Consider the following 72,089-nt stretch of genomic DNA (forward strand, 5'->3'; position numbering starts at 1 on the left):
TTAAATGAAGCTGAAGTACAGCAGAAGGATCAGAATTCCCCGCAAAGTAATTTGAGATGCAGATCAAAAAGCTGCAAAGAAGACTGTTCTTTGCCCGCAGCTGCGAGGAGGGCTATCAAATGAAGGTGCCATATTCGGTTTGAGGTCGAGCACAGACTGGCATTCAACAAAAACAGTATGGAGCTCCTATTGGGATGAAGTCTGATGCCGATTTACGACCTACGGGAAGTCGGCGCAGCCGTGGGCGAGCAGCGCACCACGGGCGTACTGGCGGCCCATGACCGGTAAGCGAGCCATGATAATTCGCCACATTGTGTTTCCTCGTGACTGCGGCGACGGGGATTTCAACAGAACGAGTCGAATGTACGGCCTGCATGCGGGGCCCGCTCGGCATAGGGGGTGGCCTTCCTCACTTTGGCAGCGGCACCAGGAGCAGAGCCCAACAACCCAAGTCCTGACCCCTGCCCTGATTCCTGTATTACATGGGCCTGCTGAAGGACCAGCCGAGCAACTCCCAAGGGGAAAACGGCACCCAGGTGGAGGTCATGATTAAGGGAGGAGGGTGTGGGAATTTAAGATTACCCACGCTTGCACGACACGGCTCTGTCTGCCTCACGGGGATACCTCATCTCTCTCCTTCCCCTGAAGCAGTGGCGGAGAGGGCAGGGGCGAGAGACCTGGCGTAGTGTTCCGGGCGGCCCCTCCTTCCCCCTACCCTCTCATATCGATGCACAGCGTCTCATCGGGGGGAGACGCCGCCGCGACGCCAGAGCCCGCGGATGCTGCTATGACCAAGGATAAAAATTGGGCACTCCCAATAAACAGCCCAGCCCGGTGGCTCTGCCTCAGTGTTTCGTTCTTCCCTGCCACGGATGTGGTCAGAGCTAGCGGCGGGGCGTTCCGTCCTGAGCACAGAGCCAGAGTCCTGCGAGAACCCCCACAAGGTGTTGTTACATGTCTCCTTGACATCAGCTCCAGCATCCATTGCAGTGAAGAGCAAGCACAGAGCAACGCCAGGGTTCAAAGCGAATGGAAATGTTTTTTTTTTTCATCTAAAGCACAAATTAGATTAAGCTCTAAAAAATAAATGCCATTGCATGGTACTGTCATGCAAAAAAAAATATATATATATATATATATATATATATATATATATATATATATATATATATATATATATATATTACCCCGCACCTCCACCAAGTGTTAAGTGGGGATCCAGGCACTGGTAGCGAGAAGAACCAGAGCGGTGGTGGCTTAACTTTTGAGTCAGCTGGTCCGCAAAAGCACTTCCGCTTCCTCCTCCTCGGCTATCTGTCCGCTTAATCGGAACTTCTTCTTTACAATACACATATATAACTGCAAAAAATTTGCACATTTAAACCTGACAGTGCCCAGGCCTAAAGCACCATTGCACTCAAGCAGTGGACTGCTAGTTCGCAGCCAGCAGAAAGTGGGCTGCTGCGATGAGCAGGCACAGAGCAACACCGTGGTTGCCTGCAAAGGCTCAACATGAGAAATTATTTTCTCACTTAAAAGCACCCTGATTAAACTTTCAGTATTAAATGGCAATGAATGGCTCTGTGCAAATTAGTATTTTTCATATCTTTAATAGGGCCACTTCATTACATAACTGACTGAGGAATAAACCTCAAACCTCAATAAGGTAATTTTCTCTGATTTAGAATATTTTTGCAGGTGCACCTTACATTGTTTGATCTCTTTTATAGGCTTTTTGTCTTCTAAAAAAGTTGGAGAAATAGATTGAGTACTATAATAGTAATAATTGGCTTACAGGAAAGGAAAAGTTCTCCCGTGGACACCTGAATCACGCTACAAGGGAAGGAAGATGGGAGCGAAAGCGGAAGGAGAGAGGCCCCATAGTGGAGGGCTACGGAGTAATTTTGACCACCTGGGGATCTTTAACATGCATTGACATCGCACAGCACACAGATGCCTCTCCGCTTTGCATCCATCGAAACGCAGCTGCCGGCAGTCAGATTCGAACCCAGGCACTCTAGTCTAGTGCCTAGTACCATAAGAATATAAAATTTGATAAACATTTCAAAATTTCAGCTTTTTGTACCATATTTTATGATTTATATTTGAACAAATATAAGGCAGAGTTTGTTTATTTCCTGCACATCAAAAGAACAATGCATTTTATTAATATGAAAATTTTTGTTTATAGTGATGCATCAAAAAGTTAATTTTTTTACAAATTTATCTGTGTGACTAGGTTTTGCTATTACTTGCAAACTTAAAGGAGTATAGACCACCTTCACTCTGGCTACGTCATGAAGATGCAGTGGCCCTGTCGTAATTACAGACTTTCGCGTGGTAGGAAAAGCAATGCTTCAGTTGCTTTCGCCTACTGTGATTGTGCGATGGTTTGCTGCAGCCGAAAAAATAAAAAACAAAGCACCATGCTGACTAGTTGCATCACCGTGGCATGTGCTGGAAGGTAAAGAACGCAAAGTTTAGTAAGCTTGCACAGGTTTCTTATGGGCAAAGGTCGCCGTAAACAGTGGGCCATCGCAGTGTGGCGCGAAGGCTGGATACCGACACCTTCACGCAAGAGCGGTTACGGGCTCAAAGGTCATGAATAACTCGAGTTTGGCCTTCTTTATGACGCGTAATGGTATTTTGTGAGTGCACGTAAAATGTTGACGAGGCAGCCAGTATATTAATGCGTAGACCTGTTTATAATGTAAGCAATTCCTGAAGGAAATTTTTTTTTCACTTTCTAGTTGTATGTATTATGTGCATAGTGAGCTGCTGCGCATGCGATCAGTATTGCACTCCTCCGTGGTTATATTGTCTGGCTAACATTAGCTTTGTTCACCTCAAATTATGTGCGTGCGCTGACAGCCACTGATTTGCTCAATTGGAGATGAATTTTATTATACCGAGGGGTTTGAGGGGTATTCACTGCAGCTAATTTTGAATGCGAGTTGTGGGGTTGGGCGTCCCGAGCGACATATGGGCCCCTGTTTCAGATTTTGAGGATCTTTACATCAACTACGTACTGCATGGCACACTGTCGCATTCAGAGTTTATCCTACATAGAAACGTGGTCACGGCGGCCGGGACCGAACTGGGTAGCCCTAACTACGGAACCAGCATGTGGACGCTGCAGCTTGTAATGCAAGCTAAAAGCTTGAATACCCATGAAGAAATTATAAACGCTGACGCCAATAACATCCCACGAACAGAACAGATAGGCGTGCAGCGTGGTGATTTAAAGGAATAATGCAAGGATAAGCAAACCTGTACGGTGCCAAGCACAGTGCCCTTGCTACTGTTGCCATGCTTACCAACAACGCTCATTTGATGCTTGGTATGAAGAATCATCCGAGAATGCAATGATGTTTTGAGCGGAACACTTTCTACCTGGTTTACGTGTGCTGTTTACGAACGACAAAAATCACATTCCACTTACCCGACTAAAAGTTGTTGTATGCACCCAAAGCTTTGCAATTCTCGACGCATTCCGCGGCTAATGTGCTGGGCAAATAGCAAATAGATATCTATCAACGCTGCTCATTTTCAAGGCAGCAACAACTTCGCTCGTGTGCTTTGAACGCGCTCTTGGTCTGGTATGGTGTGCAGGACAAGGCGATGCATGCTGTGTACGTGAAGTTTTTCCAAGTATTGCTTTTGTACTCACACAGCGCGTGCTCTTGGCAAGTATGGCCACAGCAGTGGGGTGGCACCACAGTGCCGCTCCCGTGCTTTCCGCCTGCTCTGGGGCCATAGACGACTGCCGCGCCACTTTGATTGCTTTGTTTGTTTTAAACATGGCGGAGACCTATAGACACCTAATTTTTGAGTTCGTGTTTTATTAGCTGTAATGATGTGCAAGGTATTACTGTACAGAAAGCACCAGGTGATATCCACCTATGACCGCTACACAATATATCATTGAATTTCTTTCCTCATCCGTTTCGGTTTCAAAAGCCGTGTGATGGCTGTTACGCCAAAGTTAAGTCTAGGTCACGTGACGGGTGAAAAAAAATTGTGATATCCTGTGATGTTTAAATTCACTGCAACGCTGAAGCCAGCCTGCCTCAAGAACAGGAATCACAACAATTGAAGAGCTGGAGATTATACTGCGGCTTTTTCATGCTGTGCATGGCTTGGACTTGATTGTGATGTCACAGCCATCTCTCAGCTGCTGAAACCGAAACTGGCGAGAAAAGAAAATTGAACTGAAAATTATTTAGCAGTCGTAGGCAAAAACCACTTGGCGATCCGTATACAAGAATGTCTTACAAAAATGCCACCAAAATTTGGCGTCTATACTCCTTTAAGATGGTGGTCATGGGCAGAAAATATTTTTTCGCCAAAAACAAGCTGGGATAATATTCTTCATAGCAATACAATTTGCTATGATTTTTAAAAAGAGATTCCCACAACCTGTATCAGTTGGTGTGGAATGAAACCGGCACCTTTACCTTAGCAGATCATGCTAGCCATAACAGCCTAGCATTATCCTTGATGCATTAGCATGACAGGAAAAAAAAAAAAACAGTGGTAGCATACCATATATACACCATCACAAAATCGAAGAACTTGAAGGTAAGCTGTCTATAAATTGTAAAAACGTTTTTTTTTTTTGTGGAACTGCAGCAGCATCATACTTTGTACCGAAAAAAATTGTTGGCTTGACAAGCACTGGACCATATATATGCTGGTCTGCAAATATGAAACGCCTTTGCCCACACGTACCAGCCACAGCTATCCAATGGAAACTAAGGCAGATTCAAAAGCACAGAAGAAAGCTGCAGGTTGCCTCCAAAGGATCCCTGTTTCAGCACACGCACCAAAGACAGGGAAGGACCTGGAAATCAGAACAATGCAATAAATGCCTACTCCTGGGAAAGGTAAGACGTGAAGGATTTTGTTACAACACAGAAAGTATAATGAATGAAAGTATGAATTCTGCAATTCATGGCAGTTGGTTGTGTCTACTATCTTTGCAAATATTTGTCGTCACTTCGAGTAAAGGATCCATTTCTCGTTCCTAATTCTGAGGCAGTTGCTGATTTGCTCCAAAATGAGAGCTTGATATACAGTGCTGGTTTTAGCGTAGATGTGGTTGATTTGTATAATCTCTTCCACACTCTCAACTCATCCAGTATGTTCAGCAATGTATTACGGAGGACAATGATGAATGCTGGTTCCAAAATGAGCATGGAACCTTAACCGGATCCTTTTTGGAAATGTTATCTTACTACCTGAGTAACACGTTTGTTGAAAGAGATGGTCGACTTTATACGCAAAAATCTGGTGTGTGCATAGGTGCCAAGGTAGCTCCCATCCTCAGCGACATTTATCTAAGCAGGGTTGATATGAAAGTTGAGAATGATTTAGCCAGTTGTTGCATGCACATTTTCCGTTTCGTGGAGGATTTTCTGGTGCTAGCTAGCTCTGTGAATCCTGAATTTGTGTCAAATGTTCTTGATGTTTTTGCACGTGATGGGTCGGGACTAAGGCTCACGCATGAAGTCCTCCAAGAAACAGCCTTACAATTTCTCGATTTGTCTTTCCAACCCCACCATGTCTGTCGGCAGTATTCACCTAGGAGTGAAAAGCCCCTTCTGAATTACAGGTCATTCAAAGCTCGTAAAATGTAGTATTGTTACGGGATGCGTAGGCATGGCAGTGAAGAAATCTTGTCATCATAAAATGATGTCCAGTCTCTTAACTCAGGCGGACAAATGCAGGGAAGCTGGTTTCCTGAACTCAGTTCTCGTCTCGAGTGCAGACAAAGTCCTCTGCGCGCTAAAATTGTCTTCAAGCATGTGAGGGCGGGAAAGGTGTTCGGAGGAAGGAAGAAGAAAGGTATGTAGTAGTCATGCCATATGTACACACGCTGTTGCACCGAATTAAAAGAGTAGGAAGCAAGCATAATGTAAACGTTCTGTTTCCTTCTCCTAACAAACTAGAAAGAGTGGGAGCCGCGGTTCAAAGAATGCACGAGGGGGCAGAATAAATGTGTGCAACATAAATCATGAAAATAGATATGTTCCTTGTAAGACTGGCATAGTATATCAAATCCCTCTGTCCTGTGGCCTTACCTACATAGGCCAGACTGTGCAATGCATTAAAGTGCGGCTCATGGAGCACGCTAATTTGCTGAAAAAGAGAAACTAACCTAGCGAAGCACTGATCCACGTGCGAATGCACGTCATTTTTTGATGACAGGTTCATTCTTACCAGTGCACTACAGAAGTAGCGAAAGCTTTTCACATCAGAAAAAGTAAAGGGTGCGTGAGTACGGCTTTTGCCACATTATCTCCTCGGGAAATGAATATGCTGCACAGTGGGCAGCAGTTCTGCCGATGCACTCGTGCTTTTAAATGCTTTTTTTTTTCTTTTTTACCAAAACTTGAGGTCGTTGACGTTGCGCATGTGCGCTGTTTCTCCGTGTGCGTATATATGATGTGATTCTTCCCAATAAAAAAAAATCAGCTGTACGTTCAGCGCTGTTCGTGTGTCTCGTTTCGTTTATTTCTTGGTCTGTGTATGTTTTGCGCTGTTGAGCCCCCATTAATTTCGATACTCTCCCGCTTTTTATTGCTTTGGCTGTGGCGGTGCTGATCGAAATTCATGCCCTGGCCACATCAAAGTCATGCTGTGGACTATCTTCATAAATAAAGTCAGTTTGATTCCATATATTAGCACCCTTGTGGAGCAACCGGATTTTGCCAGCACATATTTTTACAAGCGGGTGCACTCAAGTAAGTGCTACTCACCTTTTCATGAGGCACAAGGCATACCATCGGGAGAGGCCATGAGCAGAAGCTGCGACGAAGCCAAGATTTCACAATCGCCGTGCATCAAGATTATTTCGGTACACACTGAAAGGAAACAGAGATGGTTGCTCTTGCTGGGACAGGGCTAGCCGGGGCCAAACGGAGGCGTATTCGAAAATGAACTACAAAAGGAAAGCCCTTTCGTGCGAGCCGCCGGGACTGCTTTTAGGCGCACGAAAAAGGGCTCCCTAGTTCCTCTACACTTCACTTGAAGTCACTGATAAATAGACTCATAGCAAGATTACGAAAAAATAATTGAGATCGCTAAACAATAGCGCGTTGATGCAGAAAAAAAATTCCAAACAATTTGTAACGAGGGGGCAGCGGTGCAATGAGTTGGCGAGGCAAGTACGGAATGCAACACGTGCTTTGCGCTGTATTTCGCAGTACTCACGAAAGTTTAGAGAAAGCAGCAGGGATGCGTGCCACCCAATATATTTTGCAGAATCCATTCCAGTCCGGTCAATCTGAAACAACGCGGCGCGAACAAGCCTCCCGCTTGCTTGTACTGCTTGTACCACTGCGCGCCAAAATTGAAAAGGGGAAAAAAAAGAAAAAGGCACCTGCGGCTGCGGAGGCGGCGATATAAAAAAAAGCGTCTGGGTTCGAGAGTACACGCAAGCAAAAAACAAAAATAGGCAATTTATTATGTCACATCCGCCAGATTACAAACAAATCCTCCTCACCTACCTTCTTTCTTCTCGCGCATGCGCAGCTTATCAAGATCGCGCGGTGGCGACCGGCAGGTCTCATCATCGAGTTGATGCCGCTGGCAGTAGGCAGCTGCACGCGTTTTCTTCCAAGTTGCGCGACCAATTGTACATTGACCTTGCCACAGTGTTTTCTGATCTACACTGTCGTATGCCCCTTTAATATCTAAAAACGCTATCCATAATGGTCTCTGACTTGCGGCTGCTGTTTCTATACACTGGGTAACTCGCAAGCCGGACTTGACTGTGGCGATGGTGGCGGACGGGTTTCTTGGCATCGTAGTTTGAATATCGTAGCCGAGTGGCCGTGTGTGGCCGTGTTCCCAGGTGTTCCTTTCCACTTGTTATAATACTCCTTGAGCTTCGGCCTCGCGTACTGCTGTTCGTCAAGCGGCATACTGTGATAGCACCGTCTCCGACCTGTGGACTCAGCGACGCTAGTTCTGCAATGCGTGTCAGCCCGCCCTTGTCGATGGAACATGCCTGCAGTATGTTGCAAGTAACTGGTGTATTCAGCATTCCATATACTTACTTGCATTTCCCGAAATTTATACGAGTCACTCACTGCCTTTGGATCATCCGAAAGTACGTATAGGCAACCTGCAGTGGCCAGGCGGCGCTAGTGGAGCGCAGCGTTCAGCGCCGCCAACGGCGGCGCCGAGTAATCTGAGTAGGCCGGCGCGGTCGGGTTGCGTTCGCGTTGTATGGCGGGAAGCATCTCGGCTCTCATTTTTTGCAGTTTTAAGGCAATCGAATGTCTTCAGAACTACTTCCGAAAACCAATACTGACGAAAGGACACCGCCTGTTCGAGAATGCTCATGTTTAAAACGTGAACGGTGTCGTCGTCACCGCGAAGTGCGCGCCGCTCGCGACGGAACACCCGCGCGTACAGCTTTGAATTTCGCGTGAGTAGACGGAGATTTCTTTTTAACGAAATTTATTCTCTCGGAGCATCAGTCAGATATGTGATGATGAATTAAGAAATAATTAAATGAATGAGAAATGTTGTAAACGTAGCTTTTTATTTACCTATTGCGTTCACACCTCATACCCAAACATTGAAAGTGCAGAGAGAACCTGAGAAGAGATCGATCGCCGTTTCTTCTTTTTTTGTTCTTGCTGTTTGATTACAGCAGCATAATAATTTCCTCGCGGTTTTCTTTTACAGTTTAATACCATGACGAACACTTTTGTTCGTGGTGCACCTTTCGACAGTGCCGCGGAAGTTACAGGAGGCATGGTGCGGTACCCGCTACGGATATCGTGGCGATTGCAAGCACTGTGCGGTTGTAGCGTGCGTCATCAACGAAAACTGTGCGTGCCGGGGGCGGGGAGCAGGGGGCGGGTAATGCTGGCACTCAACGGCAAAGCTTTCGTAAAGGAGGTCGTTAAGAGTTATAATTTTTTACTGTTGCTAGTAATGATGAAATAGTCTATCGTCTGGGACAAGAGACTCTTGAGTAGCTTGAGCAGTCGGTGAAAGAAATATTTAGCGCGGAACGATAGAACTAAGTTCCATTCTCAGCGTATACAGTATCACGGGCCTCTACACTCCGCCACTTCGACTTTTTCAGCACCATAAGAACTAATTTACAGATAAATATGCTATTGAAATCTGTAACTGGAAGTTTTGAAGATATTTTGGCTTTGTGGTTCCGAATAGACACCGCATTAGAAATCCGGTTCACAGATCCACACACATTTTTTTTTTTTAATTTCGCTTCCGTTGAAATGCGGCTGGAATACGATGCTGCGGCTGCGCGGCTTTGTTACTTTTCTGGACGTATGCCACTCGATCTTGCACAACATATACCAGTACACTCCAAATTTTGCAGCTCGGAGCGCGTACTGAGTAGTGTGCCCCAACCAGCGTGCGACTCCCCGAGTCAGAAGTTTATACCGTTTCATCCGCTCATGGGCAATCGTCTTATTTTAGCTTCTTGGCGTCTGTACGCCAATGGCCCCATAACAAAACGAATTTCAGTTACATTACTCACCAGGTTCTCCCATCAAGCGGTACGCTTAGGTTTCCTTCGTGATTGTGGCAGTCTTTCTCGCCGCCCCTGCGCTTATTTTTATCCTTGTTCACATCCGTAGTAGTCGAAGCATCGCACGAGGCCACCTAAGTCACTAAATGAGTATATCACACTCACTGGCATAACAAAAAGCGAACGCAGAAGGAACACAGCGGCCGCAACATATACGGCGTCTGCTTCTGCGCCGCCTCAGTATTAGCTCCCGTCGGCCGCCAGGTGGCGCCACATGTCTCAGCAAACTCCTGTTACTGTTACTACTGGTGTTACTGTTACTCCTGTTACTGCAGCAAACTCCTGTTACTGTTACTACTGGTGTTGTGCGGACCACGTGCAGACTTCTGGGGACTCCGAGGGAATTTGCCAGCGACGTCGTCCGAAGCTAAGTGCGCTTTTATATTTATTGTTTAGCTTTGAAAGCGTATTCTCCTGCATGCGTTAAAGCACTAATTTCAATCATAGGACCAGGGAAAGCGGAGGTAACCGATTTTCCCTAGGTAGGTGGGCGGGCTGCCTATGGGTCGTAAAGTTAAGGAAGACATGGGGGGCGAGGAGCTGGTGCAATGTGACGAGTGCAGGCGCTGGTGCTACATGGATGAAACTGGTTTTGAAAGCTTAGATGACGCGGGGAGACTAGTTTCTCGTGCAAGTTGTGCGTTAGGTTTAAGGAGACCATTCTGAGGCTGGAGGGTGAATGGGCCGTAAAGATTCAGGAGCTCGGGAGGGACCTGAAGGTTGAGAGGGAGAAAAGGATGGCGCTGGAGGCACAGGCAGTAGAGCTGGTTAGGATGGAAGGGGCAAAGACCGACCAGCTAGAGGAGATAGGGTCTCAGCTCAGGGAAGAACAACAAAAGCGAGCCGAGCTGGAAGGTCAGGTGAAGGCGCTTATGGCGCGGACAGCGAAAGACCCCGGGTCGGAGCAAAGTCAGGGGGTGGATGAGACCATCGTTAAGAGCCCTCATGATGACGGAGATGGAAAGGAGGCGGGCAGAGAAGATCACCCGGTGGCGGTGGAGTCGCAAGAGGCGGCTACACGATGCTACAGCGAAGTAGCAAAACAGTTGGCGGGAGGGCTAGCGACAAGCCCGGAATCGCGCGAGAAAGGTGAAACGCCGCTACGACAGGAGAACCAACGAGAGCGAACCGGGCGGCAGTTAGCGCAAGCTGGAGATGAAAGGCTGGATCGTAGGAGAGTTCTGGTGGTGGGGGACTCAAATGTAGCAAGGTTTGAGGAAGCTGTCCTAGCAACAGTGACAGGCGTTTGAAGGTGGAGGCCCAATCGGGGAAAGGTATGGTTGAAGCGATGACCAAAGCCCAGGAGGTGGTAGGGAACAACAGGGATGTAGAAACCCTGGTCATCATCCATGCTGGACTCAATGATGTCTTGAAGGGGACGAGCCGGAATCTCGGGAGGCAGTTAGAGGTAGGTATAAATAACATAAAGGAGGCCTCTGAGAAAGTACACGTGACTGTATGCACAATCCCGGAAGTAGAAGGGCAGTCCAGCAGAACAGAGGGGAGAGTAGTCGAAGCCAACCGGGTCATTAGGAGCCTAAGCCGACGACTTGGGTACACCACAATGGAGGTTAACAGGGATGTGTACGAGGCCGGCCTCCACCCGTTTGCACGAGAAGGCATCCACTACAGCCGGGCCACCGGTAGGAGGGTAGGAGGCAGGATAGGCCGCCAGGCAACAGCTTTTTTAGGAGGGCCCAGGGCCCTGAAGCCACCAGTATAAACAAAGGCGACCAAGAGGACGAACATAGACTAGGGAAACATAGAAGCCATAGGAGAAGCAACAGACATAAGCGCAAGAGCCAAATTAATTCAGACATAGGGTATATTAACATGCAAGGAGGCAGGAATAGGCTAAAATGGGAGGAAATAGAAGAGCAGCTTAGGCAGGAGAAGTTAATGGTTTATGGATTTGTGGAGACGCATCTTCGGGACATGGAGCAACCACCCTGTAACCCTGATTATGCATGGGAATACTGCAACAGAACAGAGGGCAGCAGAAAGGGAGGGGGAATTGGGGCATTCATCCATAAAAGTACAAATTGGCAAAGAGTCAAACAGGAATGTAAGGAACATTTATGGCTAAAAGGAAAAGTGGCAGGGGAGCAAACACTCCTTGGCTTTGTATACCTGTGGACAGGAGCAACTACCAAAGAGGAAAACAAAAAAATGGTAGAATGTATAGCAGGTGACATTAATGAGCTAGGAAAAGGATGCGAAATAATTATAGTAGGGGACATGAATGCTCATATAGAAGATATAGATGGATACACAGACTCGACAGGTACCATGCTGCTGGATATGTGTGAAAGACACGACTTAGTTGTCTGTAACAGTACTGAGAAGTGTGACGGGGTCATAACGTGGGAGGTAGGGTGTCTGCATTCGACAATAGATTATGCGATAATGTCACACAGGATGTACGATAGGCTAAGGGTCATGAACATAGATGAACATGGTGCCAGGAGTCTAGGCAGTGATCATAAACGTATCAAGATGAGTTTTGGAATAAAAACTAATTCAAGAATGAAACATGATGACCAGCCAGATGGGATCTTTTACTCGGAGCAGCAAATAGAAACAGCAAGCACCCAAATTAAAGCAGTAATCTCTAAGGATAAGAAAGCAGAGTGGACATACACAAAGTTAATGGGACTGTTTGGGCTAGAGTTGGCTAAGGTGCGAGTCAGGAAAAAAAGGACAAGACGAAAACCAAAGAGCTGGTGGGATGGGGAGGTGAAGAAGGCCATAGAGAAACGCCAGGAAGCCTCCAGGGAACACAGATATTCTAAGCATAGGGGAGACCCAGAAGCAGACGTTGAGAGAAAATGGGATAAATACATAAAATGTAGAAGGGAGGCATCCTACTTAATCAATGAGAAAATTAGAAGACAAGGTTCCCAGTGGCTGTCAGAAGTAAACAAAAGGGATAAAAATGCAGCTAAGAAATTCTGGCAACACTTGAATTCCCTGAGTAATAAGACTAGCCTAGAGCAGAGGTCTATTGTTACAGATCAAGGTATTCGGCTAGAAGGGGAAAAGGTAATAGAGCATATACGACTAACGATGTCAGAAAAGTTTAAAGAACAAAGAAATGTAGTAGGTGCCTTAGTAGAGGACGATAGACCGGTTAGTGCGATTGTTCCGATTGGACAAAGAGAGTGGGAAAGGGCTGAGAAGAGAGTACCAAGTAGCACATCAGCAGGCCCAGATGGTATTCCTGTTAGGTTATTAAAGATGTTGGGCCCAAAGTCTAAGGAAACGTTAAGAGAGGTGGTGAGCAAAATGTTAATGGATGGCAAAGTTCCTGATGAATGGAGACTAAGTAGAATGAGCATGATATATAAGGGAAAGGGGGACAAAGCTGACATAGGCAACTACCGTCCCATAACAGTAACATCAGTGGTCTACAGGGTGGTGATGCAGATTATAAAGGACAGACTGCAGGCATGGGTAGAGAGCAAGGGGGTGCTGGGAGAGCTGCAGAATGGCTTCCGGAAACAAAGGAGGTTAGAGGACAATCTGTTCTCATTGACACAGTGTATCGAGGTAGCAGAAAAGGAACACAGACCCCTATGGCTAGCTTTTCTAGATATCAAAGGAGCCTATGACAGTGTACTTCAAGAAGCCTTATGGAGTATTCTGGATGTGTTAGGTGTGGAAAGCGGAGTAACTAATCTTTTAAAAGATATTTATAAGGATAACCAAGTGCTAATAAAATGGGAAAAAAAGGTGTCGAAGCCTGTAGAGGTAAAGAAGGGGCTTAGACAAGGATGTCCCCTGTCACCTTTGTTGTTAATGCTGTACCTGCAAGGATTAGAGGCTAAACTAGAAGGGAGTGGACTCGGCTTCAACCTTTCTTTATTCAAGCAAAGAGAATTTATCCCACAGTCATTACCAGGACTAATGTATGCAGATGATATAGTACTGATGGCTGACAACAGGGTAGATTTGCAGGAGTTGATGGATATCTGCGGTACAGAGGGAGATAAGTTAGGTCTGCAGTTTAGCAAGGAAAAATCGGCAGTCATGATTTTTAATGATAATGAGACCGGCGAACATAGGATACAGGAGGACATGCTGGAAGTAGTGGATAAGTACAAGTATCTTGGGGTGTGGATAAATACTGGAGCTGAATACCTAACGGAGCATGAAAAATATGTGGCAGCTAAGGGAAGTAGAAACGCAGCCGTCATGAAAAACAGGGCGCTTTGGAATTACAATAGGTATGAAGTGGTGCGAGGGATTTGGAAAGGGGTGATGGTTCCTAGTCTGACTTTTGCCAACGCAGTCCTGTGTATGAGATCAGAGGTCCGAGCACGGTTGGAAATTAAACAGCGCGGGGTGGGTAGGCTTGCTTTGGGAGCTCATGGGAATACGCCAAACCAAGGTGTGCAGGGTGACCTGGGATGGTCTTCTTTTGAGAGCAGGGAAGCTGGCAGCAAGATAGCGTTTGAGCAACGATTGAGAAAAATGGAAGAAAAGCGGTGGGCTAGGAAAGTCTTCAGCTACCTCTACATGAGGAATGTGGACACAAGATGGAGAAGGCGGACAAGAAAATTGGCAAGCAAATATTTGGACAGCAGTAGGGGGACCAGCCAGGAATTATCAATTAAGAAAAAGGTTAAGGAAACAGAGAGGGGTCTGTGGGAAACGGGGATGGAGACTAAATCAGCATTAGAAATGTACCGAACGTTCAAGCAGGAAATAGCCAAAGAAAACATTTACGATAATTCTAGGGGCAGCCCATTGTTGTTCGAGGCTAGGACAGGAGTATTGCGGACTAAGACGTACCGAGTCAAGTACCAAGAGATAGACACGCTGTGCAGGGTGTGTGGGGAGGATGAGGAAACGCCTGAACACTTAATAATTTCCTGTAAAGGGCTCCGCCCTATAGTTCAAGGCAATGGGCCAGATTTAGCCAAAGCATTGGGGTTTAAGGATAATGAAGGGAAAATAGACTTTAAAAGGGTAGAAATAACCAAACGAAGGTTAGCTGATTGGTGGCTGAAAAGAAGGCAAGAATAGGTCCACACTATATATTACTATTCAAGGCTAGGCGGCCTGTGGCGCCGCCGCCCGATTCAAAGGGTTCAGCCTTATCCATCCATCCATCCAACTCCATTGCAGGTTGCCTATACAATCGGACTGAGGTGTACAGCGCAAGTAACGCAACACATGGGATGCGAAAAAACATGGAATCTCACTGTCATTTTTATCGTTGTCCTCGACTTCGACACCACTATTTAGTAGCAATGGTAAACTTTAAACACCTGGAAATACCAGTATAAAAAGGCCGGTTGGAGCCTGTAACATTGACCTTGCCTGTAATTTGTACGAAATTGCCTCTCTATGCTGGATTTCAAGAGGTCGGTTAGTGCATCCGCAGGGCAACTGTTTTGCCATTTTCGTTGCCTTTATCAGATGTACAAACACCGAATTCGGTGTCCAATTGATGCAGGCAGCTTGGCACTGCTAATCTATTATGAAGCTCCGGTGCGGTAGCCAGCCCGGGACTAACCGGGAAATAGAACCTCAACCGGGAAGGCCAGCTATTCATCACAGCTCTCAAGCGACTCGCTGCCGGCCTACTGGACTAGTCATGCAACCGTGGAATCCAGGTATATTTTCAAGTAAGCTTCTGTACTTAGGAGTGCCGGGAGGTAGACCGCCCGCGCAAAGAAAAAATGTTCTCCGCATCTCCCGACGCAGTCCTGCCTCTAGTTTTACTCCTAAAGTTGAAGGCTCGAAGCACAAGCTGTGAAAGTCCTGGTATTTTTGCACAGTATCTTCCAGCTGCTCTAGCTCTAGACAGTTATTGTGTCGAATTCCTGTAGTAGTGTTTTTTTTTGTTTTTTTTTTCTTTTTCAGAAAACATCCCACGGCATCCTATTCGATCGATGTTATTTCTACTTGCCCTGTTGTGCTCATCATTGTAGACAAGCATGTAGACGTGTCAAAACAATAAATAAACAGTGCTGCGTTCGTGATTTCATCTTTGTCCAGTCATTGCCCTTGCGACTAGTTGCAGCATGCAAAAGCTGCAAAGATATGGACTGATATCCCTTCATATTGTTGCACACAATCATGCTAATGATGTGTTGCATTTTCAAAGATTTAAGCAGTCTGCTTGCCAGCGCAAGACGGAACATTTATTGCGGACTGCATATTGGTTGTGTAGTGTCAAAATGCACACATGCATCTCGATTTCAGGTCATACAGTACCCTCGGGTGGTCACAAAATACTCCATATGTCATAATAGCCAACTGCAACTATGGGATAAAAAAGGTATATGGACATAAATCATTGCAAGAGTAACAAAACTGCGTAAATTTGCACTGTTAAAAATATTAAACACTACACAGCGAAAGTAGTTTTGCTAGAACCATTGCTGTAACTGACATGGCAAACAGTGCTTGTTGCCTTTAGTGATGTGTTGAGCACAAGGCATGCATGGAGATTTTAATCCTGTCAGTTAGGCGGAGTTATGTCCTGTTTTGTTGTGTTGTCATGCATGCAGGCCAAGGTAATGCCATATGGTCCTTGGTTCCAACGCTGCAATTCTGAAAAAGTGACTGCCAACACAGGTCCGATGTACACCGTCCTACTGCTGACCGTGTATATTCCTAAGTGATGTCCAAGTCTTGGGCAGGCACTAATCGACGCAGCTCACAAAGCAACATTCCTACCAAGGTGGTTGCCTACCATAAAAACCACATGCCATAGCTGCCATTCATGGCAGCCCAGAAGTAATGCAGTGCTGACGAAACATATTTCAGATGTTCAGTGAGTTTACACAAGAGGGAGTTGTTCATATGGTTAATTAGTCACCAGGAAAAGTGAGTTTACACAAGAGGGAGTTGTTCATATGGTTAATTAGTCACCAGGAAAACTTACACTGTATTTATTTTGTTAAACAAAGCTCCTTATGTGAAGTAAAACAAGCTCCAAGTAGCGACAGGCAGAAAGTAGGCAAATGGCAATACATATTGAAATACTTATTGTGAATTGTTTTTTATTGTCAGATTCCTTTGAAGGGACACTAAGGAGGATGCAAAGCAGTTTTCCTGTATCGCTAAGATACAGTGTTCTAATCTTAGAGACCACACGAGTCGCTTTGGGACGTTAAACCCCACAAACCATTACAGAGACCACTTAAAATGAAAGCAGAGGTTTTAAAAGGATGGGAAGACCAAGAAACAGAACAAAGATGCTGCCATTACCGGCCAATTTTGAAAGTAAAATGCATGCTTCCACACAGAAGTTTTGGTTCCGATTACTGCAAGATATATTGTGTCGTGAGCCACTCTAATGTGGCAGCGACACGTCCTTTTCAGCAAGGTCATCATGAATCGACTCGTGGGAAGGCTTCCAATTTAAATTTTCTCACCAATAAATACTATATGCCATAATTGCTGCCAGACAACACAGCCACAATGAGAGAAATAATCAAATATTTACTGAGACCAATGACCCAATGGAGTTGTCCTCAGTGTCCCTTTAAAAGGGTGGACTGAAGCATTCAAGCAAAGTATGCACTGATGCATGTGAGAAAATATTCTGAGGTAACACAATCTTTGCTCCATGAGAAGACTGGCAATTTCACCACAAAGAGGGAAAACAGCTGCCTAGGTACACTGGTACAGCACATACAGCAATCGCAATAATTAGCAGACATGCATTGCAATTCACAGAATGTCACGAAATGTGGTCGCTAGGTTAAATGTAATAGCATTAAATGTACAAGCATATTTTGCAGATTGCAGAGATTTATTTGTTGCTTCAATTATTTATTTCATATATACAGCAACACCTTTGGTCAACAAAAAAAAAGGGCGTGTAGGTGCCAGGAAAGGGGTCAGATTAGATGTGCTAGGTTTCTCTCCTGGAGGAGCAAGGAGAGAATCATTCTCCTGTAACCAGTTGACGGTGGATTCATCCGAATGTGAAGGTCCGATGTTCGACGACCCAAAAGTTACCTAAACGGGCATCTCTGCCAGCCGTCGACCAGAGCATATGCAACAGAGGTGGTCATGTGTAGCCTAAGCACGGACATCTGCACGAACGAAGGAAAAAAAAAAGAGCTGACATTTTGGGTATCACATCAAAAATATGTATAAGCCCACTCAGCAACCAAAAATGACATACACTGTGCATGCATACAACGCATGAATATGTCAGCGCAACTTAACAGTGTTGGCCGTTCATATCATATTGTAATTATGGTGCAGTGAGGCTTGCTGATGAATTAAACAGGCTCTGCTCATCACAAACCTCTCAGCAGCACCTTCCCACAATTAGTGTCCTGACCTTTCAATAAGACAGCTTTCTCCTCCTCGCATTGCTAGAATGCATCAGAACGTTCTTGCTCACAGCATATAAATACGATCAATATGATAAAGCTGACCATGAATGTCATTACGGTTTCTTCCCCTCCCCCCTTATCATCTGCCTGTACTGTATGCACAGCTCTCTTGACCTATCCACATCCAAATGAGAACAACTTAAGGGAATAGTGAGGGCAAAATGAACTTGGTCTATACCAATAAATTACTGTGTTCTAATAATGAAACGTAGAAGTTTTATAGATTACAAAAGTATGGAAACTAAAATACAGCTAAGCCACCAATGGCCACTTTTGTAAGTAAACCACGGTGACGTTACTTAATGTTTACTCCGGCAGTCCAATGCACGACTACACAGCCGTTCACTACTGATTGATGATAAGTGTGTTTTGCAGCATGAGCTGCATCTCGTAAGGATTAAGGGGACTCTCCTGGATAAATTTTTGATGGCTACATGACATTTTCTGAATTGTGACCATGTGGTCTGTGCATGAAAGATACAAGGTTCTCAATGCGGATTTTCAGAAAATAGCAAGGAGAGATAAGAATGCCTTCCTGAACATACAGTGTCAAGCAGTTGAGGACAACAGCCAATTAAGGAACACAAGAGCTCTGTATAAGACAATCAAAGATATCAAAGGAAGCTTCTGTGCTAAGCTGGGCGTGATAAAGGACAAACGAGGCAAGGACCTTACTGAAGCCTCAGAGATAAAGAAGAGGTGGCAGGAATACACAGAAGAACTGTACAAGAAGGACCCGGATGTGCAAACCCAACATAGGACGGTTGTGATTACTGATCTCGAGCCGGGCATCCTGAAGAGTGAAGTTGAATGGGCCTTAGCCAGCCTTGCTAAGAACAAAGCTAGCGGAATTGATGGTATTCCAGCTGAGTTGCTTCAAAACCTCAACCACGATGCTGTTAACACACTGCATACATTATGTCAAAAGATTTGGACAACCCTGCAGTGGCCACAGGATTGGAGGAGGTCACTTTACATCCCCATTCCAAAGAAATGCAGTGCCAAAGATTGTTCCAACTACCGCATGATCGCGCTTATTTCGCATGCTAGCAAGGTGATGTTAAAAATCCTGCAAGGTAGTGTTCTGCCGGTGGGGTTATCACACAGTAGCCCACCGTCAACAGGGTTGTGCCAGTGGATCCCACCGCTGCCACCAAATGTTGTGACAGTGGATCCCACAACTGCCACCAATGTTGTGCCGGTGGGGTTATCACACAGTAGCCCACCGTCAACAGGGTTGTGCCAGTGGATCCCACCGCTGCCACCAATGTTGTGCCGGTGGGGTTATCACACAGTAGCCCACCGTCAACAGGGTTGTGCCAGTGGATCCCGCAACCGCCACCAATGTTGTGCCGGTGGGGTTATCACACAGTAGCCCACCGTCAACAGGGTTGTGCCAAGGAGTTGGTAACGCAGCGCTCGTCACCCATTTCGTGAACGAGGGCTGTCAGCTCCCTGGGCGGTAGCGATGAATCCGAGTCGGCGTTGGTGAGATGAAGAAAAGGCTTTATACACTATTTACAGGTATTTACACAGCAAGATCGGCTCTGGGGCCGAAAGCTAACATAGCCATGTGCGACTGTTCTCGCGCAGCGACGGCCGGGGAGATTCCGCCGCGTCCGCACTGTCAGGGGGCGAACTGCTCCCGATGGACGCTCGTGACGAACTCACACTCGGAGTCTCGAACGGAAGCACTTGAGACTCCGTCGCCGAGAACCGTTGACGCTCAAAATGGTCCAATCCGACGGCAGCACTTTCGCAGGGTCAATGGGAGAGCTTGCTGCGCTCTCGCTTCAAATATGCCGCGGGGCGAGAAGGGGTTCACCGTCAGGACCACGGCGCGCCGTGCTGTCTGGACATTCAGCTCATGTTGAAACACGTCGCTTCTCTCCCTTCGGTACGACTCGCCTCCAGTGCACTGGTGCTGTGCAGAGAAGTATCCAGAGTTTGTGAAGGAGGCGTTCGCCGCAGAAGTTTGGCGTCCGGCTGAATTTCTGGGCGGCTTTGGCCAGGCACAACAGTAGGCTGCAGCAGTATGTGGATCGGGAGCTTCCGGACGTGCAAGCTGGGTTTCGCAAGGGCAGAGGAACTAGAGACCAAATTGCCAACCTTCGCTGGATCATGGAAAAAGCAAGAGAGTTCCAGAAACCCATTTACTTCTGCTTTATTGATAATGCGAAAGCGTTTGACTGCGTAGATCACAGCAGATTGTGGCAAGCTCTCCAAGAGATGGGAGTTCCAATTCACCTCATCTGTCTCCTCAGGAACCTTTATGAAGGGCATGAGGCCACTGTCAGAACTGGGCATGGTCTTACTGATTGGTTTCCGATTGAGAAAGGGGTGAGGCAAGGCTGCATACTGTCGCCCTGCCTATTTAACCTATATGCAGAGTGCATCATGAGGAAGGCCGGTCTGGACGAGTCTTCAGCTGGAGTGAAGATTGCTGGAAAACGTATCAACAACCTTAGATATGCGGATGATACCACTTTAATGGCAGAAAGTGAAGTGGAACTCAAGAGACTTCTGATGCGCGTACGAGAAGAGAGTGAGAAGTTTGGGCTTAAACTGAACATTCAAAAGACGAAGATCATGGCGTCTTGCCCTATCAAGTCCTGGAGCATCAATGGACAAGAAGTGGAAGCTGTGACAGATTTTCTGTTCTTGGGCTCCAAGATTACCTCGGAAGGAGACTGCAGCCATGAAATTAGGAGACGCCTGCTTCTGGGAAAGAGAGCAATGGTTAGCCTTGACCGCCTAGTAAAGAGCAGAGACATTAGTCTGCCAACCAAGATCCGTATAACCCGTGCTATGGTCTTTCCAGTTGTGATGTATGGATGCGAGAGTTGGACTGTGAAAAAGGCTGACCGCCGAAGAATTGACGCGTTTGAGTTGTGGTGCTGGTGAAGACTCTTGAGAGTCCCTTGGACTGCCAGAAGATCAAATCAGTCGATATTGTCGACCATAAACCATGACTGCTCATTGGAGGGTCAAATTCTAAAGTTAAAGCTCAGCTACTTTGGTCATCTGATGAGAAGAGAGGAGTCGCTGGAGAAAGATTTGATGTTGGGAAAGGTTGAGGGTCGCCGGAGAAGGGGTAGGCAGCGAACGCGATGGTTAGATGGCATTCTCGAGGCATTGCAGATGAAGCTATGTGATGTTAAGAAGATAGTGAGAGACCGGAAAGCGTGGCGTGACATGGTCCATAGGGTCACGAAGAGTCGGACACGACTGAACGCCTGAACTGAACTGAACTGGTCTGTGCATGTACAACAGTATGGTGCATGCGCAGAAATAAAAATTGCCTGCAAGCAAATTTCTAGTCTGAAGCCCTGAGGCACTAAAGCCACTCTCTTGTCGTCGGAGTGTGACGCCACGCACCATGTGATGGGTGCATAATAAAAAGCATATAAATGGCACACGGCTACGAATGTGATTTGAACCCATGGCAAGCTACACAGGTCAGATTTTCTGGGCGCTGCATTAAACAACTAAGCTATAGCTTCACCTTGACATCGCACGCATTATACAGCCACTTTCTCATGCTGTGCATCACTGTCTTCATCAACTTCCACTTGTGCACAGTTTAGTCACAAAGCAAGATCATGCAGACAGAAAACATTTCAACATGTGGTCACTGAAAAAAAAAAAAAAAAAGTCGTCTAATGGTCATTTCATATGCCTTAGGGAAACCCTCCAATGTTAAGCAGACTTGCAATAAAAAGTGATTACTCATTGCCATCCAACCGTTTGCAGCCCTATTGCTACAAGAAAAGATAAGCAGCTTTTTCAACCAAAGAGGTTTTGATACAGCTGCATAGCTTTCCTTTGCAGCCTTATCGCTGTGCTTTGGTGGATGCTTATGAGTAATTACTCCCTTATTCCACTAGTCTTGTAGGTCAGAGGGGAAGGGGGCTTCCATCGGCCGAGTCCGTAACTCTGTCTTCTTGGGCAGCCATGCTGTGCTACAGGCCACAACAATTTTTCACACTGTTCTATGCCATTTCTGTGAGAGCACAACATACTGCCTTCTTGTTGTTGTTTTATTCGTGCTGCGAATGGGTTTTACTCTACAAGTAGTTCTTTTAGTCATGACACCACAGGTGCAAATCAAATGTTGCATTTTGATTGTTTTCGGAGTAATAAATGCACCTCTTGCTGCCAAAAAAATATCAACCTACCTGGAAGAATCCACATAACGATTTTTTTTAGATGAGTAGGATTAAACTGTCTGCAGTGCCCCTTTAGGGAAGCAGCAGTGCAAAACTTAAATAACTGGAAGTATGTAAAAGCTGAGAAGCTATTCTATATCTAATCGATAACTTAGACAAAAAAATTGAGTTGCTGCACATTAGTCCCATAGGCATCTGTACTTCGGTGAACCTCCGAAGTTTACTACTTTCTTTCTTTTCTTTTTTTTTTTTTACATACTGCCCATCGAAATTTCTCAGCTGTGTACAGCCCAGCCAAGGAACTGAGTGAAGGCATTCCTTTCATTACAATTTCTCAAGAAATGCAACTGTGTGTGTGTTTTCTGTAATTCTGTCTGCTTTCTTACTACACATATGAAATTTCTAATAGTACTTATCTATACAATAAGGGGAAGTTTGCTGCTGGAGAAGAGTAAAAATACTGGCATATTTCTGTAGATCTTTCCCTGTAATGACAATAGTAACAGAATATCTGTTTTGCAGGAATTTATATTTTCTCTAAGCTGGGGACGGTGGCGGCATTGCTATGGGCAAAATATTTTTCTTAGCTGTGGTAGATATGACCAGCCTTATTTAACTAATAGCTATTTTTAAATTAGTAACTGAGTGCTTTAAACTATAGCTGTAATGAAACATTATTCGTCTTATTTAAATCATCTCCAGGGGCTCCCCCACGCTCTAACATTAGAGGAGAGGAGAGGTGTCAAAACCTGGGAATTCACGAAGTGCTTGCACGAGTATGGACGGAGGTCTGGTTCCACCTGGAGCGGGCATGTCGCCTCTTTAGCGAGCAGTTCTCGGAGCTGTGGTGTCGGCCGCCTGTTTTTTTTTTTCTTTTTTTTTTTGTTCTAGGTTTGGGGGCATGACATGGATGATATAAGTAGGATAGAACTTAAAGAAAACAGCAGTTGCTAACAATGACCAATGAATGTTTCCCGGCATGTTTTTTACTCCACTGAACGGTAAACAATCACTTTTTGATGTGTAAGTACACCAAACAAGCAAGAAGCATTGATAGTATTCTTCAGCTGGTAATTTTGTCTGATAGTTAGCTTCTTATTTAGGTAACCAGAAAGACCTTAAACAGACTATTTTCTGTGACGAAGAAATTGTGCATGGCAGTTACTGCAGACTTAAGTTGTATCCGAGACTATAGAGGGGAAGCAGTTGTTATATTTATTTTTATGTGGCGCATAGGACAAGCAACATTTATGACTCCGACATTGATGAGAAATTGCAATTGAACACTTTACACAAGGGCAGAGGCCGTACTTATGAAAAAAAAAAGAAACTAAAGAACAAGTACTACATAAAATGTGTTTAGAAACTATATGGCATTTCAGGTTACTAGCAAACCTAAGAATGTTGCAAAACATGCGCACCTTTGCACCACGATATAACAGATCAACATAAATCTGTACACGTGCAGCCTTTTATGCAATGCACACAGAAATTCCCAGTGCTCCTGCTGCTATTGGAATAAACGGTAGAATTTCACCCCTGGTGGGCACTTCACGCAGGTGCATTGAGCATCCAATGATGCAATATTGTATGCGTGACATAGCGAAATCCTTACAACTGCAAACATACTGCCTTATGCCGCCATGAAACAGCAAGGCATAGGCTTCCGCTGGGGATCACATAGCGTCGCTTCCATCTTGTGGCATGATTGTTATACTTGCACCGTGGCTCTGTCGCTTTGAAGTTAGGATTGTTATTGTATTCGCCGTACTCTCTTTCATGAGGAAGTCATAATTTCTTCCACCATAAGCCAGCTAAAGACAATGTGTCCCTTTGCATACATGCTCGTCTCCCAGCGCTATTAATAAAATTCTCAGTAGTGTGCAAAAAAAAATAATAACATTCGTTAAGGAGCTGACTTAGAAAAGCAAGGGGGCTGTACATACCCCTTAAGTTGAGTGTTGGGCATCACTGCATCACTGACCTTCATTTTAATGGTGGGCTCGTTACTGCCCGCTATCTAGGCAGCGGGCAGTTACATCATCTTTTACTGTCAAGTTTCAAAGATATTCAGAGCAACATTCCTATTTTGAAAATTTACATTTTAAAATGTCCTGCCGTGTTTCTTACCCCTAAAGCTAGGTATACTTTTTTTATCTGGACGCGGAGTGTTCGACTGCGACAAAGAAAATATAGCTGAAAAAAGTCAGCAGACTGTCCTTCAGATGTGAAGCATTTGCTACATTGTACAGAAAATGCTTTGGACTTCTGCACACTATGCCATCTCATAGACAACATTCGATGCTGCCAAAGGCAGTATGCCTGTGTACCGACTGCATTCGTGCCTGAGAAACAGTTTGTCCTACATCCAAGTCCAAAGTGCAGACATGGATCGTCCAACTGAGCTATGGAGACATCTATCTTAACACTGAGCGTATTCATCAGTGCCACCCTTGACTACAGCAACGGATGCAGAATTACCAGCATTACCGTATCTGTCATGTGGAATGTGATGAAACAGCGAAGCAGTGTGAGAACCTCCTTATAGTGCCAATGGCATCAAGACTACCAGAACAGAAGCTCTCATTAAGTTACTGGCCAGACAACAGAAAGGAAATCAGCAGCTCTTTATGTAGCCAACAGCCACTGTGACTAAACAATGTTGAGGAGAATGTTTTCTCTTCTTAGTTCGTAGTTCTGGTAAGTGGAGAATGAGGTGTGCATTTTTTTTTTTTTTTGCCTGACAGACAATTTGAGAGAAAATAAAACAATGTCCTCATTTCCTACCCAGATTTACATGGTTAATGACATGTACAGAAGAAAAAAAGGCCGCCATAGGTATTTTTCCCTTATCCTACTCACTGAAAATGAGGTTCAGTCATTTATTCGTCTTAATAAGCTTTGGCGGGTCGCGATGGTTAGGTACATACATCGCCACTAACTGCTCAGATGCTTTAAACCGAAGGAGAAGTCAAGAAAATGTGCAATAAGGAACTGTGACATCAAAGTTACACAGGACTACGCGAATGGTATATAACAAAACGAGCCCTTTAAAAGCAGTTATTTTCATAGCTGCAGATAAATCAGGTCATAAATGTACGGCACTGCAGTGTTCTAAAAGGTGAGAGAATTGTTATTTTGAATCTATGGAGCAATGACCTGTAGTAGATGATTTTGGTGCACGAGATGCTGTTTTAAATACCAGAAAGGTTATACACATATATTTCATGCAGAACTTTACAACTAACAAAACATTTTATAAATGTTGCAAACAAGGTCCAGCCCATAGCCTCCTCTATTTTTTCTGTGCCTGCCGGATCCCGGAGCGAACAATGGGAGCGCGCCGTCGCTGCAGTTTCGCGACGCAACCACTCATCGTGGTGGGGGCGCCACTCACGTACGGGTGTTTAACGGGTGCTGCGCATGCAGTTTCAAGGGCGCATTGATGGTCGCGCGCCGCTCGTGAAGCAGGTTCCGCATTTTTCTGTGAATTTCCTGCCCAGTGTAATAGCCGAATAGCTTACCGAAATTGCAATCATTTTTCAATTTTTCAAACTCTGTTTTGTAGTGGTCTACAGTGCGTCGAAGCTTTTCAACCAGTTTTTTGAGATCCCTTTCTCTGCGTTTCGATCTTGCTCTTTCATTTGCAAGTAAGCTGGACACTCCAACATTCACTTGAATTGCTTGGTGTGAAAAATTCGCATGTGTACTATTTGGAGCCTCCTGCGGTTCCTGTTCATTTTCAGGTTTGGCCTGTTCATCTCTTTCTGGATAAGACGGGCTGGCCTCTTGAGAATTGTCCTCTGACATTTCTGCTTCTGTGCCGTCCTGGAACTCCTGCCGCTTTGTAGCCGGCTCAGGTTCCTTTTCGTTGGTTTTCGGAAACGCCCTTTTCCTGATGCTTTCTGTACTTCTTTGATGTAACTGCCTTGGCTTCATGTGCTAAGGGTATTCTGGAAACAAGGAGGACACTACACCTTTCTTGAGGCGGCGCCGTTTGCCCTCCGCAAACTCGGTTTCCTTGAAGTGCCGGCTACACACTCTCGAATAATTCGAGGTTGTTTTCGGCACCCAGTTGTCCCTCCGTATGGCTTTCAACCACTGCTCCCGTAGCGCCGTGTCCGCCGGAATTTCTTGGAACGAGATTCCTGGAATCTTGCTTTTCCCACCTGAGCGGCAACGTGGCACACAGCAGTATGCCATTAAGTACCTGCAAGGCAACTGTCAGCGGCTTAATAATGCGCTTTGATATTACAATCGTATACTTAAAAAGTTCCGTGCAAGCACAAGTTCATCGAGCACAAGCACAACAACAAAACTAAGGGCTGGCAGTCTGAGAAAATGCGACCCCTAATATTGATCGAATTATAGACAGAGTACGCCACAGGCAGATTTAGGCAGGCTACAAATAACATTATTGCTATCCAGACAAAACAATTCTTGGCTCACCGTTGGAAGGGAGCAGATGGTACCGCATGCGTTGATCGTCACCGATTTTTGGGTCCCTGACGCATGAATTTAGCGTCTAAGCAGTGCTGTCACAATAACAAACGCCAGCAAGGTTACGTTTTTGCACGTGTGAGCCAAAGAGAGTGAATCATGAGTGTATAAGGATCAAAATACGCGCTCGTGCGACGGAGCGACTGCGTGGTGCAGCCGCGGCGAATGCAGACGAACCCCAACGTGACTAGCGCCACCACTCGGCGCTAAGTGGCGTAGCAGCAGAGTCGCGTCGACGGCCGCGGAGGGCGCATCCGGCAGGCACAAAAAAATAGAGGAGGCTATGTCCAGCCATATGTATACATTGAGCATTATCGGCAGGTGGCCAGCTTCCACGATACACACGTCTTAGGATCCGGGATTTAGAACTGACATGAACAGTCGTTCCTTCAGGAAGAACGTTAATCACTACTTTTGATGTAGCCAAGTGGACATGTACCTGCCATCTTTATCGCAGCTCAAGCACAGGTGACCGATAGTTCTGAGCCCCACACAAATGTCGCGGCTCTACGACAACAGTTGCTGCTGCAAGAACACAATGGGAGCCCGACAACACTGCATCGCGATCCATGTCCACATTGACGTTGGGCGATTACGTTGTCATGCAAAAGTCTGTACTCACGATCTCACCGCATCCTTTTCGCAATCCTAGTAGCAGCCTCCTTCCGAGCCGGCCATCATCATCATCGCAACTTTTTTCTTGCCTGTTATCTTTTTCTTTGCATTTGGGCGACATCGCGGGCAGGTACGGATAAGTGCCGCGGCGTTCGTTGGAATAAGGTTAGTATTTTGAAAATGCGCTCTGGTTTTTATTTCTAGATTTGTTTAAATGCATTGTGATAGTTTGTGATTTTTTTCCTCTGCCAGGTTCTTCTAGGCATAATTATTTGTTCCGTTTCGATTTAAAAATGACGATAACATGCCTCAGTGTGAGCCCAACCTAGTTGCACGTTTATGAGTTCATATATAGTCGTTTGTTGGTTTCGTCTTTGTGGCCTTGAGCTATTGCAACCGCGGAAGGACAAGGGACAGAAAGAAATGGTACAGCAAGGGGCGCGGAAATTTAATATTGCAGTTGTCGTCGTTGTTCTCTAAGTTGATGGCATATACCTACTCACGCGCTCCGTCCTGTCTGTTTTCTTCTTTGTACTTCGTCCAGTTGCAATATGCGTTAAAGTACTAACCACCAATTAGCCCCCCTTTCCCTGTTATCTTTGTCTCCGTCTTTAGTCCCGATCGAATGTCTGGTCCTACTAGTGTGGTCTGTCACGCTGTTGATGTCTTCTCATCTTGGCGCCGTGTTTTGCTGCTCGTCCTGATAGTTTTGCAAATGGCAGCGTCTAGAATACCGCCAGCACCACCTGTCAGCTAGGCTGCGTCTTACAATTACACCAAAGGAAAATTTCTAGTGCCCTCTCTGATGCTTTGCTCTGGGCGAGCAACTCCGAGTTGCTCGCCCTTGGATGTGGATAGGTCAAGACAGCTGTACATACAGTACAGGAAGATGATAAGGGGGGAGGGGAAGAAACCGTAATGACATTCAGGCTGAGCTTTATCATATTGATCGTATTTATATGCTGTGATCAAGAACGTTCTGATGCATTCTAGCAATGCGAGGAGGAGAAAGCTGTTTTGTTGAAAGGTCAGGACATTCATTGTGGGAAGGTGCTGCTGAAAGGTTTGTGATGACCAGAGCCTTTTTAATTCATCAGCAAGCCTCACTGCACCATAATTACGACATGACATGAACGGCCAACACTGTTAAGTTGCGCTGACAAATTCATGCGTTGTATGCATACACAGTGTCCGTCATTTTTGGTTGCTGAGTGGGCTTACACATATTTTTGATGTGATACTCAAAGTGTGAGCTCTTCTTTTTTTTTTTTGCCTTCTCTCGTGCAGATGTCCGTGTTTAGGCTACACATGACCACCTCTCTTGCATATGCTCTGGTCGACGGCTGGCAGAGATGCCCGTTTAGGTAATTTTTGGGTCGTCGAACATCGGACCTTCACATTTGGAAGAATCCACCGTCAAGTAGTTACAGGAGAATGATTCTCTCCTTGCTCCTCCTGGAGAGAAACCTAGCACATCTAATCTGACCCATTTCATGGCACCTGCACGCCCTTTTTTGTTGACTAAAGGTGTGGCCGTATATATGAAATAAATAATTGAAGCAACAAATAAATCTCGGCAATCTGCAAAATATGCTTGCACATTTAATGCCAGTACACTTAACCTAGCGATTACATTTCTTGACATTCTGTGAATTGCAATGCATGTCTGCTAATTATTGCGATTGCTGTATGTGCTGTACCAGTGTACCTAGGCAGCTGTTTTCCCTCTTTGTGGTGAAGTTGCCAGTCTTCTGTTGGAGCAAAGATTGTGTTACCTCAGAATATTTTCTCACATGCATCAGTGCATACTTTGCTTGAATGCTTCAGTCCACCCTTTTAAAGGGACACTGAGGACAACTCCATTGGGTCATTGGTCTCAGTAAATATTTGATTATTTCTCTCATTGTGGCTGTGTTGTCTGGCAGCAATTGTGGCATATAGTATTTATTGGTGAGAAAATTTAAAATGGAAGCCTTCCCATGAGTCGATTCATGATGACCTTGCTGAAAAGGACGTGTCACTGCCACATTAGAGTGGCTCACGACACAATATATCTTGCAGTAATCTACACCAAAACCTCTTTGTGGAAGCATGCATTTTACTTTCAAAATTGGCCGGTAATGGCAGCATCTTTGTTCTGTTTCTTGGTCTTTCCATCGTTTTAAACCCTCTGCTTTCATTTTAAGTGGTCTCTTTAATGGTTTGTGGGGTTTAATGTCCCAAAGCGACTCGTGTGGTCTCTTTGAGATTAGAACACTGTATCTTAGCGATACAGGAAAACTGCTTTCCATCCTCCTAGTGTCCCTTCAAAGGAATCCGACAATAAAACACAATTCACAATAAGTATTTCAATATGTATTGCCATTTGCCTACTTTTTGCCTGTGGCTACTTGGAGCTTGTTTTACTTCACAAAAGGAGCTTTTTTTAACAAAATAAATACAGTGTAAATTTCACTGGATGACTAATTAACCATATGAACAACTCCCTCTTGCGTAAACTCTCTGAACATCTCGAATGTGTTTCGTCAGCACTTCATTACTTCTGGGCTGCCATGAATGGCAGCTATGGCATGTGGTTTTTATGGTAGGCAACCACCTTGGCAGGAATGTTGCTTTGTGAGCTGCGTCGATTAGTGTCTGCCCAAGACTTGGACATCACTTAGGAATATACACGGTCAGCAGTAGGACGATGTACATCGGACCTGTGTTGGCAGTGACTTTTTCAGAATTGCAGCGTTGGAACCAAGGACCATATGGCATTACCTTGGCCTGCATGCATGACAACACAACAAAAACAGGACATAACTCCACCTAACTGACAGAATTAAAATCTCCATGCAGGCCTTGTTCTCAACACATCACTAAAAGCATAGTCCTGCTAAAAGCAACAAGCACTGTTTGCCATGTCAGTCAAAGCAATGGTTCTAGCAAAACTACTTTCGCTGTGTAGTGTTAATATTTTTAACAGTGAAAATTTACGCAGTTTTGTTACTCTTGCAATGATATATGTCCATATACCTTTTTATCCCATAGCTGCAGTTGGCTATCATGACAATTGGAGTACTTTGTGACCACCCGAGGGTATTGAATGTCCTGAAATTGAGATGCATGTGTGTATTTTGACACTACACAAACAGTATGCAGTCCGCAATAAATGTTCCGTCTTGCACTGGCAAGCAGACTGCTTAAATCTTTGAAAATGCAACACATCATTAGCATGATTGTGTGAAACAATATGAAGGGATATCAGTCCATATCTTTGCAGCTTTCCCAGCTGGCCTGTTTTCCCTAAGGCAGAGGAAATAATTACTTGGTAAACTTTGTTTTTGGTGTATGCTGCAACTAGTCGCAAGGGCAATGACTGGACAAAGATGGAACCACGAACGCAGCACTGTTTATTTATTGCTTGGCACTAGTCTACATGCTTGTCTACAATGATAAGCACAACAGGGCAAGTAGAAATAACATCGATCGAATAGGATGCCGTGGGATGTTTTCTGAAAAAAAAAAACACTACTACAGGAATTCGACACAAGAACTGTCTAGAGCTAGAGCAGCTGGAAGATAAATACTGTGCAAAAATACCAGGACTTTCACAGCTTGCGCTTCGAGCCTTCAACTTTAGGAGCAAAACTAGAGGCAGGACTGTGTCGGGAGATGTGGAGAGCATTTTTTCTTTGCGCAGGCGGTCTACCTCCCGGCACTCCTAAGTACAGAAGCTTACTTGAAAATATACCTGGATTCCACGGTTGCATGACTAGTCCAGTAGGCCGGCAGCGAGTCGCTTGAGAGCTGTGATGAATAGCTGGCCTTCCCGGTTAGTCCCGGGCTGGCTACCACACCGGAGCTTCATAATAGATTAGCTGTGCCAAGCTGCCTGCATCAATTGGACACTGAATTCCGTGTTTGTACATCCGATAAAGGCAACGAAAATGGCAAAACAATTGCCCTGCGGATACACTAACCGTCCTCTTGAAATCCAGGATAGAGAGGCAATTTCGTACAAATTACAGGCTCCAACCGGCCTTTTTATACTGGTATTTCGAGGTGATTAAAGTTTACCACTGCTACTAAATACTGGTGTCGAAGTCGAGGACAACGATAAAAATGACAGCGAGATTCCATTCAACTACGCACTCGGTCGGAGACGAGTTTTTCGCATCCCATGTGTTGCGCTACTTGCGCTGTGCACCTTACTTCCGGATGATCCAAAGGCAGTGACTGGTATAAATTTCGGGAAATGCAAGGAAGTACATGGAATGCTGACCACACCATTTACTTGCAACATACTGCAGGCATGTTCCATCGACAAGGGCGGGCTGACACGCATTGCAGAACTAGCGTCGCAGAGTCCACAGGTCGGAGATGGTGCTATCTGTAACTAAGAGAACGCATGGGAATATCACAGCTTGCCGCGTGACGAACAGCAGTACGCGAGGCCGAAGCTCAAGGAGTATTATAACAAGTGGAAATGAACACGTACGGCCACACGGCTACGATATTCAAACTAGGATGTCAAGAAACCCATCCGCAACCATCGCCACAGCCATGTCCGGCTTGCGAGCGATCACGGAGCCGGCGGCGACACTGGCGACCACTATCGGCCTATCGCTAGAAACGGTGACGAGAAGCGGCAGACATTTTACAAACAAAACATTAAACAAAGTTTACGTCACATCCGGCAAGTTATTCCTCCTCACTTCTTTCAGCTGGCGCATGCGCAGAAGCGACGGAGCATTCCAATAAAGAAGGTCCAGAGAACTAGAAGGCCTTTCAGGTATGATCTGGATCAAATTCCATTAGAATATGCTGTGGAAGTGAGGAATCGATTTCAAGAATTAGATCTAGAAGACAAAGAGCCCGAAGAGATGTGGACTGATGTTCGTGATATAATACAAGAAGTTGCTACTAAGGTAGTTCCAAAGCAAAAGAAATGCAAAAAAGCAAACTGGTTATCTGAAGAGGCTTTGCAAATAGCTGAGGAAAGGAGGATGGCAAAAGTTATGGGGGAAAGAGAAAGATACAAGGTTCTCAATGCGGATTTTCAGAAAATAGCAAGGAGAGATAAGAATGCCTTCCTGAACATACAGTGCCAAGCAGTTGAGGACAACAGCCAATTAAGGAACACAAGAGCTCTGTATAAGACAATCAAAGATATCAAAGGAAGCGTCTGTGCTAAGCTGGGCGTGATAAAGGACAAACGAGGCAAGGACCTCACTGAAGCCTCAGAGATAAAGAAGAGGTGGCAGGAATACACAGAAGAACTGTACAAGAAGGACCTGGATGTGCAAACCCAACATAAGACGGTTATGATTACTGATCCCGAGCCGGGCATCCTGAAGAGTGAAGTTAAATGGGCCTTAGCCAGCCTTGCTAAGAACAAAGCTAGCGGAATTGATGGTATTCCAGCTGAGTTGCTTCAAAACCTCAACCACGACGCTGTTAACACTCTGCATACATTATGTCAGAAGATTTGGACAACCCTGCAGTGGCCACAGGATTGGAAGAGGTCAGTTTACATCCCCATTCCAAAGAAAGGCAGTGCCAAAGATTGTTCCAACTACCGCACGATCGCGCTTATTTCGCATGCTAGTAAGGTGATGTTGAAAATCCTCCAAGGTAGGCTGCAGCAGTATGTGGATCGGGAGCTTCCGGACGTGCGAGCTGGGTTTCGCAAGGGCAGAGGAACAAGAGCCCAAATTGCCAACCTTCGCTGGATCATGGAAAAAGCAAGAGAGTTCCAGAAACCCATTTACTTCTGCTTTATTGATTATGCGAAAGCGTTTGACTGCGTAGATCACAGCAGATTGTGGCAAGCTCTCCAAGAGATGGGAGTTCCAATTCACCTCATCTGTCTCCTCAGGAACCTGTATGAAGTTCAAGAGGCCACAGTCAGAACTGGGCATGGTCTTACTGATTGGTTTCCGATTGAGAAAGGGGTGAGGCAAGGCTGCATACTGTCGCCCTGCCTATTTAACCTATATGCAGAGTGCATCATGAGGAAGGCCGGTCTGGACGAGTCTTCAGCTGGAGTGAAGATTGCTGGAAAACGTATCAACAACCTTAGATATGCGGATATGATACCACTTTAATGGCAGAAAGTGAAGTGGAACTCAAGAGACTTTTGATGCGCGTACAAGAAGAGAGTGAGAAGTTTGGGCTTAAACTGAACATTAAAAAGACAAAGATCATGGCGTCTTGCCCTATCAAGTCCTGGAGCATCAATGGACAAGAAGTGGAAGCTGTGACAGATTTTCTGTTCTTGGGCTCCAAGATTACCTCGGAAGGAGACTGCAGCCATGAAATTAGGAGACGCCTGCTTCTGGGAAAGAGAGCAATGGTTAGCCTTGACCGCCTAGTAAAGAGCAGAGACATTAGTCTGCCAACCAAGATCCGTATAACTCGTGCTATGGTCTTCCCAGTTGTGATGTATGGAAGCGAGAGTTGGACTGTGAAAAAGGCGGACCGCCGAAGAATTGACGCGTTTGAATTGTGGTGCTGGCGAAGACTATTGAGAGTTCCTTGGACTGCCAGAAGATCAAATCAGTCTCGACCATAAACCCTGACTGCTCATTGGAGGGTCAAATTCTAAAGTTAAAGCTCAGCTACTTTGGTCATCTGATGAGAAGAGAGGAGTCGCTGGAGAAAGATTTGATGTTGGGAAAGGTTGAGGGTCGCCGGAGAAGGGGTAGGCAGCGAACGCGATGGTTAGATGGCATCCTCGAGGCACTGCAGATGAAGTTATGTGATGTTAAGAAGATAGTGAGAGACCGGAAAGCGTGGCGTGACATGGTCCATAGGGTCACGAAGAGTCGGACACGACTGAACGCCTGAACTGGTGCGAGGTAAATTACCTGAATTATGCTAATGAGACTATGGCGACAGTTTCTTAGCTTGTTATTAAAAGTAAAAGGATAACTGTATATACACCTTGTATGGCTTTTTAAACGGAATAGAAAGGCAAATTATGAGCGCGTATGAAATAAAGGACGTTTGAGACAATCTCTAATGGGGGCAGAAGCGTGCGGACGCGTGACGGCGCTGACTGCTTTCTTATTTCAAACCCTTTCTTCCCATGGTAAGAAATTATTGGTCTGCGCGGTTATAATAACCCAGCAATGGCGGCGGCCATGGAGGGAGGTACGCTTACATAGAGGAAGGAAAGAACTTGTACCCTTACGAGTGGTCTTCGTGCCGTTCGTCGTCTGCAAGTAGTGATCGAGGATTTGCTGCAGCACAGCAATGCTGTCAAATTGTCTTGAAAGATAGCTCGTCAGTACAATCAGATGTGAGGAGTGTAGTGTGGCGGCTTTGCAAGCTCCGAGGCGAGAATTGCCCTGCGCTCGGAGTGTTGAACTGTTGAGCTACGGGTGGAATCGGCAGTGGTGAACGCCTCTGATGTAGGATGGCACGAAATGTATTCGTTCGGCCGAGCAACGAGCTCCTGGAATGTGTCGGGCTTCTCGATGGGTGTCGACCAGCAAGGCAACGCAGTCAATCTGCTGGAAATGCTGCAGCACGTCGAGCATCACAGAGGTAAGCGCAATAGGAAAACCTGCAAAGGTGACTGTTCATACAGCGTCATTCGCATTCAAGTTGTACACAGGCGGGAAATGACTGAAGATTAAAGAATACTTACAGGACGCATGCGGCGAATCCGATATTTTTAATCAGCGTTTTGCGTTGCTTTTAGCTGCCTATTTCTACGACGCATTATAATTTTCTGCAACTTCTCTACACTGCACGAACTTAAAAAAAAAAACAAACAAAAAAAAAACCTGAGTGTGCTCGTAGTTGTCAAGATTTCTTGGTTAATGGTTTCGACGACCGAGAAAGGAAAAACATGTGAAATCGCCTGATATAAGTCGTTCCTTTAGTTGCAAAATAGAAAAAGTTAACCTTCGCACTACAATTTCCGCCACCAACCCGTCTTTACCTGTTACGGAAATGGTTCACTTGGGTATAGGTTTTGCACTGACCATTTCTGACCATAGATTACACTTTACCGCAGCTTAGCTTGCAGCATTGATGATTTTGAATGTTCCTGTGCCATGCGTGTCTGATATTTTATTTGCATATAATTTAGGCACTAAACATTTGCAGGTGATCGTGTGGACCTTGTGCAGCCGTTGCAGCACTTCCGATCTGAGTCATCATGTGGTGAGAAGTCCTGGGGCCATATTCAACATCATTAACCTCTCTGCTAGGCTTGTATAATCTGGGAGGCCACGCCTTGTCCCTGGACGGCCACATCAGATGTGAAGTGCTATGCAGATGGACAGCTCTTTTTGAAGATCGTTGCAGCTTGTAGTGTGTGCAGATCACATGACATTGACGCCACTTGCAAATGGTAATCGCAGCAGGAACATCAACAAGTACAAGGAAGAGGACATGCAACATTTATATTAACTTGGACAGGAACAACTTGATCACCTGCACTTGAGATTTTCACTTGCTGTCATGATTTTGATATATGCCACAAGTGATCAATGTGCACATTCTTACTGCTTCATGTTCGATAGCATACTGCTGAAAAGCCGTCCAAGTCTTAATTTTTTCTGTGGTTTTGGGATATAACCATCTCTTTGGTGTACATTTTGTTGATTGTGCAAGAACCAAGTTCAGCTTTGGGGTGGCGCAGTGGTTACGGCGCTCGACTATTGTTCCCAAAGACGCGGGATTGAATCCCGGCCTCGGCGGCCGCTTTTCGATGGAGGCGAAAAGCAAGGCGCCCGTGTGCTGTGCGATGTTAGAACCCCAGGTGGTCGAAATTTCCGGAGCCCTCCACTATGGCGTCTCTCATAGCCTGAGTCGCTTTGGGACGTTAAACCCCACAAACCAAACCAAACCTTTCCTTGGTGCTATAATTTTTTGTCTACCATCTGTAGACATACTGAGTGTATTCTACAAGTGCTGTGGCCCTTGCTGAGAGCTGTCATTCTTTGTTGTATACTTTGCTTTTTTGTGTTCTGCTTAAACTCAGTGTGCATTTTATTAAGTGCTTCATGTCAATGAAACACAGGAAGGTACAAAAACGTTCTCCTTCTACCTCCAGAAGTGCCATTCTGAGTAGGACGTGCGTGCACCAATAGTTCACAATTCACTTTGGTGTTTGTGGCAAGCAGGCAGTCTGCGATGTACTACTTCAGTGAGAATATTTGACATACGTGCACCCTGGTGGATGTGTCTGCAGTCGTTTACCATAGCAGAGTCCATTTCGTTACACCTATCTTGTGTGCTACTAGGGTGAAACGTGAGGTGCCCACTGTGTTTTTCCACAAACTGCAGAGTGAAGCGAGCTGTGCTTCTTTGTATTTGGTTGCCTTTATGCTTGCTTTCTATTGCTTCCTTCATATGCTGAATGTAGATGAACAGCAATCAACTAGTTTTCCCAAAGATAATTTGTGCATCTATTTGGTGGTCATTGTCTTTCATTGTTGTATGCACGAAAAATGAGGGCCCCGCCAACTTGTCAACCCATTTCGGCAATTTTAGATTCCACTTTTGCAAAATTTGCCATTTTCTCTTTGCACTGCAATTACTGATGCTTTTTAGTCATGTTAATCAAGATCCCAGATAACCTGTTTAACCTCTGCATCATTTGTAATGTAATGTAATGTAATGTAATCCCTCATGTAATGTCTCATCAGAGACCTTTGAGGAATAAATAAATAAATAAATAAATAAATAAATAAATAAATTTGTGTGGCTCGGCTATCAATGAACATTTTTGTATTCATATTTTTTTACAAAGGCAACTATTGACTTCTCTGTTTTGTAACTAGGTGATATTGATGTGCATGTGCACCCACTGGCAAAAGTTCTTGAAGGTGGCTTCGCAGGGGAAAGAATGCATTCATTTGTGTACGAGATAAATTGCTTGACATTTCATGTTACACTATATAACCCATAGTCACAATAATGATGCACAAGCACAGGAATGAAATAAAAACTTTTTGATAAGATTGTCCTTCATAAATTTTAGACTGCAGCTCTACAAAATGCTTTGCTCCTTTTGTACATTGGTACATATCTTGTTCCATAAAATATCTCCCTCCATGATAGCGTTGTGTGTAGACCTTCCATACCCCTATTATGAAGCTGCTATCTGGGCTAGTTGCTTCTTGACACATTCTTGCTGCTGCCACATGCCCTCGGCACTCACATATGTTAAAAGAGGGTTGGTAAAGCTCACATATTCATGCTCTAAGCCACTGGATCATCACTCGAGATGTTTATCGAATGATTGCAGCTGTGTATAACTGCTTCATTATTTTTTTTCTGTTAGTTGCTTTTGTAGCCTTATCTTCATTGTTCTTTGTGAGCTTTAAATTGAGAATTTTAAGGAAGGGGCATACATTTTATGCCAATCACTTTCATCTCATTTATGTGGAAGCACTTTCAAGGACACTTTTGTTTCATCATCACTTTTCAACATTTTGTACCATTGTGCTAGTACTGAGTTGCATAACTTTTTGCTCTCATAAGTGACAGCTGCACTAGTTTCACTTACGCTTATCCTATTGCCACATTTGTTTTCTACGTTATCTAGTATCCCTATGCTTTCCTATTATATCAGCTTCAGCAATCCTCTCTGCATTTAATCCTCAGAATGTGTTCCATATTTCGCACGTCTGCTATGTGTACGGCCTAAATTGAACACCACAATATATTCTTAAGATTGCATTCAAAAGGTAACTTCCTGAAGGTACAATCCTATTGAACACAGTAGACGTCATACTATCCATAAGTGAGCCATTCTTTTTCATGATATATTGAAGAATTTGTGAACAAAGCGATTTCATTTTATCTTGACCACATTCATCTGTTGTTTCTGTGGTACAGCCTCTGCCACAGCTACATCTATAATTTGGCTGTTGGCACCGTGGTCAAATGTCTTGTGAGCCAGCAGAGCCTAATGTAGCGTAGATGTTCAGCTATTGGCTTCTTGCTTTTTTTTTGATGCAGCAACGTTAAAGCCTCTTTTCTGCACAAAATGTGACGTTGTGAGGGGAAAATCTTGGGCACATTTCAGGCAGGTGACATGGCCGAGTACTCAATGTGATGTCTCTGGCTTCACCTTTGAGATGAATTTGTGAGGTGATAAACCTTGCAGGATCTTTGGGTAATAAGACAGGCAACCCTTAGGCTATGGAAACGCATCCGTACAGCTTGGTTACAGTGGGCTTTATAGGTATCTAGACAAGTGGTCTTCCACATAATTGGATAACTTACAGGTATACGCTACTGATATGTATCATAGAATAAATACTAGGTGTTAGCAGTAGCAAAGTCGATTCACACGAACGAGAGTCTGCAGACAGGAGCCATAAAAGCTGTTGTGTCATAGCGGTAAATGCTGAGCTTGCGTGTCCCTACAATTGTTTTTAGAGCATGAAGTTTTCAAGTGCTGTGCTGGCGTGCCTGATAGCCGTCACATTGAGTGACTTGCTGAAATAATGCTTAAGGCTTGTCTTCCTGAGACAAACATTTCTGCTTTTTGGTAGACTGCATAAAGGGAGCATTCTAGGTGTGGCAGGCATTTATGCACAGATAAAATCATTCTTACACACACTATAACTACCTTTGCCCTGTCCATAACAGAATCAGGGAATACTTGCTCTGTCGCAGGTGCCTACTACCATTTAAATGACGAGTTCCATAATCTTTGATACAGGTGATACTGCGGAACGCATAGCATCCCTTGACTGTAGTTGCAGCCTAGTGGTTTGAGCATTTGGGGACCAATCCTCAGTGGTGTTGGGTACTCTTTGGTAAAACAGTGGGTGCTTGCTTTGCTGGTGCAGGGGTTATCTTGGGCCAAACACTTGGATAATGGGTTTTTGACCCTATCTTGTGTTCCCTTGCTTTGTATAACTAATTTCTCTTCTTTGGTCTCCAAGGCCGTGCCACCTTTCAGATATGGCGATGAGCTGTACAAGTACAATACTGTAATTACTTGAATGTGTGACAGCCTTTCATTTTTTAGGCTGTGTATTGTAGAGTGTGGAGTGCTGTAAATAAATTTTGTATTGTTTTGTGTATTGTAATTTTCAGTTTTCTTATAAGCAAGGCTTCATGTCAGGTGCATGTAAAAAAAATGCCAAAAAGTACCGAAAGCAAATGATACACCAATTGTTAGTCAACGACGAGCTGTTTAAAGCTACAGGGAATGTGTTGCGTGAGTAGCAGGTCTCTTAAAGTGTGCATGTTTTGCCAAAATAAAGGACAGAAGCTATTCTGCAACCTGTTGGAAAAACCATGCATACAAGACACACTAGCTGCAAATCATACGCTCATTTAAACAAGCCATCACGTTTAGTTTTCCAATGATATGCAATCAGAATATCGAAAAAGTAAATTCCATGCTTTATTCCCATATTTATGCCCGTATTCAGGTGAGGTTCATTTGAGCATGTTTTTGAGTCAGAGTGTAGAGAGTGGATGTTAGACAGTTGCACGTTGGACATTATGCATTGCTGGAAGAGCACACAGAGCATGGCAAAGCCAATACAAATCATACAGTATTATCACCTGGCATTAATGACCCTTTGCCAAAAAATCCAGAACACCACCCGATTGCGTTGCTGTCTCTCCTAAAAATAATGTACTGCAGGCCACATCAGCCTTGCAATTCATGCCTCTTTTTGTCTAATATTGTCCCCATGCACGCTTCTGTTTTTCTTTTTTGTTGCTGTTACTTCTTACTTACGGTGTCCTTAAAGTCACGCTTGTTTTCCCCTTTGGCTCCCTTGCTTCACTCAGAGACAGGTTCGGGCTTTGTGTAGCATGTGTACTGGTTAATGTGTGCATGAATGCTACGTTCAATGACAATTGCTTCAAGAAAATGGTTTCCATACTGCATCTAGCTCATTGTAATTAGGCATCATATATTATAGTCACTCTTCATGTCTGTTCCTTCACTTCCTGAGCGTCAAATAAAAAGAAGTGAAGGCATTTCTCTAGCTGACCTCTTCACCCTTCTCTCCTCTGAAGAATCTTGCTGCACTGAAAGAAAGCGCCAGATGCTACTGCAAGTGCAAAACTGGTAAACAGTAGCAAAGGAACTAGGCTGTACCTGACAAATTTTGTTTCACTTGTGACATTGTGGTGTGATGTGTACCTGCATCAGACGAGCAGTGTTGCTACTTTTATAACATGTTTTATGCAACATGCTCAGAAACCAAGGAGAATAATACCGACAGATTTTTTATTTTATTTTAACGAGGTAATTAATACATCTGCCACAGCACAGTGACACTCTGCATGCGGTGAAATGTGCGTACAACGTGCTATGTACGTCTAATTCAGGGCACATTAAATGCCATCAGCGTGAAAGCTTACCTGTTGCTGCCAGCTGGGCATCTGCATGGTTACACTTTTTTATTGCATTTTCATTGCTGCCAGAAAATCTTATCTGCTTATTTTTGCGGCTGCGTGAAAACGTCCCCGCCGCGATGGCTCAATAAAAAGTGTAACCATGCAGAGCCCGGCTCTCTGACCCGCATTATGTGCGTAGCCCAGTCACGACGATCGCATTTCGATGGAATTAACACGTCAGCGTGTTAATTCCATCCTAAAGGTGGTCCGATGTCAGCGCAGGTTAAGATCGCCAGATATATGGCCTAATCGAGCTCTCCACTATGCGTTTTTTCACTACGCCGCTTCACCGGGCCGATATCCGCACGCTACGCCACTGAAGCCGACACGTAGCCGTAACAGACTTAACATGATGTAAACGGTGGGCTGCCGCAGGCAGTTTCCAACGGCAGTGATACCTTGAGAAGGCCAGCGTTGTCGTCGGACAGGTGCGTCTCTTCTCTAGAGGCAACTGCAGCCCGAAAATCTGCTGGGCGCTTCCAATTCTCAGTATTCGTAAACAACTTCTTTATACCCACTAGCTGAGAAGTGAATGTGCAAAGCTCGATCCTGATACTCGCCGATTTCTTTGCGCGACTAAGTCCATAAATGAAACTTACGCACAGCTAACCACATGCACGCATCTCAAGTAAGGCATCGCTCACACTTGACGACCGGCTGTTTGTGGGGTTTGCATCGAGTACCGCCGTTCGCTCAGCCTAGCTGCTGCTGGACGTCCGACAGCGTGTGTACTATGATTCACTGTGGTCGCAACGACCGTAACTAATAGTACAGTACAGCCGCAATGTATACGTATCTCACTATCTCCTCAGCCTTACCCTGCGGCGTAAACACGGTTCGCACCGACCCTTCAGCTTCTCGGCATCGCAGCGTTGGCATTTTTGTAATCGGCGCCAAGTAGCAGACGACGGCGTTAATTTTTTGTCACTTTTTTCCCAGTTTTCTAAATTTCGTCATCAATTTCTGTGTATACGCGTTTTAGCACCGCCCCAATTTTCACGTCACGGGTACGTCACAACATGGCCCGCCCTGTCGGGGAGCGGCTAAAACTCGCCATGAATAATGCCAGTGTTGCCAGGATTTTTGCTGGACAGCCGCCCTGAATCCCTAGCAATCCCTAGGTCGGATTGTCCGTAGTTGGGGGCACGGCGTGCCAGCGGGCCACCGCTCATCGCCCGCCGCTCATGCTTGGGGGTGCCGCTGGTGCCGCGGCGGCGGTTTGGTGCCGTGGCTTTTGTTGTAGTAAACGAGACTGTGCCCCACGACCTACTGTATAATGGGCGACCTGCGCATCGCGCCACTCTCTACGGGAGCGCGCGGCCGAAGAAATACCACGTGACCGCTGAGTAGGGACCGAAACAGCCGGTAGATGCCGCCAAAGCTCACCCCCAGAGCAGCGTTTCACGCGCTCCGGCTGTGCTTGCAAGCGAGCGGCGCAGAGTTCCGCGGGAGGATTTGTGGCACCATTATTTCTCATGAGCGATGATAGCTGCGGCAAGATAAAGGCGTGGGCCAGTGAAATGAGAGTGACAATATTGAGAGTAAGAGCCCCGGAAACATCTCCGAAGCAGCCGTCGTCGTCCTTTCGACGGACGCGGTTGCGTTTCTTCAGTTGGTGTGCGTATAGTAGCCCAGTTGGAGCAGACTGCCAGTCTCCCTCCCGTGCACGTTCGTTCCTCCGTATTTGATATCTACGCAGGCAGGCTGTATCCAGTGCAATTAAATATTTGCCGAATATGCGTGCACGGCGTTTCCCCCTTCCGTTTCTCGTCATGCGCATAATAAGCTTGTGAACACAAACTGTAGTGAAAATTAACGGCGGCGCAACACGCTATAGACACGAAAACGAAAGAAAAAAAAAACAACGAGACAACAATCGTAGCAAAAGCAGAGTCAAAAAGGTGAAGCAAAAGCAGTCAGAAGCCTAAAAAACCCCAAACCGACAACAAAAGACGAACATAGCAAAAGCATATGAGTCAGAGGCAAAAGCAGTCGGAAACCTAAACCACCACCACCAATTAAAAGACGATCGTAGCAAAAGCAGAGTCAAACAAAAAAGAAGCAAAAGCATGCAGACAAAAACTTAAACCAACAACAAGTTCAAAAAAAAAAAAGACGATCGATCGTAGCAAGTCAAACAAAAAATGCAAAAGCAGTCAGAAACCTAAACCAACAAGAACACTCGTAGCTCAAGCAGAGTCAAACAAATGAAGCAAAGCAGTCAAAAAACCTTAAAAAAAAACAATCGTAGCAAAAGCAATATAGTCAAAAAGGGAAGCAAAAGCAGTCAGAAACCTAAACACAACAACAAAAACGATCGCAGCAAAACCAGTCAAACAAAAGAAGCAAAATCAATCAAACCTAAACAATAACAAGACGCTCGCAGCAAAGGCAGAGTCAAACGAACGAAGAAATGAATTAACAGCACACCTAACCACATAACGTCACGTTATATACTGACTGACTTTTAAGCCCTGAATATTTTAGCGACCTAGCTTCTGTTGTTTGGTTAGGTGTGGTTTGACTCTGCCTTTGCTACGAGCGTCTTTTGCTATTGTTGTTTTAGGTTTGACCGATTTTGCGTCTTTTGTTTGATTCTGCTTTTGCTAAGATCATGTTTTGTTGGTGGTTTAGATTTCTGACTGCTTTTGCTTCTTTTGTTTGACTTTGCTTTTGCTACGTTCGTCTTTTGTTGTTGGTTTAGGTTTTTCTAGGTTTCCGTGACTGCTTTTGCTTCACCTTTTTTACTCTGCTTTTGCTACTTGTTTTCTCGATTTTTTTTTTCGTTTTTTAGGGTCTGGACAGTGGTTTGCTTCTTATGTCTTGCTTTGCTAATGCTACGAATGGTCCACACTGCTTTTGCTAAGGGTTGGCCTGCCTTCCGTTTCGATTTTTTTTTTCCGTTTAGTTTATCTGCTTGGGTTAGAAATATCTTGTCTGGTATCCTGATGTTGCCGCCTGGCTTCCTCGTGTTGGGTTCTCAGCGGTTATTTGGCGATAAATGTCATGCTTGAGCTGCACGTATAAATATGCCACTTTTCCATTCGCAAAATTGTTGGTCCTCCTGCTTAAAATGCAGGCTACACACTGTGCTGCTGTTTTCCTGACACTGAAAAGCAAGTAGTGCCATACCAGAAATGTACTTTGCGGACATCACTGAAGACAACGGAAACTCTATTTTTACAGCATCGGTTGATGACCGCAACCATTTCCTTCTAAAATGATCTCGCTATCACAACGGACGCCGTCGCCCGGAATGCTCGAATAAGGCGATCTTATAAGCATGTTTAAAAGCTGGTGCAGCTTCATAGCTTAAGTTTGGCTTGCCGCGAGATGTTCTTGAGCCACTGATTTCGTACCTCTGTAAGGTCCCTGTCGATGTTCGCCCGCTCGACTTGCAGAGCGGCACGCAACAGTAGACCATAGTGCGCGTAATGGTGCCGCAAACGCGTAGGTATCCACCGCCACCCACAGGCACAGGGCACGTCAAAACTGCCTCCGGTTAAGTTATTTAGTGCCTACTTAAAATAAACTCGCCGGCACCGAGCTTTGCGGCCGCTCCAGCCCGTATATCGACAGCCCACACGTGTTCAATCTTCGCGCTCCGTAGCCGGTCGACGCGTCTCGTCGTGGGGGTAAAGCCCCTCTATCTCTGGAAAGTAGCGAAATTGTAAGATCTTTGCCGCCGTTTCCCTCTCCCGGCGCTTTCCTCCTCGCTGCTCTACCTCCCCTCTCCAAAGAGAGAGTGAGGGCGGGTTTTCTGGTTTGTCGTTGGCTGCCGGGACCCCTGACGTGACACACGCGTCACCATACGTCATCAGCGCACGCAAAATCTTGCTGTGCTTGTTTTTTATTTTCTCGCTGCCGCCATTAAACTGCCTCGTCGTACCGTTCCTGCGGCTTGCGCGCGTGCAGTTTCGTGCACGCGATGCCGTGCTGCTGCGCGTTTCAGTGTTCAAGTAGAACAGAAAAAGAACATAGAATAGTAGAACAGAACGACTGCCCCGCTTCGCTGATTATCAACACGGCACCGGCAAGGTTAATTGAGTTGAACTTTTCACAGCCTCACGTGTCACTGACGAACCCATCGCCAGCCGTAATTGAAACTGTAAAAATTGCTGAGAACTTTTTCAGATAGAGGGGCTTTACGTGGGGGTCGTGGGGGTGAGTTACAGCGCCACTCTCAACAGTGACGTTTTGGAGAACTAAAAAAAACAGCACAAGCAAAAGCAAACCTCCGGCGCTGGGGAGGCGGCGCACGCGCAGGTCGCCCATTATACAGTAGGTCGTGCTGTGCCCGTTGCACGGACGGGTGCGATCGAACTGACTGGTGTGCGCGCCATGAACAACCCTGGCACATCTGCTGCGGTACAGAAAGGTTAGCGCCCGGTCTGTGAAAAGATTTTAGTTGTGGACAAAGCATGTAAAATTTCACCAAGGGTACGCAGAATATCATCCATATAGCTGCCGCTTTTGGCTGTAAAAGGTTCAGTGCTAGTTTCGAGCTTTTGGTGCTCAATATGTATCACTAGTTCCAAGCTAGTGATGCTCGAGCGATATCATAGGCAAGTACTTCACCCGGATGTGATCAAAACGAACAGCGTATGGAGAAGCTGGGCCAAGAACGAAAAAAGCATAAAATGAGCTTTTCTCCTGTACCTTTATTCACACTTGCGACTAGATGAGGTCGCGCGACCAGAGGAGAGGAGCTATGTTCACACTTGCGACTGTCGCCTTCTCGAAAAACGAGTTGGGAGTATGAAAGCTGCAGGGCGATGACAGCGAACGTCGGTAGCAGCCGCTTGCCAAACACTTCAGCTTTTTCAGGCGAGAATGCCGACGACGAATAGACGGTGTCAATATAAAATGTTGCGCCTGCGTGAAAAACCAATTTCTCAGAAGTTCATGGTACTTACCGGATAGTCCGAATATCTTTCCAATCTCCTCCCAGGCCATATCCTATCTCCCTGCCTTTGAATTCCGGATGCCGTTTGTTGAAAAGGTAGGGGTATTCTTTAATTGCATTGAGAAGGTGCTCGATCGAGTACTCCGGGACCTCGCTGATTGGTGAAATGGTTTGCGACTAGTAGTCGCGCGACTGGAAATTCGAGCAGTGCCCGATCGGCCCGCGGCAGTCGCTTTTCGACCAAAACGGTCGCGCGACCGCTGCTAGTCGCAAGTGTGAACGGGCCTTAAAGGTACAGGAAAAAAACTCGTTCGGAACGAGAACAGAGAAGGCGACTGTCGCAAGTGTGAACATCGTTAGTGGCGAGCTCCTCTCCTCTGGTCGCGCGACTGGCAGTCGCGCGTCCTCATCTAGTCGCAAGTGTGAATAGACCTACTAGAGCCCTGCACGGGTTGGATTTTCCAGCCCTTCCCTGGCCCACGTTTGAAGACCATCCCGGGCCCATGGTTCCAAGCCCATCGGCAATGATTACATGGCCCGGACCGGGCCTGCGCTTCCACGACAGGGCCCGTGCCAAACCTGCAAAGTAAGTCTGAGCAGACGCTTTAAAAATGTATTGCTTAACTATCACATTACAATGAATCAAGATGAGAGACAAACCTTGCAAAATATTCTTGGTTGAGAAGGGCACACTTAAAGCACCGACAGAAGCAAAGGCATGGTGAAGAATATTTTGACAAGACATTTTATGTAAAGCTATCTAGCACAATGTACATTTAAAAGGTATGGATTACGGGCATTTTAACTATGACTCCTTATAAGCAATTGGCTCTTGGTGCAAGTTCTTTGCTTAATCACCTACAAAAAGACTGCCCCTGGCAACTTTGCCCCAGGAACATGAGTGGGCAAGGGCAGAAAAAAAACAAAATTTACATATTCATTGAAGAAATCACAGCCACATTGCCACATCTCTGTGGAGACGAAAAGCGGTAGTGTCTGTTCATTGTGCACGTATATGTTATTGGATATGTAAAGATTCCTAAAGCAATAAGCTCTTATCCTACAGCATTTATTGTAGCGTAGAGACATTCTTTGGGGGGGCAAAGCAGACAGTCAGAATTTTTATGAACAGATGGCTGCCTGCCGAGCAGTCAATTGAAGGTCCTTGTCCAGGGGCTGTTATGAGGCTTCAAATGTCCAGCCGTTAACGGTAACACAAAGGTTAGAAGCTACCCTCTTGCTCACTGATTGCTGAGAAATCCTGAGCTGATGGTGTTGAGTACTTCAGTAGGCACGTGGTTATGCAAACCGGCTGTGTCATGCATGACAGGTTACAGCACTTGTAACACCTCCGTTGTAGTACAGTTCGCTATCGAGTTTTGAGCCTTTCCTTTTTAACTTTTTTCACTTGTGTCATTGAATGCAGCCCGGCATGTTCATACTAAATTACTTGGACAAAACACCGAGTGGCACTGATTAAACTCTGTTTACAAATGATCTTTCTCTCATTCTCTGTCAACATATGTACTAGTAGTGGTTTATTCATGAATCACTGGGATGATTTTAGTGCTGGAATTCCATCTCCAAAAGAAGCCATACACAGCTTTACCCAGCCTGGCCTCGTTCCGCCACTGCAAGCTGCAAGCCCAGGCCTGCATGTCAAGCCCGAGCCAGGTCCAGACCCATAAAAACGGCAAGTTTTCCAGCCCGGCCCAGGTTTTCGGTCTGCCCGAATTCATGCTCTGCTCCATACACTGTTGAAATTATTTGCCGAGAATAAGTTCTCAGCAGGCAGTACTTTGGTAATCTTTGTTAGGAAGAAATCACATGCCATAATTTTTTTGCCCTGGAAACTTGGGTGATATCTGGCTTACACGACTACCTCAAAAATATCACCCAGACGTGTCCCTTGCCCGCAGTCGCTTGCTGTACAAACAGCATTGCAATTTATTTGCTGACACTATGGCGCATGTAGTGCGAAACAAAAGGAGGTCATTATTTGCTAAAAGATGATTGTGAAAGTACGGAAAATTTCAGTCACTGCTATTTTCATGGGAAAATGTCGCATGGCCTTGTATAGCCAATTAGGGCCAATTGATGAGAAATTTTTGCTAAAGATTTCTGCCAGCAGAGTAGGTACTGCTGTCATTTCTAATAGTTATTTCATTGTTCATTCATTTGCAGCGGCACCAACATGTTCTGTTGTCTGTGTTTTGTGCACCCATATTCTGTTCGTTGCTTTAAAACATTTCTGGGTAAGTGCAGTCGAGACCGCGAGCATAATGTTGGGCGAATTCACCAGGCAGCATGACAAATGGAGGCAGTGTGGTGTAGAGGAATCCACTTGTGCCAAAGACAGAGACTGCAACCATGCCAGACAGGTTGCCAAGACATCGAACGAGAAGCCAGACTAGCCTATTGCCGAGAAGCTTACCAAATGCGGAATCAAGCCAAGACTGAAGCGGCAGCTACAAATGCGGCACCGGCCGATGGCTAATGCTCTTGACATGGTTCAAAGAGAGCTGAACCTCTACAATTTTTAATATTTCATAACAAAGGCTTCAAGGATTTGCCTCAAGTGATTCCAGGTAGCCCTGCATGCACAAACCTTTGTCACGGATACACCTGCAAGAAACAAATAGTGGCGTGTAATTGCTCCAGGCGATGTTCTCTTTGTTTTCCTTTTTAACTTGATACCATAAAAAGCACCCTGTGTGGCAGCACCTGCTGACTTGGTCATGTCATGTGGCCTTGTGATGTCACGCAACCTGACGGACAGTCATTGCAGTGCTGCGTCACCTTCCTGCCACTTGCCAGATACATGCCCATATTTTTTCATGGATGCCAGATTTTCTACAGTATGGGACCCATCACAATATTTTTTGTTGCCAGAATCCAATAGTGCAGTGTTTCGTGTCCGGCAGCAAGACGCATTTATTGCCGAGATATTTCGGTTTGAAGTTGAAGAGGTCTGTTTTCCTTCCAAGGGATTTAGACTTGGGAAAATGACGCAAGCGATGGTGTAAACATAGACTCCGTGATTCTTGATGCATAGCGAGCAGTGCAATCTAGCAGCAGCTGAAATTAAAGCTACAGTTCGCCAAAGCCGTCTATTTGTTTGCACCAGGCATAGATCCTGAGCTTGACTGCAAAGTTCTCGCAGTGAATTTTGACCTTGGCACCCACAGAGCATGCGGTGCTTTTTATAGTTGAGGTCACTTGACTAACAGGATAGAATGTACGAGCGCCGACGTGGCGGCAAAGTCTGTAGCTAGCGAAGCTATGGATGCGGCCACTGACATTGCCGAGCTACCATCATGAGTGACGAGTAAAGACTGCTACAGATGGTCTTTTTTGAATAGCAGCAAGGGGTGAACAATGCACTGTGGCAGAAAGTTAAAAGAAAAAAGGGGTACACAGGGCCTGTTTTGCTCAATTTATTTCGTTTCCTTCACTATTGTATTTCTTAATATGAACCAACTGAGCTCCCTTTCGTTCAATGCTTCCTTGGGTGTCTACACCTTATGTGGTGTACTCTAGCATCGCTGCCCTGCATATGGCAAACTGATGTGCCAGTAAGGTCTGTGCATACACGCTGGGACAGCAGAAAATAGAGAAATAGAAATATTACGAGATAGTTTGGCAAACTCCTATGCTTATCATAGATATGAGACATCGGTGACACTATTAACGGCCAGCAAAAGCATTCAGCACACTTGGGATGCAATTGTTTAGCCGTGAGTGAAAAATATCTGTAAAAAATGCAATTGCACTACACAAGTAATCTAATGCGAGAGGTCTCAGCTGTTCGTGTGGCGCAATGGCTAAGACATTCAGTTCAAACTCCAAAGGACTTAAGATCAAATCCCGTTCGAGGCTGTTTTTTTTTTTTTTCTCAAGTACCTATGCCATTTTAATCTTACTTTTTCCAGCCTTTCTTTTCTTTCCCAGCTCCACTCGGGTCTGTGCAGGTTTATTCTGCCCAGTAAGTTATAACTTAATCCTGTGTGCATTTCATACCAGATTTTTCAATAGAGAAGCTCTTACTGAGGCATGAACTTCATCAGAGGAAAACTCTGCTGCTCCGCACTTGTAAACCAAAGCATGTATATCAAAAAGGAAACCATGTGGTGATGTCAAATGCATAGCTGTGACTTCGAAGAACCAAAACATACCACAACGAAACTGACTACCTGTGGCACTGCCAAGCGCAAATTTTTTTTTTTTTTGGCTTCCAATATTTAGCCTGTCTTTTTGCAATTTTTGAAACAAAAGTTAACAATTCAAACATGCAACCATAATACATGTTAGGCAGCCTCCGGGATCCCCTGCATGTCATTGTGCATGCATTTGCGATTTCTGTATTTCTGCAATGCCTGCATTTCTGTTCTCTTTTTTCCACCTTATAAGAGTTTTGTTTTCAGTGAAAGTGGTGTTTTTGTGATTAGGAGCCAGTATACCATCGCTGCAAGCCTACTTTTTCTTTCAGTGTTCCTTTAGCACTACTTGCAGGTCTACTGCAGGTCTTTTGTATTGCACTCTGAAGAATTTTTTACCCATGCTTTTCATTAAGATTTTCGAAGCATGATGGGTTGTAGCGAATGGATTTGATTGCACCTGAAAACTTCAAACACAAATTGAGAGCCTGTAATTTCTCCTTTTTTTTTGCTCACTGCGTGTTCTTTGCGAATGATGAATTTGACCACTTGCTTCACGAGGGAAGGCTCGAGGACGTTGAAGCTACTTTGATTGCCCGTCACTAGGCACAGTTATAGCAGTCTCGTAGCTCACTGGGTGCATGAGGTATTTGAGGTTACTACTCCTTATCGCCATAGACACCAGCAGGTTCAGCATATATATCTAGGCATGCGGCTTCTTGTTGATTGACCCCTTATCATTTATACTGCGCAGTTTGTTGAATAATGGAAGCGTACAAGTTGACGCAGGAAATGAAACGCCATGCAGTCCTCATCGCACTGGCCGCGCGCCACAGCGACTTGGAAATTGCCAACTTTCTGAATGTAGCGAAGTCTTTCATTAACAAGGTGCGAACAGAACTGATGTGCTGTGACGTGGCATCTGTGGCGGAAAGGAAAAAGCACAGTCAGCGATCAGACATCGTCAGAACACCTGATTTTCTTCAGAGGCTGCAAGTCATCGTGAGTGACAACCCAGAGAAGTCAATGCGGGCCATTGCAAAGGAGCTCGATGTCGCAGAGTCAGCTGTCAGGCTTGCTGTGCACGAGGACGTGAGGTACCATTTTTGTGTCATGAGGAGGGCGCGATTCTTTTCTGGTAAAGCTTGGGAGAATCGTCTGCTCTGGCCCAAGCGCTTGCTAGGCAAGCTGAGGAGCCTGGAATGCTCTTTTTTTTTTTTTCAGATGAAAAGAATTTTGATCAAGACCAAAAAGCTAATTGCCATAATGAAAGATGGCTTTACGGAAGCGCTAATGAGGTGCCAACAGCATTGCACACAAAATTTCTGTCTGTGATGGTGTCAGCAGCCGTCAGCAACAAGGGTGATGTCATGCTGCCACACTGTTTTGCAGAAGGACTCCGTGTTAATGCTGCCGAGTACGCAGAGGTGCTTGCCACCGTTGTGAAGCCCTGGACTGATACTGTTTCGGAAGGAAAACCTTGTGTCTTTCAGCAACATTCAGCTCTCGCCCACACCGCCTGCGTCACCCACAAGTGGCTGGCCAACAACTTCCAATAACCACATCACTCCCAACTTGTGGCCTCCTAGTTGTCCAGATTTGAATCCACTCGGCGTCGTTGAGAGAGAAGCCGACAAAAGGCCACATAATACAAAAAACTGAAGGTCGCCACTGCGAACTCAATGGGCAGTACCTCTAAGAACCACCTGATCCGTGCATGCAGCCATTTCTGAAGCCGAATTGAATTGGTTATTACTGCAAGTGGCGCATTCATAAACAGTAAGAGAAATATCTCCTACAGTTTGGTGAAAATATATATATATTTGCTGGAGATATTCTCTGCCTGAAGCCAACATTGCATCCTCAAATGCCTCGCGCACCCGGTATATTGCAAGATATGTGGCTCGAAAGTTCAGGCACAAATCAAAATGCAGTACTTATTCTGTATGATGTGTGCAAAAAAAAAGAAAACGAATTCATCTCAAATTTTGACCACCGAGGTCTTCTTTATACGTCTGCAGAGCTTGCAAAGCTCGTAAACACGCTGGAAAATTAGATTTTTTTAAATTATTTATTTCATTTCAATAATTGAGATTAAGACAAGCATTCATAATTTTGCGATGTTTTTGAAAAGCCCAGAGGTTCCCGAGCCTGGATATTCTGCCCATGACAGAAAAATTACTCTTCGCATAGAGAAGTTCTACGTCCAGATGAGGTTCTGTTTTTATGTGGTCACTAAACTAAGAGCAGAGCTCTAAACCAGAGCAGATAATGCACCTGAAGGTGAGGAGATGGAAAAAATTATGTTCTAGGGCTCTATTTAATGACTCTGCCCGCGTCTTGTGTATATTCAAATTTAGCAGCTTAATTCATTCACGTGCTCGTAGTTCAGTGACATTTTCATATAATTCTGTAGTGTTTCTTATGTTGATACCATATGCTTGAACTATTTATATTCACTTAAAGGGGTCATGACAGCTAAAATTTGAGCATAAACTGATTATTGCATTTCACTCCATTCACGTTAATTATAAATCCTCGAAATTTGAGATTTCAGTGCAATAGATAGTTTAACATGAATTTTTATGATTAATAGCGAAAGCAGCTTTATGGTTTGGCAACCTTGGCCGCTAACGTCACACTATGTCATCCCCATGTTTTCTGCTATTCATGGTGACAGCGGCACTGTTGCATGCATGCCGTGGATTGTGGTCACTGAGAGTATTTTTCTTTCTTCAGCAAAAATATTTCATTCGCATATTTTTTTTACTTTGGCACTATAGTGTGCAACCTTAGCGATCCTTGGACTTGTTTTGGGCTTCGTCTAGAGATTGTCGAGAAGGCCAAAATAGATGTGCTCATGCTGTATTATTTAAGCATACAATCTGAAGCACATTATTCTTACGTTTTGAGAGTTAGCTTGTTTAGCAGCAAGCACTCCCATATTAAAAAGGCACATGTCCAATGTTTCCTTTCTGGTCTTAAATCGGTAACCAATCAGCAACACAGTTGATATGAATCGAAGTTCGGTTTACATCCGGCTTCTGTTTTGGTGAGCAGTCAAGGTCGACAAGTCTCGTTCTGAACGAGGCCGATTTGGGAAAGCGACCCACGGTTTGCCTTTGCAAGTGTGAACATCGGTCAATCTGAGCGGTTCCTTAATCGCACACCCTTTGCAATCCTCAATCGTGAATGGGCCTTTAAACTGCACGCTGGTCACATGTTGGTTACAGTCAGTCTGCAGTAAAACATCTTCAGAACACAGCGGGCCTGTTTGTAAGCAGCACAATTTCTGCTGCCAAGAAGGGTAGAAAGGCCTTTATGACTTATTGGAGATTTAATTGACCACATGCTCTGAAGTTTCTTCAAAAGGCCAATATTTCTGCTATAAAACATTAACATTTCTGCTCCATTTAGCTGCTCCAAAAAGCATATTTGCTTGCTCCAAGAGCTGCTCTAAACACCTATTTTGGCCACGCACACATGGTACTGCTTTTCACGAGCCCCTGTCCAAAAGTGCTGGAAGAAGACAACAACGAGGCTATTTTGGGGCCTACTTCACGCAACTTCAGCACTCAGACTTAGACTACCTTGAAGGAAAGTCATCATTGCCACTTAAGAGTGTTCAAACGTGGACTAGCCTCCCTTGTGCTTTATAATGGCGTTCGCACCCTGACCGCCTACTTACTTGTCCCTGTGGGCCTTCTCGATGAAATCCTACAGGCCCCTCATGATGAGCCCACAGCTGGGCGTCTAAACTTTATTTTGCTCTGAGTCGCATTCAGGTTAAATAATATTGGCCCATATTGGTCTCGTCTATCTGCTAATGTCACGCACTATCAGCACTGATGGAGACTCTTTCGACAGCACTTGGTCTGCAGTCGATGTCACCACCCAAAGAGCACACCCTGGGTAGGGCAGTAGAGGTGACAAAGCACCGCCTTGACTGGCGGCGTAAACGAGAAGATTGTTGAAGGACTCCCCCCTTCTTTTCCTTCCTCTTTTCTTTTTTCTGGACTTTTGACCAATGCACAGCAGTTGGTATAGTTTTTGTTCTTTTTCTACCCCTTTATTTATTGGCCTCATGAAGAACTCTGTGATCCCTCGCTACAAAGGGGAGTGGCCGCATCAGCATCATGCAGACAAGGAGAATTATGATGTGTGTTTTAACTCATCCTCACGATAGATAAGGGCCCGCCGGGGTGGCGCAGTGGTTACTGCGCTCGACTACTGTTCCCAAGAATGCGGGATCGTAACCGGGCTTCAGCGGCCGCTTTTCAATGGAGACGAAAGCAAGGCCGCCTGTGTTCTATGCGATGTCAGTGCACGTTAAAGAACCCCAGGTGGTCGAAATTTCCGGAGTCCTCCACTACGGCATCTATCATAGCCTGAGTCGGTTTGGGATGTTAAACCCCGCAAACCAAACCAAATCACTGTAGACAAGATATATGTGCAGTTCACAATCCCGGGCGTGGCGCAGTTGGTTAAAGCTTAGGCTGGCGATGCGAGGGATGCAGGTTCGATTCCCGGTGGATGCAGGATTTTTATCTTTCCGATGACATTAGTTTTGGTTTCAGGTGATGTAATTTGATTGAAAGCTATATTGTGACCGAACGAACGCCGACAGTATGAGCCATTAAAGCGCAGCTGCGTCACTTTTCAAGAATTCTGCGACATTCAAGAATTTGACTCTCCATAAGCTGTCGGTAATGCTTGCAAAGTGTTTGTGTGCTATCTTTAAAACTGATGAAGTAATCAACGATTACAATTCGAGCTTCTCCTCACAGCACTGAAGGACTGCGTAGAAGCTCAATGATGACATCACGGACAGTAATATTTTTTTCTTTTCGTTACCTTCACCCACATTATGCGGTGCCTTTTTTGATGCCATCAAACAATGTTTCTGGGCCTTCAATTTTGGTAGCCTTGTTTTTCTTCCAACCAAGCCATTCTATGCGGGAAACATACTGGTGCTGTCAATGATGTCATTATGTGCACCCCACGCGTCGCTGTGTGGAGAGGAGAAGCTCGATGGCTGAAGCGGTTTAAATCGCTATTTGCGCCCTTGTTTGAAATGCTAGCGCGAAGATATCTTGCATGCTTAACCTGGAAGCTGTAATCATTTGATTCCTTGAAACTCATCAAAATCTACAACCGATGCAGTTTCCCTTTAAAGGCTTTTGCCTTAATACAGCGCTCGATGTCATGCTGATGCCACATGTAACAGAAAAGGACAGCCTCAGTGTCACTGCCTACCTTCAGCGTGCAGAAGCAGCCCGACGACTCGCCCAGCTGCGCATAAAAAGCCAGCAAGGCACCAATGCCTAACGTAACCTACAATGACAATGAAGATTACAAGCCAGCAGACCGACTCTAGGTTTGGATGCTGAATCACCATCGTGGATTTACGAAAACCATAAATTTTATGCTGCTGTTTCCGCAAATCAAGTTCACTCATCTAGATGAAATGGGCTATGGAATTGTCCCCAGATGCTGCTGACAGCACCCCAGGGGTGATACATGTCCAGAAATTGTATGTTGTGTGCCTAAAGCCCTATTATAACTGATGGGCACTGTGTTTATATTTTGCTTGATGTTTATTTTTGCCTACCTTTCTATTCAATGTAGAGCATTGGGCCGATGCTTCTTTGAGGGGGAAGTCATACCGCAAAGCTTTTTTTTCACGCTTTACGCCACCTGGACGCAGCTTTTACTCTTTTTGTTTTGCAGTGATGCACAGAGATGTACCTTGAATAATTGCCACAACACAACACTGCTTCTACATTGTTCCTGATCATTTCTGTTGTTCGATGACCAGTGCCTTTGTCGTGATTGGCACCTTTTTGCAACGAAATAAATTCTGAAGGTGAATCCAGTGTGCACATATTGCTGTCAAACAGAGTACTGAGTTCTTTTTGGCTGATAGTAAATGATGGAATAAGAACACATGGTTGCAAAGAGCATATATAGGCTCTTGAAGAAGTTATCTGTGCTCCTTCTGCCATTAGCTTGTTAATCGGTGTGATGAACCACTAGTTTAAGAAACACTATCACCAACCAAATTATTTATTAGAACCCAACTTTTCGCGACCAACTCGGTCCCTTCCTCAGGGGCGACTAAAGTTCGAGGCCCTCAGTAGCAGGCAGCAGCGGCCTATGCTTAGCCGATCTGAAGAAGAATGGCTATACACGCGCCTTTATTCCATTGTGCTTCCCGCTGTCGAGCTAGAAGGACAACAGAGGGTCGGCCAGCACGAAAACGACGAAACGCCCTCGCATTGTGCTCCCATACATGGCGGGCACCAGTGAGGCGCTTGCACGCATCCTGCGCAAACACGTCTGTGTGTCGCACAAGCCTACCTCAACAGTCTGCCGTTTTCTGCCGCTACCAAAAGACCGTATTCCCAAAGAAAAATAACCAGGCGTTATTTATAAAATGAACCAATAGGAAAAGCTTTAGGCCTTTCCAGTGACAGGCATCGTAAAGAACCAATGAGTGCGGAGGACAAGTCTATTTGCCATGTTTGAGCCTAGTCAGAGCCTCTATGAAGGCACACAAAGGACAATTTGATAAGAAGTTATCTAGCTCATTTTGGATATGTTGACATTCATCCAGCAGTAGTTATGGCTGACTGCATGGCAGTGTAGCCTCTGAAATCTGCTTCCAAAAATTGATGTCAACATACGCAGTTTACTTGTGCAATCCGCTGGTGTTGGCAATACCTGTACTTCTTTTTTTTTGTATTTTGTATTTTCCAGTCTACAAGAGTTCTGTTTCTTGCTGTCTTTTTTTGAGACTCGCTTTTGACAACTTGGAAAATCTTTCTTTTTGCAGAGTTCAAAGCCTGGAAGGGCCATATGGAAATCTGTGAAGTGGCTCATTTTGTTAGTGGCAGAAATGGCTCATCTCCATACCATGCAGGTTTTTGCAAATGCACATCTGTTTGTTAGCCGACTTTGAAAAATATGAGGGCTAAGGAACCTGTTCCACATCATGTTCAAAATAGCCTGTGCTTATATGCCTAAGCTGCTTCTGACATTGCCATGGTGCTTTTGATTTTGTATACAAATGCTATCTGAATAAAAGGTGCCTACGTATTTTCTATGTTTAATGAACTCAAGCATGTGATGGCTCACATGCATGACATTGTTAATGATGGTCCCCAAGATACACAGCATTTATTTGATGCTAATTATATGGAGTTAGCTGCACGTTAACCCTGTAACCGCCAAATTAACTCCCGAAAAACATACTAACATCGCCAGGTTTAGTTGTAATGTTTTTCATACCATTCTAATTCTAAAAAAGTTTCCTTCATTAGTAAAGCATGCTGTAACTTCGCCATCTTTGTTTTTTTTTCACCAGTGTACGCACATCGCAAACGGGGTCAGAGTAACTGTCAGGTACAAATTCTAGATTGTCAGCGAAGCTGCTGTCTGAACTACTTTACGGAAGAGCTCTTTTCTGTTGAGACATCACTGTCACCGGCACTCTTTGCGTGCGGCACTATCATAAAATGACCTTTGTCATGCCAAAAATGTGTGCTAAAGACTGAAATGCACATTTTTTTTCCATGGATAACTATTGCTCTGTAGAGTTGAAAATGCAATCAATGTATTTACCAAATCTATTCCATTTTCACTGGCAGTGCAAGCAATGTAAGAGCAGGTTGGACAAGTGCCACTTGTCACTGGCACAATTACCAATGACAAATGAAGCTCTGAGATAAAGGACTAAGCCAGCATATGGTTTTGTGGATGCGGAAAGTTATGTGTAGTTAAGTTTGTACACAGTCGTCTGAAAGATTCTCAACATTTTTACAATGATTATTGCAGACCTGCAATGAGACACTAGAATATTCACTTTTACATAGAAAAGTGATGCTCCTTCAATAGAGGAAATATGCGAAAATGCCCGTATGATATGCAGCAGTATTAGTAGTGCACAATAAAGGTTCCCAAGTGGCTAAAATTGTGGCCCTCCTACAGCCTGGAAATAAAACCCCATATACTTTGCTGATATGAACTGCCTTTTGATAACTAGACATATGCTGCACCTACCTCCACCATCTGTGCTTGCCTTGGATTGCAATGCCTTATGTAACGTGCACAAAGGGATTGTACTTTGTTTTGCAATTAATTTCGCATGTACATTTTGGTGAACTGTCTGCAGCCACAGGGCCTGCTTTTGAGCTGCATAGATTGTTTTCTCCTCATGGAAGTTTACAGTTGACAAGTGTTCTGTTTGGTTTATGGGGTTTAATGTCTATTGGCTATGAGGGATGCTGTAGTGGACAGCTCCAGAAAATTCTGACCACCTGGGTTTTTTATGTGCACATACATCGCAAAGTACAAAGCTGCCTTGCATTTCACCTCCATCAGCTGCCACCGCAGCTGAGAGTAAACCTGTATCCTTGGGATCAGCAATCAAGCTCTCTTATCACCGCAGCAGGGTACAAGTGAACATGGCTGAAAACAGATCCACGGCATGAAAAGTTTTCCCAGCTGGTGTACCTGTAGGCATAAGTTCAGGTGCAAAAACATTTTCTGCAAGATTTTGCCTTGCAAACAAGCAACATTTGTGCACAACCTGCGCTGTGTGCAAGGAGGCTGCAGTGACAAAGCCGGCACCTGTTTCCAAAGCTAAGGTAAAGCTTGGCCACAAAGCTGCACATGCAAAAAAATGAAATGATGCATTTTGAAAAGCCCAATGCTTAGCTTCATTCAAAGATGTGTACAAAGCCAAAATTCCTTTCGCCAAACATGAAATCCATGTTTCCTGCACAGCTGTTGTGCATAAGATGCCCATCTGAAAACCGATAATCAAAAGTTTCGCACCTTGCTTAACTGTGAGGAATCCATTTTTATTGCATGCTTCAAGCTTACTCAAGCTGTTGGGCTGTTCCTAATTCGCATTGTGCAAATTATTGCAGTGCAAGTTTGCCAGCTGGATAATGTGCATCATTTAAAATGATGCACTCTAGCCCGTAACCAAGCTTGAACAAAACTAGCCAGGGTTCTTCAATAAATTTGCATTTCGAAAACACCCTGGAGCCTGAAAACACCCTGGAGCCTGGTGCCCCCCATCCAGGGCGCTTTCGAAAACGCCCTGGAGGGGGGGCATCCCTCAGTATATACATAAAATATACTGACAATGAAACATGAACTGATCGGGCAGTGCCTAGCTTGTCCGTGCGACCCTCCATAGCAGTTGCAGATCCTGTATGGCCAGAGAACTTGTGTTCCGTCCAAAAAGCAAGGAAAGGCACAAGCTTTCTAAACTGGTTTATTTTATTTCATACATACTGCTAGCCTCCTTTTGGAGGCTGTTGCAGGTTTGGGGCATAATATAGAAACAGCAAATGACAGGAATACTGACAATCCACACTTGTCTAATTTATATATAATTCTATATGGCAGTGTGGAACAAGAAATGGAAAAGAAGGATATGATACAATACAATCACGTTGAAGACACATGTTTCACTATATTTGTACAGAGGTCAGGCTACACATATATAGGGTACTCAAGGAACAATTGCCAGCTGTGAACTGAACCCATCTAGTGATGAGCAATTAACCACTTCATCGGCTAAACCATTCCATTCGCGGACCGCCAGGGGAAAGAAGGAGAACATGAACGTATCACCAGTGTGCTCGATACTCGACTAAATGCTTGAAATGACGCATTCTTTTGTTTCTACGTGCTGACAGTTTAATAAATTTGGGAGCTGTATGCAATCAAGAACATCCACACTGTGCGTGCTGCATAGCAAACAGCCTTCGGATACTTGCCGTTGAATCAAACTCTAATTGGAGTCTCTACAAAAGTCTTGAACATGAACTGCAGTACTTTATGTTGCTTTTCACCTCATCTTGGTTTGCAACTTCTGGTTTAGGTTCATTGCATAGGCAAGTTCTGAGTGTAACTATAGGCAGGGGTGTTGGAAGAGGAGGAAAGGCAGGGAGGTTAACCGAAGAAGAAACCGGTTTGCTACTCTGCACTGGAGGAAGGGGGTAAGTGGATATAAGAGTGATGTGTAAAAGGAAGTTACAAAATTATGAAGTCAGTACGGTCACATCACAGTCATATCACGTCGCATCACAGCAAAATCACAGTCTACCGATCAGGCCCGTGGTTTTTATGAAGTAGAGAAGTGCCTGGGAGGTCTTCAGCGCAGACGATCGCCGCAGCCAATGGCATATATTCTCGATTTCTGTCAGCGGGTGTCCATATAGACACTCTAGTGCAGGGCAGAGAAACTGTCTTTCCGCATTGTATGTGGTCCACCCGCAAAAAATGTGGCCTATAGTCTCGTCAGACCCACAGGTTGCACATGCAGGGCTATTAGCCATACCTATCACAAACGAATGAGAATTTGTGAATGCTACACAAACCCACTGGCAGCACAGCAAAGTTGCTTCACGTCGGGGTAGGCCGTGTAGAATCCGGAGCTTCAGGTCAGGAGCAGGGGTGCCGAGAGGCCTGTTCTGCTTATGATATAATGACAGCACCACATTTAAGCTGCAGTGAATATGGTTTGTTAAGAATGTTGCAATAAGCGGGTACCGCACGGTTGCTGATTTATCTACACATAGGAGAGTGTCCCCCTTATATGATACAGGGAAAGAAATAACCACATAGCGATCAAAAGGATGGAGGAAGGAAAGACTGATGACAGCATGCTTTCTTGCCACTGAAAAACTGTGGAATAAAAGAAATCAAGCTAGTGCCAAGAGACGGTTGGTTGGTAACTGGTTTATGGGGTTTAATGACCCAAGCATCTCGAGTCGTATGACATCAAGAGAAGTGGTTACGGATAAACCAAGCACATATAACAGTTAAAATGGCGAGAATTGGGCCTAGTTGGTTATTCATATTCACCAGTTGTTAGTTCGCGCTCCGTGGTGTTTGTCTTTTCTGTCGTTCAATGTGTTAGCGCGGTGAAACCAACATATAACAGTGCTCTGCACATATAACAGTAGGACAAAAAAAAAGACATAACAGATCTTGCCCAGACATAACAGATAAACAAATAAACAGACAAGTGTAGCAGTATAACACCAAACCATTGTGCCTTACAACATATTTACAAATTTGCTTCCATGTGCATGCAGGAACTTGTTATAGCCTTTTCAAGATCATAGAATCAAGCATGTTGCATGCAATGGCAAAAGTGGCTGTAAGCGTGGGAAGAAGGTGACACAAGCCGCTGACAAGGAGAAAGCTTTGAGACAGTTCACAGGAATAGGGAACGTAAGGCACAATGAGCAGGTACAGGTCTGGACAGTATCAAGGAAGTGACAGTGGCTGCGCACGATTGCGTCGCATGAATGTGAAATGTGTAGCCTATCAAATGACGTCAATGTATCCATATGCATTTGCATTTTAGCGTGCAGTTGCTGTTTGTTTGCTTTTCTTTCTTTAGCGAAGTGGGGGCTTGACTATGGCAGACCTGAACTGTTTTAGATCAAGTTAAATATTTATTTAAAGCTTTCCTGAGGCCTAAAACTCCATTTGTGTTATATCTGTGGAAATACGATTTCCCATCATCATTCTGTTGTTCTGTATACTGATGTCCATTTAAAGCAAGAATAACATCAGGAGAATGTGGTTGCTAATATTTAATTTCGCAACAGATGCTTAAGCTAGGGCAGCGCAAAATGCTGAAGCCAGTCTAGTGCTCAATAATACTGGGTGAGGTTAGAGCATTGAAGGATACTGGTTTATATGTACGGCACTCACACGCCATGCACGACTATCCTACGAGGGTGTGAAGGAGCAAGCAGTCGGAGGTTGCAAGCCCAAGCCATGGATGACAAGGACAAGTGAGCGGATGTCTATACCATGAGGTAATGCTAATTTAAGCATCTAGATCATCATCTTCATCCTCAGCCTGACTATACCCACTGCAGGGCAAAGGCCTCTCCCATATTCCTCCAATTAACCCGGTCCTGTGCGAGCTGCATCCACTTGACCCCTGCAAACTTCTTACTCTCATCCACCCACCTAATTTTCTGCCGCCCCCTGCTACGCTTTCCTCCCCTTGGAATCCAGTTTGTTGCCCTAAGCAACCATCACTTATCCTTACCTTGCGCTACATGTCCTGCCCATGCCAATTTCTTCTTCTTAATTTCCATTAGAATGTCAGTGACTTGAGTTACTTCTCTGACCCACTCTGCACGCTTCCTATCTCTTAACGTTATCCCTACCATTTTTCTTTCCATAGCCCTCTGCGTTGTCCTCAACTTTAGTAGAACCCTCTTTGTTAGCTTCCACGTTTCAGTCCCATAGGTAAGTACAGGTAAGATGCGACTGTTATATACTTTCCTCTTGAGCGATACCGATAAACTGCTAGTCATAATCTGGGAGTACTTGCCAAATGTGCTCCATCCCAGTCTTATTCTCCTTGTTATTTCCCTTTCATGGTCCGGATCTGCTGTTACTACCTGTCCTAAATAGATATATTCGCCTACTACTTCCAGTGCTTCGCTACATAACGTAAACTGTTTTTCCTTCCCTAGGCTATTAAACATTACCTTAGTCTTCTGCATATTGATTTCCAAGCCTACTTTTTTACTTTTCCTGTCTAGGTCATCATTATTTGCAATTCATCCCCTGAGTTACTTAGCAAGGCAATGTCATCAGCAAATTGCAGATTACTGAGGTATTCTCCATCTACCCTTATCCCTAACTGCTCCCATTCTAGATGTCTTCTTTCTTAGATTCTAGCACTAGATGTCACTGCATAAATTGTTTATGGTTTCTTGTGCACCTATTTCTGCTTACAGCTTTTTCTTTGCTTGTAATGTAAATTATTTGTGTTTATTTGATGAATCCCCCCCTCCCCCTTTCTACGTAATGCCTGCAAAGGCCCTTAGTGTATTTGAAATAAATAAATAAATAAACATATGGGTGTGTAGTGCTAACAGTAAGTGCTGGAGTAGCTCGGTGCAGTAAGCAGCCAACAAGTGTGGCAGTTACGAGACGTAGTGTTGGGTTGAGTGCTGGGGTATTATAGCGTATAAGTGTGTTTTGCAACCCAGATTCAATTTCAGTTTGGTGGAATGACTATACAGGTAATTCATTGGGTATTGGGTGTGGCATGTCCAGACAATACCAACGACAATGGCAACAATGTGGCCTCACAGATTGACACTCATATGTTTTAATTGTCGCTATAAATGTTTTTCAGTCACTTAACAAATTGCTATACATAGCAGAAACAATACTCATGCACTGAAAAATAAAATGAAAATACTGAATATAATGCACATATATATACCTTGGTACATGTACTGTATATGTAGGGAGCCAAGGATGCGAAAGTTGTCCAGAATAAACGAGCGGCTGCGTCTCCAAGACTGCTGACAGTAAAAACAAAAAATGGCATAGACACATGTAAACACTGAAATGAAGTGAATGCTCTACCAAGCAGCATTGCATATGAGATAGCCCAAGTTTATAGTCTACTAACACGTATACAGTAACAAGGCAGCTGCAAGTGACCTGAAGGAAGTTATGCAAGCTACCTTCCTGGCCGCATTTTGGCAGCTCGCTGCATTCGTTACTCTGGGCCTCATGCGAACTACTGTATATTGTGTCATAGTGTATATATATATATATATATATATATATATATATATATATATATATATATATATATATATATATATATATATATATATATATATATATTATTTTTACCTGCCCTGTCCTTTCTCCCTATCGTTCTTTGATTTCCTCTACCCCTTCCTCGCTATCCCTTCAATTCCTACGCCCCTGTTCAGGTGCTTCAGATATCAGATACCGGGGCTGGCAAACATCTTTTCTTTCCATTTGTATATGTAATAAAATAACCACTAGAACAACAAATGCTGCTAAAGCTAATCATCTTAAATTAGAATCAGATAAGCAGATAAGCAGCAAGCTGACATAGTATAGTGCCTACGTTGTCGTGTTGCGCTGTCGCAAGCTCCTGATAGAAAAAAAAATGTATTTGCGCAAAGCTTTGTTGGAAGCAATTTCATTCCTTCCAAAGTCATTTTTGCTATACTGCTTATATATCGATACATGTTCTGATAAAACACACGAGTTTTGCACCGTCTTCAGATTGCTTTCCAAAGCTAGAAGGTGGCATCCATGCCACAGAGATATAAGTAATTGACAAATTGCACGCTAATTTCGATCTGTCATATCTGCAAGCTCAAAAACAATTAAGTACTAGGTTGCTGTTTAGCTTAATTCGCTGCTAAATGACACCTCTCGCATTGATTTCGCGGACAAAAATGGACACGACACCCACCTACCGCTGCACTCAGCGCACTATGTCAAAAAACAACAGCAATGACAATGGCTTACGTAAGAAGCGACGGCCGATGTGAGATCGTTGACGCAGACATCGCAAATTTGTTCGGTACCCATAAATCGAACGTCCGGCTTTTGCAGTTGAATGGTTTAATGTTAAGGGTGCGTTGCACTACCTCCGCTACAGCAAAACCACGCCAATAAACTGGGAGACTTTACAAACACTGCCCGAATGCGGCGACGACGGCGTCGTCCAGAGCTCGTCAATCCAGAAGCTCTGAACGCCGTCGGCGACAACGAGGAAGGAGCCGAAAAGCCCGCCAGCCCGCCACGAATCTGGGGACAAATTCAGACTCAACTAGGCACATAATAGTCAGCATTTAGGTACTTTGTAAAAACATGGCGTTCAATGCGCTTGGGGAAATCTAGGGACAAAATTTTAGCCGAAAAAACCCTATTCATGGCGGGTTTTAGTCTCGCCCGAATGTCGAACCTGAACTTACGGTGTCTAGATGGGTAGGTGTGCCGACCGGCGGGGGTAACGCGTGCCTTTTCTTCATGACTGTTCATGACGCCGCAGTGGCGCCACCAGCGAAAGCCCGGTTCATGACCGTTTCCTCCGGCCGTCGCCACGCATGACAGAAAGCGACTCGCACTTTTTTCCAAGTGCAAATGAGTTTATTGCTAACAAGCGGCCTTACGGGAATAGGGAAGGGATGTAAACATATTACAAAGGCAGGGGAGCCGAGTTTAAGGCTGTTTTTTTTACGTACAGCGTGTTTGCTGCGTTCCCGATTTTTCAGGCAAGCAACTCCAAACACTGTTATGTCACTTCCTCGTTCTTAATTTTTTTTTCATTAAATGTTCCACGCCATCACAAGGCAACGCGAATATGTATTAACACAGTGCTCAGTTGTGATTTATGCGTGTGCATGGGCGTAAGCAGACCTTGCGAATAAATAAAATAAAACGAGTGCATAAGCTTGTATTGCAAAACGGTATCAATTCTAGCTGAACTTTTGAAAGTGCAATAAACGACATGCACACATTAGTGTTTCTGAGTCAGTGAAGTAACACACCCCAAAATGATGCCTATGCGTTCAAAGCACGCGTCTCAATTTCAGGTGTTTTCTTTTTTTTCGCGCGTTTTCACGGGCCAGGTTCTTGCTCTTGACCAAGAAGTGGAGGCGCATGATAGAGTAAAACTTGACGACGCTGTTAGTGATCTCAATCTTATGCTCCTCACAACCGATCATAGGCGGAGGTTTGAGCTGCAGAAAAGAGGCGAAGTCTGCGAGACTTTCTCGCCTCAGTTCAGTGACTGTGAGGCAGTGACTGAAGGTCTCCTCGAGAGATGTCACGAGACTGCTCAAAGCATCAGATGGAAATATTAAGTTCCCCATGCTTACGTGGGCTGTGAGAGCGGCCACAGGCGGAAGGGGAGCTTCTGGCGATGCCAGCAAAACAGTGGCACAATCGGCACATTTAGTCTTATTGAAAGAAACTTTCGCGCCACGTAGCCTGCCAAATAGAAAATCAGCCTCGAATCACTTTTTCCTACCCCCAGGCTGCTGTGGTCGTTGTCAAGCTGGCAAGCTCTGAGCATTTCGTGTGCATTCTTCGTCTTTCGTTTCGCGGTCACCTTTCTTGACAGGTAAGCAGGAGCATCGGGCAGCAGAAGGCACGGCATCTTTCGTCAATCGTGGGTGAGAACGTGGGAGGCTAACAACGTTGCCTTCTATCATATATTTGTAATCCCGTTCGATACACTCTTGGTCAAATGCCGCTCACACACAGCGGAGTGGGGCTTCAACCTCGTCGGCACGATGAAGAGCGCAAGCTCCCACCTTTTGAACAGTTCGGGATCCCGCGGCGTCGAAAACAGCGAGACTTTCAGTCCTTTTCTCGATGACTTGTAGCCGGATTTGCAGAAGGGTGCGAAACAAGCTGTGTCCTTTTTGGTCTTCATTTCGATCACTTCTCACAAAAAGCGCAGCGCCTGCTCCGCTACGGCGCTTGCATGTGGACGATGACAGACAGCAAACAGACGAGAAAACAGGTAGCCAGTGTCGTCTGTTTACTGTTTTAATGCCAGACCGCAAAAGTCTCAGTTTCAGCTACTATTTTGACTGATAACGCAAGTAATAAGTAATGTTTTTAAACAAAAATGAGGTTAACAAAATGCGCGATGCGATTGCGACAAGTAGCAGACGATCCGCCGGTGAGCACCGGGCGGAGAACAGCAGCGCCAGTTTCGTCGTCATGAAGCGGAGGCACGCGGAACTACGCTTTGTGCCCTGCCGGTCGGCACACCTACCCATCTAGCCACCCAAGGAGGATATCCTCCTTGTAGCCACCGTACTGAACTTGCAGAGAGCCGGCTCCGTGAACTGCGCATGCGCACCCAGAACCAAAGTGGAAAGGAGGATGCGTTGATTCTCTCGACGGATGTGACGTCAAATAACTTTTAGTATTTGCTTTTTTCTGGAAATAAGCCTCAAACCCAGATGCCAAATACCCCGTTTCACAAGAAGCGTTTAGGGGTAGCTCGGCTGGAAACGCTGATTGGTGGACACGCCGTGGCCTGGCGTGACGTTTTTTGCGTCGGCCTCGATGCTTAACCGGACGTGACGTAGTCAAAAACTGGGTTTGCTTGTTTTTTTTCGTCCCTAGACGCTCTAGGGAATCGCTAGGTGCCCCCCGCTCTGGCAACGCGCGCGATTCCGGCATTCGGTTCGTGGATCTCGCTGCTGCAGGCACCGGTGCGTTCGGTCACCGAGGTGCTCGACGATGGCGGGCCTGCGCGTTTACGTCAATCCCACGAAACACATAACGTCTAATAAACTTCTTTAAACAGCTCTGGAAGGCTACAAACATCTTGTTCTAGAACAAAACCTCTCACAGACGTCGACGGAAAGAAGTTTCCTGGAAAACTTCCTTAGCACGTCTATACTAAGACGCCTTTTCAAAGACGTCTCAGATGTTTTTTTTTGGAGACATCAATTAGATATTTTTCCAAAGACCTCTCAGCGATGTTTATTCAGAAACGTTTCACAAATACTATTGTAGAAAGGGTTTACTAACTAATAAAAGTCCATAAAAAATACTCCATGTTTTTCCTGTTCAGAATGTTGAATCCCTATTCAAAGAATGTTCACAAATCACAGCGAACATTTTCTACGAATGGTTTATTGCAGCCACGGAACTAAGCAATAATTACGGCACATAAATTGTTAGACAGCTTTGCATTACTCCAATGTCTCAACTTGATTATTTGATAATCAGGAACAGAAAGTAAGAGACCGCTTTAAAATAACCTCGAACTTTGAAACTGCGGTTCGTTCTAGCGGGAACCAAAGCCCCGTCATTTATGGCCCAGCTAACCTACCGCTCGTAAGACTGCACTGGGTTGCACACCGGTCCTGAAAGACGAGGGGAGGCACGCGAATGACAACACTTTTTTATGCTGCGAATGCCTTTTCATTCCAGCTTGCCTGGCCAACACCAGAAAACCACCGTATTGCCGTTCGTACGGCCGCAATGCGGTAGCATACGGGTCCTGTAAGAAGACGGGAGGCACGCTAATGACATACTTCTACTCCGGCTTTCTCGGAAGCACGAGAAAATCACCGCACTGCCGGAAAATGCATAGCAAACAATGTTTGTTGCTTGGGCAAGAGAACAGTCAGCAGGAGAGCCGATCGTACGCTCAAACATGGTTCCGCACGCTGAAGCCTGCTGCGTGGTGGCGCTCTGCTCGATGCCGATGACATTTACGATTTGTCACCATTGCTTTATTATTTCCGATTTTTTTTTTGTTTCTTTGCTAAACATAAGGTTAAATTGAAAAACAGAATAAAATAAACTCAATTGTTTTTGTAATAGTTGAGTTTTGTAGGCAGTTATCTTTATTAGCATTTTGGCATTGCAGTCTCTAGCGACTTGCTACCCGCGCGTACCAATCGTTCAACTCTATCTTCCTAGTCTTTCGACATGCTCAACGGTTGCTCAACGTGCTCTCGATCAGGGTTGCCAGATTTGGCTACTTTACGCCAAATTGGCTACTTTCTGAGCCGCCTGGCGACAAAAATTTTAGGTTGGCTACTTGGCTACTTTCTGGCTACTTTGAAAAATTTTCGCCTATTCCAACGAGCCCGTTTGCGCGCTGTTCAGGATGCTCGTTTTTATAGATAGACAGATAGCAAATCTATCAACGGTAGCGCTGCAATACAACTAACTCTGCATGGTGACGACTGTCCCCACTGTGTTTCAAAGCGGACGCTCTTAAAGGGCAACTCCGGGGGTTTTTTGACATTCGAATATTGTAGTGAAACTTTTACCACAGGTTCTTCTCTCCGTCCTGACGCATTCTACAAAATTTGGGTGCCGTACGATAATCCGTTCACGCGCAATACGGCTTTAAAATATGCCGTTTTCGTGGCTTAAGTTGAGAGTATTTCTGCGGGCAACACTGAGTTTCTGACGTCACAAACAGTATACAGGCGTTAATGTCTACTTCCCGCGTGATTATGAAATTGTGAGGTTTATATTGAACTACCTCAGACATTTTATGTAGTGCGGCATGATTTCCATACTTTATTTTCACCATCCAACGCACGTACGAGTGTTTTTCTAATACTGAGTGTGACGTCACCATTTCGTCAAATGTGACGTCGTTTCTGGCCGTGAAATCAGTTTCGGTTTCGATCTGCTGTTTTTCTTTTTTAAAAATACTTCTAATTGGAATTTTGGAAAACGGTTTTTTGTGTTGGAGTCAGGACGTGCCGAAGAATGTAATTCAATTAAAAACACAAAATGATGAAAAAACCACCGGAGTTGCCCTTTAACATCCATCCGCTAAAACCCCTTGATAATTTGAAAGTAGCGACACTCTCCTCCGCGCCGCGCTTTCCTCTTCAATTCTCCTCGCGCGGCTAAGGGGCGCGGCGGCTACGAGCTCTGCGCACGACACGCTTTTTCTCCCTGGCGCCCGCCGTCCGGCGGCAGCAGTGAGTGATCCTCTGTCTGGCTGTGTTTGGGTTTTTTTATCTTTTTTTTTAGTGTGAACTCCGTCACCGCGGTAAAACTTCGCAAAACGAGAGAACGACCCAGGCTGGTGCTTTGAACTTTAAGATCAGAGAAAGTAAAAGCGGCCGCTTAGTTTATTTCGCTACTTTCAAGCTATCTTGGCTAAGCATAGTATATGTCACGTGATAAACCTTGAGTTTGGATCATTGGTTAATTATACACTTATTTTGACCAACTACGGGCGAAATTAAATGATATTTAGTAAATCGCACTTGAAACCCAAATTTCCGCTGCAGCATCGAGTCATATACCGCTGGAAAGCTTAGGCCAAGTGTAATGGCACTGTGCTAGTGATCCTCATTAATCTGCGTTAATTATTTAATTTTGTATAAAACCAAACTTTAAGCTAGACGATCAAGTCATATACCGTTGAAAAGCTTAGGATGTCATCCAAATGCTCTGAATTAGTTAGCAATCCATATTAGTTAGCGTTAGTGAGCTATATGCATCGTCATATACCTTTCGAAAGCTTAGGTTGAGTGCAAATGAGTTGTGGTAGTTATCGAACCAAATTAATTAGTGCTAATTATTTAACTGCACTTAAAGCCAAACTTTGCATTATAGATGGCAAACTAAGGGCAAATGTAAAAGGTTTATGCTAGCTAGCCAAACTTAGATAAAAATCACAACAGAGCTAACATACTAACTAGGCTTTCCACGAACTGCTTCGAAATGTTTTTCTTTGCCCGTGCATATTTGCTTGCAGTACGTCTTATTTAGCGTGCACCCGCTGACAATAAATTAGTCATGAGTGCATCTTCCGTCCATAGGTTTGTCTCATCAGTGTGAAAGTGGCTTTTGCACTTATACTTTGTTCGCAAAATAAAACAGTTGCGCACTTTCAATGCGATCAAGGAGCGCGGACAACCATTCATTGACCGCAATTCGCCGAATATTATTAGGCACTAGTGTCAAGGAAGCTTACGAATATACTCGGTATACCTATGAAAGAATGATTTCTATATCTCTAGGCAAGGTAAACGCCTCTCGATAATGTAATATTCTTGAGAAACCGAAGGTTCCCGTCCAACGCCTAGTAGTCATGATCAAAAAGAAGTGTGTGTGATCATGTGAACACCCCCTGCACATTGGCCATATCCTTGATAAACCCAAACGATGATTGAGAAGGTCAACTCAACTATTTACGGCAGGCCTGAACATCGCACCTGAGTGGTTGCAGTTTCCTTTCATCGTGTTCTCCTTTTGTAGACATTGTTTGAGACATCCAACTCCACTAACATTTTATACTTACATTTTCGTGGACATAATTTTATGCATTTTATATTGTTTCTAATCATCACAGACAAGTTTCTGATAACATGTGTGTTTATCTGGTCAGTTTAGTTTTATGTCTGTTTATATAATATCGCAGTCTTACGCAGCCAGTTTTTTTTTTTTTTTTTCAGAAATCTTTTCTACGTGATTTAGTTTCTATAAGACGCAAGTGGCATTTGTTTCTTCACGAGCGTTGGAATAAAATGACGATTAAACGAATGTTTTTGGTTGTCTTTTTGCAGTGAGCGCTCTATTTACTGCCCCATGCATGGCCTCATGGCTCCTTTTTGGCTACTTTTTATTGCTCTTCCTCTGGTTGGCTACTTTCTGGCTACTTTTCCCATTTTTGTGGCGACTTTTCGTTTTTTGGACCTGGCAACCCTGCTCTCGATGGTGTGTGTTCGGTGTGCTGCCTTTGTTTCCCGCGTTTGGACATTTACGCTGATTTTGCAGCTCTCCCGAGCTGTATTTTACAACCACTGCTGTGCTGTGATATGGAGCTCATATTTCTTAACAGTAAGTAACTTTCCACTTCTCTTGTATGGTGAATGCAGCGCGCCGAAGTTGAACCGCAGATGCGTCTGACTAGCGCGCTAGAAACACGGGTAGATAGCAATGCGTGTTTGTCTTTCTATCTGTCCATGTTTCTAGCGCTGTTTTAACGTACTGTCCAACCAACTCGCCCAACAAGCAACTTAGCTGTATTGTATTGGCTTTGTTAACTTCACTGATGCGGGCTAATTAAGTATGTGCGGTAGCAAATGTAGAACTGAAGTAATATATTTGAGGAGTTATTTTGTTGCTAATGATCGTGTTGAAGATGTGAAATTATACGAGTGTTTTTGAAAACATTCCGCCACTTCACTGGCATCAGGTGTAGCATATTCGTGGTTTCTTCCAATAAATAGTTGGAAGTTGTGCGCATATGATGTCTTATTCGTTTTTGTTGTCGTCTTTGCACCGTACCGTTTTCAAATCAGTAACCTCAAGTTTTTCTGTGTATGTACAAGGTGAATAAAACTTTCTTCTCTAAACACACTAGAAAAGATTGTTCTTTAGGTTCACGGTAGGTCAATGCCCGAAGCATAAGGCCACTGCCTCAACCTCGTTTTGTGGTGCGAGCTATAAGGGATTTTTTTTTTTCATGCATGGCCTACTAGGTGAATGATTTCAATGGCGTTCATGGTAGGTCCGGGCATTTTGAATAGATGCTAGTGGTATCACCGTATTTTGGTGTTTCCTTTCTCCGTGCATATTTTTCTTTTCTTAAAAACCCCACAAAACTCAGGCACGTAGCTCAACTGCCACTGCCTTTGGCTCGTTTGATTATTTTGAGCTTTTTTTGTGTCTTTGCAGGTTGCTGGAATTTTGTCTGTCCTAAAGATCCCTGGAAAAGGCAGAACCTGGAGCTTACGATATGCCATTGAATTTAGCTCATCAGCCAATGCCGTCAGTGTGCATTATGATTTTATATATCTATGCTGTATCAGATCGACAGGAAGGCACTCGACAGCATGACGGTCAGAACAAGAAGAACGGATGTTTATTGATGGCCATCGTATTTATAAGTTTCCATAGCGCGGCTTACGCACTGCGCATGACATGTGATCCGTCATCAGGCTATCACACATGCCTGATACATCCTTCCATGGTTAACACAAGATTAAAGCAAATGTTCATGTTAATTGATTAAAAGCAGCATCATAATAAAGGCGCTGTGGTGGTCGTATGGTGCGAGTCGACCTT

General features: G+C 44.7%; 1 protein-coding gene and 1 long non-coding RNA gene across 2 annotated transcripts in view; both read right to left on the reverse strand.

The window, feature by feature from the left end:
* Positions 1-17,405: 17,405 nt before the first annotated feature.
* LOC146210105 (uncharacterized) lies at positions 17,406-31,760 on the reverse strand. Its single transcript, XR_014703512.1, has 3 exons — positions 31,714-31,760; positions 31,521-31,611; positions 17,406-17,637 (listed from the first exon to the last, which is right to left on the reverse strand). It is a non-coding gene; the product is annotated as an uncharacterized LOC146210105 (long non-coding RNA).
* A 39,945-nt stretch (positions 31,761-71,705) lies between these two features.
* LOC146210106 (uncharacterized) overlaps positions 71,706-72,089 on the reverse strand; it is a 1,313-nt gene continuing 929 nt past the window's right edge. The window contains exon 1 of the mRNA XM_084607764.1: positions 71,706-72,089. This exon is cut by the window's right edge and continues 929 nt beyond it. Within this exon, the coding sequence (XP_084463890.1) occupies positions 72,020-72,089 (70 nt within the window). The 3' untranslated portion in view covers positions 71,706-72,019.

Source organism: Amblyomma maculatum, chromosome 1 (assembly GCF_055883805.1).
Source record: "Amblyomma maculatum isolate TAMU_Amacu chromosome 1, ASM5588380v1, whole genome shotgun sequence".
Taxonomy (NCBI): Eukaryota; Metazoa; Arthropoda; class Arachnida; order Ixodida; family Ixodidae; genus Amblyomma; species Amblyomma maculatum.